This window comes from Gadus macrocephalus, chromosome 7 (assembly GCF_031168955.1).
Source record: "Gadus macrocephalus chromosome 7, ASM3116895v1".
NCBI lineage: Eukaryota > Metazoa > Chordata > Actinopteri > Gadiformes > Gadidae > Gadus > Gadus macrocephalus.
Genome location: NC_082388.1, coordinates 26073005 through 26144294, shown reverse-complemented (window position 1 = coordinate 26144294; position 71290 = coordinate 26073005). Strand labels below are relative to the sequence as shown.

Here is a 71290-nt window from a genome sequence, read left to right as displayed (position 1 = left end):
GTTGAAGGCGTGTGTGCCAGGGACGTGCGGTCAGGGGAGGCAGAGCCTCACCTGTCATTGTGAAAAGAAAAAACATGATGATAAAAAACATTAAAAAAAGAAATTGTAAACTTATCTGTCTGTACTATAAATATAATTATTATATATATATGAGCATAAGGATTGCATATATATATATATATAGTGTGTATATAAAGTGTGCGTTTGATGCTGTTTGCAGTCTGCTCCACTCTCTCTCTCCCTTTCTCTCTCACTCGCTCTCTCTTTCTTTCTCGCTCTCTCTCTTTCTCTCGCTCAGTGAGCGAGCGAAAGAGGGGTATGGCTTCAGTGAAGTGACTCTCTCTCTCTCTCTCTCTCTCTCTCTCTCTCTCTCTCTCTCTCTCTCTCTCTCTCTCTCTCTCTCTCTCTCTCTCTCTCTCTCTCTCTCTCTCTCTCTCTCTCTCTCTCTCTCTCTCTCTCTCTCTCTCTCTCTCTCTCTCTCTCTCTCTGTGTATGTGTGTTACTAACGAAAGGACAGAGAAAGTTGAAAAAGGGATAGAGAGAGAGTGAGAGTCGTGGGGTGAGAGAAATGGGTCAATCAAAGCAAAAGAGGGATTCCGAACTAAAATCAGGTCATGTTATCCGACCTTACATTTGATCCCATCTCTCCGCCGTGTCTTCCAGAGGAGGTCCTCCAGACGGCCGGGGAGCTGGAGGGGGCCCACCTGCTGTGCGTCCTGGACCTCTGCAACCTGGGGGGCGACCGGGTGGAGGCGCTGCTCAGCAAGGTGTACCGGGTCACCTAGGGGACCGTTGCCTAGGGAACCACCCGCCCGGGGACCCCCGGCACCGGGCTCTCGTTGGTCATTAGGAGGTTAACGTGTTGATTTAACATTAAAACGTTTTTTAACTAAACATGTTTGGTTCTGTTGTTAAAATACTTTTAAAGTAGAAAGAGTTATTGCAGCAGGTAAGTGTCCCTCAGTGCTGACCTGACATCACATCACTTCATTGAGTTAATCGTCAAGGACTCTGGATCGTAAACATGTACGCTTGAAAGTATTTATTTAAACTGAAATTCACAACACGTGAATAATTGAACGGAACACTGTATAATTTGTATCTAATTATATTTTGGAATGTAAAAACATTTATTCATTATCTCAAAACAATTTCAACAGTATTTTAAAGCTTATTTTGATGGTGAATATAGAAAATAACCAACGAGCCATTCGAGTGACTGCAACACAACGTGAATGTTCGCTAGTAAGACACCTCATCATGTTACAAAATCACCTACGTTTTAAAATCTTGTAACATATTTATATTTATATATTTTTTAACATAAAAGATAAGAGTATTTACTCTGGACCTTTTACATTTTTATGTACAATATCTTCAGGGTTTCTGCGCTCCAAGGGCAGAAGTGGCCGGAGAAATCGGATTTGTGTCCGAGCAGAAACCGTGGTCAGGTGTGGCAGTGTATTGCTCGCTTGTGTTGACGTCGCATTAAAAGTCACACTTCATAGAAAACATAGATTCACCATGCAACCGTGGACCGGCCAGAACAGCTCAGGTCAGGCGGACACACTGGAACCAAACCAACATTTGAGCATCTTTAAACAAACATGTTGTCACTGTGACCTTTGTGTAAGTTTGTTACAAATGTTGGGTTGTTGTACTTTATATTGGACATTAAAAGTAATCGACTCATCAGCTGTTATCCCATTTTTATTGAAATCAGAAATGCGTTTTTTTATATTGTGCCGTCATTCATGAGTGCTAAATATAAACAAATAGTAATGATAAGATTATTATGATTCACACATTAACCCCGAAACTAGTTCTACATAACTGCACCCATAAACAATTGTACAACAATAAACCTTTACGACCTTTATGATGAATATAATGTAATGTTATTCTTTACAAAGAGGGTATTTTTTTAATGTCAGGGTTATGTTCTCTCGGATCTCACATGGTAGAGATTCTAAGTCATGAAACAACATTAGTTGTTTTGGTGGTTTGTTCGTTTTATAATCAAAGGTCCTAGTTTGTTTGATTGACAGGTGTGATGATCAAACATGCAGATGATATGCCTTCGCTAATATTCCCTAGACCGAGGATTGGATAGAGAGGCTTACTTAAGGTGCAGCCAGTAGCAGTGTAGATATGAACCCTGGCTTCCACTTCATAGAAGGAGACCAGACCCTCATCATAATCAACAAACACCCCCACCTTCTGGAGCTTAGCTTTCAGAGGGAGACGGACAGCAGGGTCATCACTAATACCAACCCATCCTTGTTGTAGGTAAGAATCCAGTAACCATGGCTAGGAATGAATGTGACGTGATCTGATATTGACCCGGGGATCGTGGTCACTCCTAAATTCCATTTAGTATTGCCTTTAACCTGGACCTCAAAGTAAGATCTCCCGTTGAAGGTGAAGCACTGCCTTGCAAGAACAGATAAATGCTGTCTAAATCCCGAACATTGGCGATTGAAATTATTCCAAATGCCTCCATCCTGTATCCTTTTTCAACTCCAGTCACTCATGACGAAACGGGGATGAAATGTACGAGATTCCGTAGCCACATCAACTTTATGCTTCTGGACCCTCTTCGGTTCATCACCAGAACGCAGCTTCTTCATCTCGACGTTCAGCGTCTCCTCCAGCTGTTGCAGGGACCTCCCTAAGGCCCCTTTGTAAGACGGAGGACGGACCGCAACCGTCGACCAGATTCTGTTGCGGGGAGGATCCTTCAGGGATCTGAAGGCCTTGAGGAAGTGGAGGTGGTCTTCAGTGTGTAAGAGCTGCTTCACCGTTGACATTCTCTTGGTCAGATCTACTACTTCCTGCTCCAGCTCTTTGATGAGGTCTTCAGCTTGTTTCTCTGTGGATTTCAGCCTCTCTTTAACCATTTGGTTGAAATCATCCAGGCATTTTTCAACACAGCCTATCAGAGCAGTGAGAGCCTGCCTAGCATCAGCTATCTCTTTGTCTGCGTCTTTCTTGCTCAGTTCCACTGTGTCTTTCATCTCCTTAATCTTTAGTTTTCTCTCCTGGATCCTCTGTGGGACTTCAGCCTCTATCTTCCCCAGCTGGGCCGTCTTCACTTCATATTCCTCCTTCAGAGGGACAACAGGATGTGACTTGTGGTCCGTCACTGTGCACAACAGACACACACACACCTGTTCCTTCTTGCAGAAGAGCTCCAGGATTCTGTCGTGTTTTTCGCACATCCTGTCTTCCAGATGGTCCATAGGCTCGACCAGCGGATGTTTCTTCAGGACTGTGACTCTCTGATGTGGCTCCAGGTGGGTTTGGCAGTAAGAGATAAGACACACTAGGCAGGACTTCACAGCCTTCTGCTGGGTCCCAGTACAGACGTCACAGGGAACTTCTCCTGGTTCAACACAAGGCTCCTCTTTTACTCGTACGGACATTCCAAACCGATCAACCACCTCTGATAAGAGGGTATTGACCCGTAGATCAGGTCTCGTGTGGAAAAGCTCGTTGCAGAGGGGACATTTGTACTCAAGTTTTTCGTCCCAGAAATGATTAATACAGGTTCTGCAGAAGTTGTGTCCACATGGTGTAGAAACTGGACTGTTGAACACATCCAGACAGATGGTACATGAAAGGTTCTCTTCAGACCAGGAAGTGTTAGCAGAGGCCATCCTAGACACAGACGACAAGGTTTATGTAATGAGCAATACCATCATTTTTCTAATACAGAAAGAGAGGTTTAATCTTCTTCCAAAGTTGTGCTTTTTTACTCACCTAGTTGTGGTTTCTGTCTGTCAGACTATTTGCTCCAAAATGCGTGTTATTTTTCTACTGAACGAGAGAACTACTTCCACGTCGGGTTGCTTTGGTTCTATGAACCTTAGGTTTCGTCTTCTTCTTCTTCTTCAGTTTCCGGCAGTTTGGACGCTGTCCAGCGTATTACTGCCCTCCACAGGTCCGATGATTAACTACTTTTTTACATATAGTCCTGTTCTATTTAGGAACTGCAGAACTGCCCTAGAGATCAGTTTATGGTTATTATCACAGTGCCCAAACAAGGAAAAAACTGAAAAAGCCTGACCTCCAAGTCCCAAGACCAACAGTCTACCAAATAGTGCATGTCTTTCTGCCCTATATTTTCTACACTCCAGAAAAACGTGTTTTCCTGTCTCAGAACTCCCACATACACATAAACCAGAAACATGTTTTCCTACAATAAATAAAAAATGATTTAGCCCACAGTGACCCAGCCTCAATCTACACAGTTTAACTGAGTCCCTACGGGACTGAAAAGTGCAGGTACACATTTTTTTTATTTGAGATTGTAAAGAGAAATAGTGTCTACCCCTGCTTTCTTTTTCCCACCCTCTCTGCCATTCCTTCGTTAAGCCTTCTTTAATTATTTCTCTCAGTTCCACTCCCCCCCAGGATATATGAACATCTACCTCTCTACTCAAACTTTGTTTTGCAATCTGATCCACCTGCTCATTCCCCCCAACCCCAGCGTGTCCCGGAACCCAGCAAAAGGATATGTTAGATCTAAACTGTTATAACTGGGCAAAGTATTTAAAAGATGTTAATCCGCTGGTCCACTAGGTGGCAGCAACCCTTTGTTGTTACGGTTCAGTTAACCTATGAGTGAAGCACAGAACAAGTTCAGTCAGCCATGTGCCCTTGTTTACCATGTTACGTATGCTGCACACTGTGTTCGTCAGGAACGAAATAAAGCTCCTTAATTGTGCAATAAGAAGCCTCCCATGAGTTACTACATAAACCCAATTCTAAAAAACACAGTTAGAATGTCAGTAACAATATCAAGTCGAGCCTTAGATTTCCCCCCTTTTAAGGCTTCCAGAGCAGCTGCAGAGTCAGAACAGATGATAACCTCCCTAGGTCTGGTTTCTTCAATCCACCTTAAAGCCCATAGGATGCCATTAAAACCTAGGTTTCGTTTCCGAAACATGACGTCCTCTCCTCTCCTCCCCATAACATCTGTCTCCGCCCCTAACCCCTGGCTCCGCCCCCGCGGACACGCAGTTTATTGACGTTTCAACTTTCACGACTTTGGACCATTAGGTCAATGCTTTGGGCACATTCATGCTCTGTGTAGGTAACGTCAAATGCGTTGATGTTCGTCGCCTCTTCTTCCTGGAGTTAAAAGAGAGCCGGAGTAAAACGACTCCGCGAGACATTAATCTTCTTCCAAAGTTGTGCTTCTTACAGAGAGTGTTTTTTCTAATCCTCACTAGTGCCGATGATAAAGCTTTTTTTTTTTGTAACGATTATGAGCCATTTCTTTCTCCTAAAATAGAAACCTGGATTAGAATCATAATTTTAAGACTGCATCAATTTAGTTTACATCAGTAAACAATCTGCTAGAGAGCAGTGTTCTGTTGTTCTCCTCATGCCTCTTCCTTTCTTGATCTCTACAGTCGGACCTTGATGCTGTGACAACGGACAAGTCTTCTTCCTATGTCCTTTTCCCCTGCCTCTGTTCAGTATGTTCAGTGTTGTTAAATAATTTCTCTTTTTTTTTTATTAGTTACTGTTCTTATTGTGTTCTTGAGTTGTTAGTGTGATGTTTGAATAAACTTGCCTGTTGCAATGTTGGTATAATGTTTGTATAATTACTGTTATACAACTGTTACTGTTTCAATGTGACCCAGACCATATTTCTCATTTAACAAACATGTGTAGCTTATAATGTGTTGCATGGCAGTTGCATGGCAGAGCAATTATATTCAATGGCTTACAACAAACCCATCTGTAAAGATCAGTGAATGCATAGAAATCAATGACAAGTGGTGTAGTTGGTTTTCCCTCTGTGCAAGGTCATTAGCCCAAGTCCTACAAAAAAATAACGACTGTAATAGCAGATGTTGAAGTTGTTAAATCGTTAACTAACCATTTGTATGGAACAATCGGTTAAGGTAAGTTAAGTGCTTGAGTCTCGACACTTTAGAGAATGTCTAGCGCGCAACTTGAATAAGCCATGTGCGATATTACCCGGGCTCCAGCGCAACTTTCCTTACCAGGTGAAGCCTCAGCCTAGGACCATTCATACAGGAGCAAGCAAGAACGTTACCTTTTTCTGTCCTTGGGAAACGAAAAGACGGACAATCCGTTTCCACTGTAAGTGCAGTTTATCATTGCACATTTACGAGGTATTTCTTTTTTAAACTATCTTTATTTTCGAAAAATAGACAATGACAGATTAAATGATATTGAGCGGGATATTGACTGTATTATTTAAGGTGGTCATACCGTACCTACCATGTATATAACACATTGAACATTGAACACAAGAAATGGAAGAAATTCCATTTATGCCCATGCACTTTCACCATACATACTAGCCTATCTAAAAAATAAAAGGGCCTGCAGGAAAATATAAATACAGTACGCAAAAATTGAGTTAACACGTTTCTGAATGCTCTTCAGCTTCAGATGCCGTCAAGAGGGGTCTCTGGTCGTAATCAGTCGCAAGTCCGTCCCTGACCAATCAGCATTCATTAGCAGAATGCTAGCGTGTATGGCCAACAACGGCCCAAATTGTAAGAAATCGAAAGGACATAAGTACTCACTCATTTGACTTTTGAACCATAATCTATATTGAACTTGCGGAATCTACAATAAAATTTGCGATATTTCAACGACAAGCAGGTGAAAGAGGCATAATTAGCCGTTTAGCCCCATAGACTCCCATTCAATCTGGACTCGCCCGCGATCACCCCCAGTGGATGTCTCATGGAACTACAACCAAAATCGGTACAATGGGGCGTATAGGGAGTGCCCAGGCTCTTCGTAGACGGGCTCTGCTACCACCCTGCAAAAAAAAAAATTGCGAGCGGGGGGGGGCGCCTTATCAGTGACGTCCCTCTGTTATTGATCATCGCGATATTCCATCGCTTTGGCGCCCCCTCTGGTGCGGCGCCCCTATGCGCCGCATATAGTGCATACCCACTTTTTGCGCCACTGGGTCCATGCAGGGGCGCAACTGCCTACTTTCTGGGGGGTATGCAGACACATAGCAGGCGCCCCCCCTCTTTGATCTGGGAACAAATTTGACCTAAAACACACTCTGATATTGAATCAAAAATTAATTTTCAGTGCAACAGGACAGATATCCTGTTTTTTTTTTAGAGGCAACCTTTCTAAGATGCTCTGCCAGAGTAACATCATACCGTGCTATAATGCCGCGTTTCCACTGCAGGGTGCGGAACGGATCGGTTCGCAAAGGTGCGGTACGGGTTGCGTTTCCACCGCCAAAAGTGGGCGTGATCCGGACTTAGCTGTACCCGTTTTGGCCTAGTTTTCAGTACTCCACCGTTGGGGTACTGAAAACGAGACGCGACGCCTGAAAGGGTCCCGGGACCCTTTCAGCTACACACCCCCTCCGTTGATTGGTCGACAGAATCATCACTTCCGGGCGACGTGGGGATAAAAACAAACAAACAGTAGCCTTGAGGTATTATTCTTTAATTAACATGTCGCGTAAAACGCTTGCTTAGGCGAACAAGGAGGTGGAGACGTTCCTCTGCATTCTTGGGGAGGAAGACGTTGTTTACTATGTCTACGTAGCTGCCGCGGTGATCGACATCCGGCCTACCTTAAAGGGTACTGTCGGCGATGGAAACGCAACCTCGGAACTGAGCTGGGCTATACCGGCCCCTCCCTACCGCACCTTTGCGAACCGATCCGTTCCGCACCCTGCTGTGGTAACGCGGCATAAGAGAATAAGGATACCCAGAAAATGTCCACTTCTAGGATTTCCTAACTGTGCATTTTGTCCACCTCAGTGGCAGGTTTCTTTCTGCAAGGAAGAGTATGCAGTCGATCACTCGAGTCACTCGAGCAGATCACTCTGCAATTCGCTAATAGTTTTACCTAGGCATAATTACCTAGGCGGGATGCCAATTCTTTCCACATCAGATAAGCATTTATGTGGTAACCACTTGTTTGATGGTGCTTCAGTATCTTTGAAAGACACTGCCAGTTTTTATTCCCCACCACAAGGCGCGTGCCAGCAACTCTAGCTTCACCAAACCGGTTTACTGGGTCTATTGACATAAAACAAAGACTTGCATAGAGATTGAAGTAAAACAAAATAACCACAAACAAGTTCCATTATTTTTCTTGTTATGATCCGTTATATTGTAGGCTCCATTCTGATCAGTACACAGTTGCAAGACAACAGTAACCTGTTGTTTTACTAGTAGATTTAGCTAACCTGAATATTTACAAGCCTCTGTCATGCCAAATTTGTACCGGCTGCCAAATTTGTATCGGGCGCGTCATCCATACGTAATCCATTCCAAACCTGCCTGGCAGCAGATGATCGCGTCATCCGTTGCCGGGCAGGTTTCAAAAAACATTTGCGCTGATGTTGCCAAAGACGAAATAACATAATACAGTTAACGGATCGCTAGATAACACTTGTTTTTACTTTATATTTGTATTGTATTCAATTGTTTAATCAAATTTAGCTAGTTAACTGAGTGTTTAAAGCGGGATTCAAAAAACATTCGCGCTCATGTTGCCAAAGAGGAAATAACATAATACAGAAAACGGATCGCTAGATAACACTTGTTTTTACTTTATATTTGTGTTGTATTTAATTGTTTAATCAAATTTAGCAAGTAAACTGAGTGTTTAAAGCAGGTCAAGGACGAAATTGCACGATACAGATAACGGATCGCTAGATAGAAGGTTCGCGAATGTCCGTGAACCTTTCACGTCATTCGACGCGATCGTCCGTTGCCAGGCAACGGACGACGCGATCATCTGTTGCCAGGCAGGTTTGGAATGGATTACGTATGGATGACGCGCCCGGTACAAATTTGGCAGCCGGTACAAATTTGGCATGACACCTCCTCTTGATACACTGACATAAAAACGACTTTCAAACACTTTGAAAAGCTTTCTTTCATCCCTGCGCACCCTTTCTCCTTCCCAATCTTTCTTTTTCTATGTTGTGACCCCGAGGGCTTTCTTCTCTGCCTCTCCATATTGAGGTAGGTGTCATCAGATGACAATACTGTTCAAATGAAGACACTCTGTCGCTCGCCTCCAGGGCGGGGTCGAGGGGGCGGCCACTGGAGCGCCGTGTGGAGAGGAGGGGGGGAGGGGCGCGAAGGAGCGGGGGGCGCCTTATCAGTGACGTTCCTCTGTTATTGATCATCATATCATGTACACAAACGCTGTTAAAAACAGAAAATTACGACTTAATTTTTTTTACTTCCATCGCTTTGGCGCCCCCTCTGGTGCGGCGCTGTCATGCCAAATTTGTACCGGCTGCCAAATTTGTACCGGGCGCGTCATCCACAGTAATCCATTCCAAACCTGCCTGGCAGCAGATGATCGCGTCGTCCGTTGCCGGGCAGGTTTCAAAAAACATTCGCGCTCATGTTGCCAAAGACGAAATAACATAATACAGTTAACGGATCGCTAGATAACACTTGTTTTTACTTTATATTTGTATTGTATTCAATTGTTTAATCAAATTTAGCTAGTAAACTGAGTGTTTAAAGGGGGTTTCAAAAAACATTTGCGCTCATGTTGCCAAAGACGAAATAACATAATACAGAAAACGGATCGCTAGATAACACTTGTTTTTACTTTATATTTGTATTGTATTTAATTGTTTCATCAAATTTAGCAAGTAAACTGAGTGTTTAAAGCAGGTCAAGGACGAAATAGCACAATACAGATAACGGATCGCTAGATAGAAGGTTCGCGAATGTCCGTGAACCTTTCACGTCATTCGACGCGATCGTCCGTTGCCAGGCAACGGACGACGCGATCATCTGTTGCCAGGCAGGTTTGGAATGGATTACGTATGGATGACGCGCCCCGGTACAAATTTGGCAGCCGGTACAAATTTGGCATGACAGCGCCCCTATGCGCCGCATATAGTGCATACCCACTTTTTGCGCCACTGGGTCCATGCTTTGGGCACATTCATGCTCTGTGTAGGTAACGTCAAATGCGTTGATGTTCGTCGCCTCTTCTTCCTGGAGTTAAAAGAGAGCCGGAGTAAAACGACTCCGCGAGACATGTGGGGATCCGATTTAGTGGTGCTACTCATTGCTACTCATCGACCCGGGTTTCCGGGGCTCTCTCGAATACTTTATCCACCACCGATTCGATTTTCAACAAAGAGAGCAAAGAGCAAAGAGCAAAGAGCTGTTAATTGGCGCTACGCTGCTATTGGAACTCACCCCGGCGGGCATGCGCACAGTGCACACACGAGCAGCAGACAGAGCGATGAGTGCAGCCTGAAATTAGAGAGATAATGGCTGTTAGGTCAGTAGCCCTCCTGGTTGAAGGCGTGTGTGCCAGGGACGTGCGGTCAGGTGAGGCAGAGCCTCACCTGTCATTGTGAAAAGAAAAAACATGATGATAAAAAGCTGCAGTCAGCGGGTTACGTTTTCATCCGCCACGACGGCCACAGGGCTCCGCTACGACCTCCCTATGACGGACCCTTCCGTGTCATCGAGGCAGGAGCCAAGAGCTTCATGGTTGACGTAGGGGGTAAGCCTGAGCGCGTGTCGGTTGATCGCCTCAAACCGGCTCACTTGGACCTTGAACTGCCCCCGGACTTGGCTCTGCCACCGCGCAGGGGCCGACCCCCCCCTCCAACCCCTACAAGCCCCCACAGCTTGCGGCCCTCCGGTCGGCGCTGCCCCCCGCCCCGCCCGACAAGACGATGTGATGGGCGATGTCGCGCCTCCTCCCGCACCTCCGGACTTTGCCTACAGTCGTAGGGGCCGGGCCATACGCCCTCCTCGCCGCGGGGATTTTGAATATTGAGGTGAACACTGGGGGGGCTGGTTTAGTGACTACATTATGGGTTTGTGTTCCCCTCTTACTGGGAGTGATCGAGTGGGAGGGAACTGGCTATGAGTCACGGGGTCTAGGGGGACATTTTATGCGGTTGCACGTGAGTTCTTGCCATGCACTGTGAGTGATTGTTCTGCTCTGTATTTTTTTTGGATTAAAACGGTTATTATTACGCTGCCTACGTCCTCCTTTTCCTCCGGCACTACAGTGGTATAATTTTTTTAACAATGTCAATATTTAGAAAATACTGACGAAAATAATGATGTGGTGTAATCCCTGGCAGAACCAAGTTGCACTGACTCCAGAATCACAGCGAAGCTGCGTCGTGATCGGTCTCTTCAAAATCACAAAAGTGCTTGAAAGTCATTCGCTCAACGTTTTCCTAACTCTTTTAAGTGACAACAGCACCTTTCAACGCAACTGCCCCTACATACCAGGAAAAAGTTATTTTAACCTGTATATCCAGTTCCACACCAAACAGACTAACTTCATCTTAGTCTTCATCTTCATGGCTACTAAAGATTTGTCAGAGATAATCTTCAAGAACCAAATCTAATAGCATCAGAGTAGTTTTGTATTTTCTCAGTGGGTGGCAATAGCCACCCGAAGGATGCATAAAAAACTATATATAAATATTAAGAATGTATAAATATGGCTGGTTTGGAGTGGATGGGGAATTGGCAGTGGCAACACACACAAGAACTGTATGAAAGAAAATAGATGCATTGTATCAGACATTTAACAGATATTCAAAGGGCCGATCATTGTGGTTCTCTCAGCGTTGAGCGATGGGAAAGTGTGGCCGGTCGTGTCCTCGCCGTTCTTGAAGTAAGAAACAAACTTCTGTAAGGCCCAATCCTGTTGCTTTGCTCTGCCAAAATCTCCACCTTAACCCTACCCCTTAACCGTCCCCCTTATCCCTACCCCTCAACCCTACCCCTACAATATGGGACGACAACCCTTCAAATTTTTTTGATCTTTTGTTACAGTATCTGTCTCTGGAATTTTACTGTTTAGTTTGAATATCTTAGGAATGCAACCTTACCCACATGGAAAGACACGGTATGATTAGATAATAATATTATTCATGCTCACAATCTGTTAGAAACAGCGTTATCGCACTTTATTTTGGATCAAACATTATACAAGATCAACATAATATATAAAACCAGAATAACATGGAACTTGAGGTAGTAAGCAATCCATGTAAAACATAAATATCACACAAACAAGAACCAGTGATATAATGGAACTACAGAAAGGCATCAACCATAACATTTTATCAATAACTCTTGCGGTTTTAAACCATCAGTGGATGGTTTATCTTTCTATCTTCCTGCACTGTAAAAAATGAAAAGTTGAGAAAACACAAAAATTGCAAGGCAACTTAATGCAATCAATTTTTGACTTTTGAGCCCAACAAAAGATCTTGAGTTTTAAAAAAGTTCCATCAACTAATATTATTTTGTTTGTATAATTACATTTTCTTCTTTAGACAAACTTGAAAGTTAGAGTTATACCAACTAAGATTTGTATATTTTACAAAACTCAAAAAAGTTAGTCAGGGTTGTTAACTTAATATTTCAAATTAAGGTTAATAACATAAAAAAAAGAAGCATTTCAAAGAATGCAAAACAAGTTTTAAGTTCACTTTATTAAAAGTAATAATTGAAACTTCCATTTTACATTTCTGAATGCCAGACAGCAATAGAACAAGCAACACGTAGCTAGTTCAGCAGCAGAGAATCGCTGTCTAAATGCAGCAAACCAAAGTGCAGAACAAGTTTGACATTATGGTCACACTTGTTCTGCACAAGACGGGAGCCCAGGTTAAACGGTGACGCAACTCTCGTGCCTCATACACCGCACGATCCCGAGAGCTGCCTTTATTTAACACACAACCACAACACACAGCGCACCGCACACCCAACCAACGGACATGAAAGTATCGGTAACGGTGGCGGCAACACTACGCACAATAAACAACACACAAACAATAAAGACCCCAAACCCGTTAACCCAACTTAACCTAACAGAAACAAATTGACAAAAGGCAATAAACCCCTTTTTCCCAACCGGCATCACGAATACGCAGACTCCCCGGGGGGTAGTGTCGAAATGCGCATGTGCACCGTAGTTGGCCCAGCCTCAGACAGAGTCTGACTTAAACCCGTGTGTCTTGCTAACAAAGAGACTACAGTGAGCCCAACTCTTGACCCAAAACTCAACATTGTTGGTTGGATTAAATTGCATTGCACAGTTGACATGAATACTTAATGTTTTATATTCATTTTACTCAGAAATCATAATGAGACCAACAATTTTAAGTTTTCGTTTTTACAGTGTGTACAATATATAATAACTGATACATAGAGAGATAAATATAGATATTTCTACCAAAAGAAATGAAAAATACACTGGTGTATAAATAAAAAAGACATGACATTGATCCACCGTTCTCAAAGGTAATAAGCATTTTTAAAACTAACTATTACATTATTTGGCTGGGGATTAAAGCTTATATTCAACTAGAACATGGAAAATATGGATATCATTGTCCCATTCTGTTGAACAAAATGGGACATGGGCCCGGCAGCTCCCCGGCCGTGGACCGGGGCCGGGCAGCCAGGCTCCCCCCAGTCGGCTGCCGGAGGCAGCCCGAGGCCGGGCTGTGGTTGTACTTGTTATAAAGAAAATGCCTATGCAACATTGAAATGGCACAATGATAATGCGATGGTCATCATCATTTATTTAATGATTGATAACATAGAAAACACTTACATTTGTGGTTTTCGATCCTGTCGCATCTTTTCGTCCGCGTAGGGCTGAGATTTTGCTTGGAGCAAAGGAATGAGACTCAGCCTTAATGGCTTGTAAACACACAGCGTCTCCACCGATCACCTCTACCCCTTCACCTCCCCTTTAACTGGCAGTAGCAGGCCATTGGCTTGTTCTATGCTACACCTTAAGATCCTCCACCTCCACCTTGATCCCCGTCCTCCTCTAGACCTTCAGGTCGTCGTCCCGCGTCTTTTTGTTGCTGTGTTTGTTTGTCTGGCTGTTCTCTCGCTTGTTCTCAGTGCCCGATGGCGCATCCACCGTGTTGTTGTTGTTGTTGGGCGTCTCGCTGGGCTCCGCGTTCTTCGGGCGTGGGCGGCGGAAGCATAGGCCCTTTCGGAACTTGGTGAAGCCCAGGTGGCAGATCTCCACCAGGTTGAGCAGCAGCGACACGCAGGCCACCACCAGCATGAACAGGATGAAGATGGTCTTCTCGGTGGGCCGCGAGATGTAGCAGTTGACCGTGTTGGGGCAGGGCCAGCGGTCGCAGGTGTACATGGCCTTCAGCTGGAAGCCGTACAGCATGTACTGCGCCACGAGGAAGCCCACCTCGAACAGCGTCTTGAAGATGACGTTGAAGACGTACGTCCGCAGCAGCTCCCCCTGTAGACGCACCCGGCCCTGGCCGTCCTTCACCGGCGCCTTCTTGGCCTTGCCGCCTCCTCCTCCTCCTCCTCCTCCTCCTCCTCCTCCTCCTTCGGCCGCCAGCAGCTCCTGCTTCTCGCTGTGCAGCGCGTGCTCCTCCTCGCGGTCCTTCTCCTTCTGCGTCTGCTTCTCCTCCATGCGCACCAGGTGCAGGATGTGGCCCAGGTAGATGAGCGTGGGCGTGGACACGAAGATGATCTGCAGCACCCAGAAGCGGATGTGGGAGATGGGGAAGGTGCGGTCGTAGCAGACGTTCTGACAGCCAGGCTGCTTGGTGTCGCAGGTGAAGCCCGACGACTCATCGCCCCAAACCTTCTCGGCGGCCGTGCTCAAAACCAGGATGCGGAAGATGAAGAGCACGGTGAGCCACACCTTGCCCACCACGGTGGAGTGTGTCTGAGCGGCCTCCAGCAGCTTCCCTAGCAGGTTCCAGTCGGCCATGGCGACGGTCCCCTTGGCGACAGGCCTCCTTCAGTTCCCTGGATCAGCCCTGATGGGGACCAGAGGTCAGGGGTCATGTTCATTATTATGTTTGTTGTATAATATAAGGATAACTTGATAGTAACGTGACACAATACGTATCCATTTTAACTCTGATTTACGAGCACCAGAACACTGTTACCAGTTACCCTGAACAGGTGCCTAAGAGCGCCCCCTAAAGCATGGGAATAGCAATGCATTCTGTGGACTATCCATTGCACACATGCACACATACAAACACCCGAACGTCTTCTACACGCCACGGCGGAAAATAGTGATTTTAATATGGCTGGTTACGCGTTTGAGCCTGTGAGGGACATGCCTGTAGTGTCCGACTGCCACCCGGTGGAGAGGGATCAATTTCAGGCTCCAGCTCCACCTTCGGATCGTGTGGGTGTGACTGATGTGCGTGTGGGTGCTGCCGGAGCACGGACACTGCCATTGAATCGGTCTGCTGCCGAGAGGTCCCGGTCAACCTTGACCATCTAATGTTGGGATTAGGTTGCATAACCATGCATATTAGGGCATTTCGGATGCTGTGCGGCGAGAAAGAGGTTTTGGAAGTGGCCATGCTCTCTCTAAGGGACATCCGAGCGGAGACACTGGAGCGCCCCATAAATATCAACCAAGTAACAAGGCGAAAACGATTATTCCCCCTCCGTTTTCCTTTGATGCATTTCAGGAATATCTCCGTAAAGACGGACTCATTGCGGAAACGCAACGAGTTGTACAAACGCTGTAGTACATATTGAAGGCGCTGGTTCTCCACAAAAATAAGTGGAGTGCATCAAGCCTGCGCGCTGTGTAAAAACATTCAAGTCGAGGAGGAGATAGTAGTTGTTTAACGTTTTAGATTGATTAGAAATACTTTTTAATGTACAGTTAGTAATTAAATTGACCAAGGGGCTGTATTTAAAGTTACAAAAATAATACAGAAAAAACCTGTAACTTTCTACGGAACTCAAAATGTGCGGCCACACTGAACGCGATACGCGCGTTAGATTACGCCCGTAACACGCCTAACCTGACACTTGATCATTGTGTGTCACAAAAATGGTTCAACGTGCCTAACGCGCCTACGCATCTAGATGAGCCCGCCCAGCGGATGTGTCTTGCTTTGCCCTGAAGGGGCTTATTTTCGATAATGACCGGCGACGTTCTATACATTATCCCGGAGAGCGGAATATTGCGTGCGGAAGAAAGTTCGGAGCGAAAGCGATAAAGCTGATAAGAAAAGTAAGTGTACTAGTCAGTTGGCAGCAAGATAGTCAACATGATGCTAGCACACGGCCTGTCCATACCACCGTTCGATACCGAGAACGAACCCAGCTCTATCGGACCGCAGTGGACTAAGTGGCTTCAGAGATTCTAGAACTACATGCATATAGCCGGCGAAAGGGTGCATGACATTTACTACACAATGGCAGGAGAGGAAGACAAGTATGGAGACGTGAAAACGAAACTCAACAACTACTTCTCGCCGAAAAAGAATGTCCAGTACGAGGTCTACGTTTTCAGGAAAGCCACACAGCTGCCTGGTGAGAATCTAGATGTTTATAATACCAGACTTCGCATGCTAGCGAAACACTGCGAGTTTGGTGATGTGGTAAATGAAATAAGGTCACAAATCATTCAAAGCTGCACGTCCTCCAGGGTGCGCAAATACGGTTTGAGGGAGACAAATAAGACTCTGGGACACCCTGGGTCTCGCCCATCGTAACGCTACCAAAGCCCAAAGAGCCAGACAAGGTGCGCATATGTGTCGACATGCGCCAGGCAAACACAGTCATCGAAAGAGAGCGTCACCTGACTCCTACTATAGACAACGTCATTCACGAACTGAATGGAGCTACAGTATTCTCAAAGCTGGACCTGACGTCGGGATACCACCAGCTGGAACTACATCCAAACAGCAGGTACATTACCACATTCACAACGCACCTGGGACTGAGGAGGTACAAGCGCCTCAACTTCGGCATCTCCTCAGCTGCAGAGGTGTTTCAGAATGCTATCCATCAGACACTTCATGGCATCGCCGGAGTGAAGATTCTCAGCGATGACGTCATCGTTTACGGGGCGACCCAGGCTGACAAGAGCCTGACTTCTGTGTTCCAGCGACTAAAAGAGCGCGGCCTCACACTGAACCGAAAGAAGTGCGAGTTCAACAAGACTCGACTAGAGTTCTTCGGGTTCATATTCTCAGATGGCGGAATCTCAGCTGATCCGAAAAAGGTCGACAGCATACGCCAAGCCGACAAACCCAAGGATGATGCAGATGTAAGAAGCCTCTTGGGCATGGCGAACTACTGCTCACGCTTCATTCCTGCATTTGCTACAGTCACGGAGCCGCTGAGAAAGCTCACGAGGAAGAGCACTCCCTGGCAGTGGGGTGCGGAACAGGATGCAGCGCTGTGCACGATGAGAAAGAGTCTCACCAGTGAGACCACGATGGCATACTTCGACCCGAACATGGAAACAGAGCTCATCGTCGACGCTAGTCCGGTAGGACTAGGCGCAAGACTACTGCAAAAGAACAAAGAAAAGAAACGCATCATCGCATATGCAAGCCGAGCGCTCAGTGATGTAGAGAGGCGCTACTCTCAAACAGAGCGTGAAGCGCTCGCAATCGTATGGAGCTGCGAACATTTTCATCTCTACATCTACGGCAAAGAGTTCACTATGGTGACGGATCACATGCCACTCGAGCTCATTTGGAACAACCCGAGGTCCAAGCCACCTGCCCGCATCGAACGATGGGGACTTCGACTGCAGCCGTACAACCTCAAGGTAGAATACAGAAAAGGGTCTGACAACCCGGCAGACTACATGTCCCGTCACCCAATCCCAGTAAAAGCACCTACCAAAAACACGTGCAACAAAAGTAGCTGAAGAATACGTGAACTAAATCATGCAGAACAACACACCAAAAGCAATGACTCAGGATGAAATCAAGTGTGAGACACTCAAAGATGAAACACTACAAAAGGTCAGTACTCTCATACGCAACATTACGTGGCACACAGTCACAAAAGACACTGTACTGAGACAATATGAACATGTGAAAAGAGAGCTCACAGTGTCTCATGAAAATGACATATCAAAAATGACAAATCATACTAAAGGGTTCCAGAATCGTCCTTCCCTCCTCACTTGAGCACAGGGCCCTCCAGCTCGCACACGAGGCACATCAGGGAACCACAAAGACAAAGGCCCTCCTGAGAGAGAGAAGGTGTGGTTTCCAAACGTCGCTCGACAAAGCTGAGGCGATGAACGATGAAGACCGACAACGGCCCCCCCCCTTTCAACGGTGAGCAGTTCAGCGAGTTCACACCCCTGTGGCCTCAGGCAAACGCAACTGCAGAGAGGTTCATGAGAACACTTGGAAAGTGCCTCCGTGTTCCAGAATATCCCCTGGAAGCAGCATCTCTACACATTCCTACGTGAGTACCGTGCAGCACCACACAGCACCACAACAACATCATCCGCTGAGAGTCGGAGAACCTGACGCAGTCTTTACGATTCATAATATTAGTCAGTTCGGCTGCGGCGCAATGAATGAATAAAGATCGTGACAAAACATTTACTTTGACAGATGTGCCCGAAGTTACTACTTTACAACCTCGTTGAGGACCAACATTCAGAAAGACATGTAGGCCTACTTTTAATTCAGCCTTGGGTGAAATCGAAGTGTTAAACCTTTCCTGCAGTCGGCTCCCAGACCGTAGTCGAGGAGCACAGGAGAGACGTTCCCTCCAGGGCCTCCAGAACGCAAAATCCGATTCCATGCGATCCGACCCGATACATGCACGCTTAATTCGACTAACAATCGAATAATCTAGGTGTCTTAATTCGGCTATGAGTAACTCGATTCGATTATAGTGTGACTAAGGTGTATACATGCATCTTAATAATCCAATCATAGTTGGACTAACCCAATAATTTGATTTTCTTGAGGGTCATGTAAACGCACTGACTGTTAATGTTCACCATAAGCTTGCACGTACTGCTTACGTCATTACGGTAGTACAAGCGATCATCACCAGCTGAAAATATACAAAGCTGGTATGAAATTAGATTCAGATTCAGAAAACTTTATTATCTGTCGTAACAGAAAATCTTCTTTGACCTGCTTCGACATACAAACAAGACAATGTACTGATAGGCAGTCATACAACATTGATTTCTGAGAGCACACATAGTGTGTATAGATCTTAAAACAAGTATAAATATTAAAAACTGTAAAAATAACAAAGACAAAAGCTGCAGCGATGTGTAAAGTGACGGTGCGTCAGGGTTAATTTGTCCATTGTTCATTGTTTATTTAAGTTTTTAAGTTTATGGCAATGGGTATGAATGAGTTTTTGTGTATGTTTTTCTTAGATAGGGGTACTATCTAATTATTAAACGGTTAGACTGTGATTCTGAAAAAAGTATAAATGATATCGAAATTTTGTTTACATTTAGAAGTGTGTGGATTTGTTTTAATTAATAAAAAGGTTAACGGTTACAAATTGACCAAGTTACGAAGTTGGAAGTGGTTGAAGTGTCAGAGAATCGGCGTCCTCCGATTGACTTCCATTGTAAAAAAAAAGACATTTTACAAGTAGAATATCTAAAGTTGAAAATATTCTAAACATTTGAAATGAAGCGTGCAATTTGAATGGAGTCGCTAGTTGAAAAGTTGTGGAAGGAGATATGTCCCAATTTTTGTAGGGAATAAGAAAGAAAGAAAAAAAAGAAAAGAAAGAAAGAATGAACTCTAAAATAACAATAGTTGAGCGCTGCATGCAGCACTCACCGAATAATTATCGCAGACGGTATACTCACGGCAGAGATGTCGCAGGCGTTTCTCAGAGACGGTCAACAGCAGCCTCCACTTTGATACTTTCCTACAGTCGGTGGCTCATCGTTCTCTCACTCTCTCTCCATTATTTACTTAGTTGGAGATTTATATTGCAGCAGATTAACCCCATGAGTGCTTTACCAGAAATAATTTAATTAGCTGAAGATAAGAACTCCAGCCTGATGAGTCAAAGTGTGTCCTGTCTCGTTGATTACTTCCTTAAAACTTTCCAGATTTCCCCCATTTATCGGTGGGCGTGGTCAGGGTCAACTGAGACGGGTTAACTGTGAGGGGAAAAATCATCCGCATTCAAAGCCAGTTTCAATCCGCCCAGGTTGGTTTCTGAGTAATGGCCTGACAGCTAGAAGGAAGAAGGCACAAATAAATGGGTTGAAAAAAGTTGAGGTTAGAATAACCTGTTATTCTTTGTGTGTGGCATGGGATTCAGTTCATGTAGCTACTCTTGTGAGCTATACGTTAAATAGACTCCATTGATCAAATAAGTCGTCTGGTCACCTTTTCTACCTCTACGCTGGCAATCAATGTGTACGGGTTAAATCAGCCGTCACCACACACCCTGAACTCTGCAATAAACCGTTTGAATAAATAAACTGTTTCAATCTCATCATCATCACATATCCTGATTCTGGAGGGGTTGAGTTCAAGCCAGCTAGGTGGCGCGTGGCAATGGACCTGGCTACACAATAAAAATAAATACGCACACCCAACAATGCAAGATACTGACCAACAAAATATTATTTTGACCAACTGTCCTGGATTTGTACATACATTCACATCGTTGAAAGTATCGATTGTGTGCAAACGAAGCATATCGGTCCAATCCCAAAGATGTGAACGTATAAGGCTAGTAGACACACATACCGATACTTGAACTATGCAACTCGTTGGCGTTTGTAGCCAACATCGCAGTAGGTTAACAGTTCGAACCATTTCCTATGAAGTCAGATGGGACTCTTTCCTGGGAGAAGCATCTCAGTAACGAGGGTGTCTTGTATGCAGCTGATTACAGTAATCCTATAACTGATATTTTGCCTGTTTGCCCTAAGGATAATGTGAGCATTTGTTACCAAAAATGACTTTAAAATGTCGGCCAATATGTTACTGGTCATGACAGCATGTTCAGTCTTTATGGTTGTAACAATGAAAACGTCTTCTGGGTCACATTAAGTGACTATAATGGTAATGGAATGTTGTTAACGAAACATCACCTTAATGTTGCTGGTGTATTTGTATTGTTGTATTGTTTTCCTACTTTTCATACATGGTCAGGGTTAACTGAGAGGGGAAAACCCTGACAGGTGAAAACATCCGCATTCAAAGCCAGTTCCACCACTCAGAAGTTGATTTCTGAGATATGGCCTAACAACTTTAGAATCTTATTCTCAACTTTATTGTCAGTCGTAACAGAAAATCGACAGACAATATTTTTGACATTTTTTACATTTTAAAGTAAAAAATGACTTTAAAATGTCGGCCAATATGTTACTGGTCATGACAGCATGTTCAGTCTTTATGGTTGTAACAATGAAAACGTCTTCTGGGTCACATTAAGTGACTATAATGGTAATGGAATGTTGTTAACGAAACATCACCTTAATGTTGCTGGTGTATTTGTATTGTTGTATTGTTTTCCTACTTTTCATACCTGGTCAGGGTTAACTGAGAGGGGAAAACCCTGACAGGTGAAAACATCCGCATTCAAAGCCAGTTCCACCACTCAGAAGTTGATTTCTGAGATATGGCCTGACAGGTAGAAGTAAGAACACATTAAGTGACTATAATGGTAATGGAATCATTTTTACATTTTAACATATTTAACTACTATTTAACTACTGTATTTTATTGTTTTCATTCTTATGGCCTACTTATTCATTCCACAATATACTGTATGTTGGCAGACATTATATACTTTGTTGGAGATTTATCTTGGATGCAGCAGATTAACTCCATGGGCCCTATCTTGCATCCGGCGCAAGTGACTTAATCACTGGCGCATGTGTCGTTGCTAGTTTGCAACTGGCGCAGAGCGTTCTTTTCCCTCCTGCACCATGCTTCGGTAAATTAGGGAATGATCTTGCGCCCCAAGGGGCGGTTGGGCGAAAGGAGGAGACGTGGTCTGGCGCAAACGTTCCCTGGTGCTATTTTGCAGTTTCAGAAACCATTTGCGCCACAAACAAGGAAATATCTGGTTTAAAGTCAGTGGCGCGTCGTTCAGATGCTATTTTAAGGGCGCATGCATAATGTTGGTTCTGCACCTCGCGCATACACTTTGCTTCTCTCATCTACCTAGCCACACATTCTTGGTAAATTATTTGGGAAAGAACAGCTGATACAGCGGTAATAAGTTGTACTTTTAAATCAATGCATCTGCAAACACGTACAGCAAACACATATTTTCTTGACACAGACATCGTGTACATGACCATAACTTTTAGGATTGACAAGTATTTGATCGTGAGAAAACATTGTTTTACCGCGAGTGAGTGTTAAAAATAATGAATGAATGCGGGCGCGCGTGTGTGTGTATGTGTAAAATAATTAATGAATGCGTGTGTGCGTCCATCTGTTTAAACACACGCAAACTAAACAAGTAACGCATAATACAGTCCATGGCAATGTATATTAACGGGGGGACACATGCATATAATAGGAACACAAGTCGATTACGATAATGCATACAATACTGATAAGAAACGATGTTTATAATGTATTGCGCAGGCCTATATCTTTAAATAGAACCACAGTTACCGCATATACTATGTTATATCATATACGTTTTCTTTGCCGAAATTTATTTGAGGACTCAGTATTTCTGAAGTTGTGGAAGAAAACCTTATTCCATGTGTGAATTAGGCCATATTATTTGGCCATAAACTGAGCCATTTGTAGTTTGAAATTCATGTGCATCTGTCTCATCTGAGACTGCAGTCGCGCTGTCAAAATATCAACTCGTCAGATTCAAATGCGCTCGTGGCTCTTAAAGGGGATGGGAGCTGGCACTCTCATTGGTTTGTTGCACGTTACACCCAAACCACACCTAGGGGTAATTAGGCTGCTTCAGACCAACCCTTTTCAGATATGCGGCAGGCGTGTGAGTCATTTTTTGCGCCGGTAAACTAGCGACATCGCCATAGAACCGCCCACAAAGCTACTTGCGCTTGGCGCTTCTCACGTGCGTTTCAGACCGTTAAAATAGGGCCCCATAACTGCTTTACCAGAAATAATTCACTTTGCTGCAGATAACGACTCCGCTCCTCCTAGGGTCTGTACAGAACCTTTCCATTTCTCTCGGCCCGCTGCTGCAACCCGCACCTCATCCCCTGATCCCCAGCCACCATCGCTCCTCTCCTTCTCCACACTGCTTCTCCACGTTGTCCTAGGACCCTAGGTCTTCCTCTTCTTCTTTTCCCTTCCGGTGCCCACGTCATTGCCGCATTGCCATCACTTTCTCTATTCTGCCTCAAGATATGGCCGATCCTCCTCCATCTTCTGATCTTGACTTCCTCCCTCAATGGCTTCATCTCAGCTCTCTTAAGCAGGTCATCAGTCCTGATATGATATTGCCATTTGCCTCAAATGGGATCACCACCTTATCGTGGTGAGGCGGTTTGCGAGTCCCAATGACATTGCCGGCAGCAAGGTGGGGCATTTGTGGGCCGTGACCCCCCCTAGCGGCCATTGGTGCCCTCCCCCCCCTAGCACAGTCAGGCACAAAAAAAAAAAAACGTTGTTATAATTATTGCTATTATAATAAATGTGCAAACTGTAACTTCAATGAAATACAAGAAAAACAAGGGGAAATTGCATAATTTTGGTTGTACATGCCAGGTTAGGTGACGGTCAATGCTCATTGATGACTGAGTAAACTTACATTTGCGTGCAAATAGCTGCTAGTTTGAAACGAAAATAGTGTCGCTGCATTTTATCAGTTCGACATTTTATCAGTTTACATTTTAGGCCTGACCTGTCGCATTCGATTGAGGTGGACTCTGAGTTCGAAGTTGCTAAAGAGTTTTTAATGTCAAAAAAGCAAGCAATGTTTTTTCGGAACACAGACACGCACAATGCTACACGAGAGAAAGGCCAGGTTGGCGCAACTTGCATTCGAGAAAGATTTGACACGCAAATGCGCAAACGAATGAAAGGACAGAATACTCAGTCGTTTCAGCAGTATGCCTACTCGTCGCCTGCAACTCTTCTGACGGTAAGCCTTTGGTTTATTGCACTTCTTGCCAGCCCTGGCTTTTATTATAAGGCTTACTAAGCAGGTGGATTGTTGATTGATTGTTGCTGGGTCTATTAGCATTTGTGTTTTGTAGGCTACGTGACTGCAGTATGGCGTTGTGTCAGTTCTGCCTGGTGCGTGGTTACTTGTTGCCCGAATGCAGTGCTTCTGTCAGCGATCCTGATGTTGTCCAGGGGTGTTTTTGATGAGTGTGGAGGCTGTTGTCTAATGTTTATAACCCTGATGTTGTCCAGGGGTGTTTTTCATGAGTGTGGAGGCTGTTGTCTAATGTTTATGACAAGTGGCAGGCCTTATTTTTTTTAAGGTGCATAAACTGTTGAGAGGTAAAAAAAACTTTATCTGACTTATCATACCTCTGTAACTATTGCATTTATTAGCGCGTTTAGCGCCCTCCACCTTGTATTAGGCCTATCATCTTATCGTCGTTATTTTATTTAGTTGTACTATTGAGAAAACCGTTTGCACTGCAGAAATGCCTTTATTTTGAAAAGATCTTTTTTATTATTTATTTAATTTTGTAAAATAGTTCTGTACACATTTTTTAGTTTTTGTATTTTTTTTGCTAGTTTAAGTTTGTATGTTTGAGTTGAGAAATAAACATTTAAAAATTATCAGTAATCTGTGTGCATTTTCCTTAATAACCAAGCAAGTAGACTCATGACACCATTTGTTTATTATATCACAATCACAATCGCAAATCGCAATATTGCCCACAATAATCGCAATATGACTTTTTCACCAAATCGTGCATCACTAGGAGGGGCCAGATGAAGAGTGATCCCCTGGTCCTCCAGGTTTGGGGTTTGGCTGAGGGCTGATAACCCTCTGCTGTACAAACAGATTTATTACAGAAACCAGAAGCAGAACCAATTCATTAGATGAAGGGAATACCATGACCGTACCTCATAGTAGATACACACCAAGACGGGCCTGGCCGGAGAACCCCCACCCCTTTTCCCCATAGTGGAAGTTGCCTTAGTTATTTTATGATTTTCCTTATTCTCCTGAGCGGTCCTGAAATAAAACCCTCGTTCCGACACCGTGCTTGAGCGTCCTTTATTGGGAATCCCAGCCACCGACCACTGGGGTTGCCACAGTACAAAGAGGTGGCAGAAACTGTCTTAGGTAAACTCCGGAAGAAGAAGAAACCATAGATAGCGAGGGATCATGGCAGCTTGTCGATCAATGGGAAGCTACCAACAAGAAGATCTTGAGTACTCATTCAGAAAGGGTGAAGAAACAACTAAGGGCAAAATATGTAGAGAAGAACAGAGAGGTTGAAAGGAGTATCAGGGTAGACAAGAGGAGATGGCTAGATAACATCGCAAGTCAAGCTGAAGAGGCTGCACGAGGTCAACGCATAAAGACACAGTTTGGACCGACAGAGTCTTTATGCAATGACATTCATTGACAGAGTGAGAAATGGAGTTGACAAGAGACTGAGGAAAGAGCATCGGGCTATAGGCAAGGAAGAGGTACAACAGACCAAGTCTTTATACTGAAGAACATCATAGAACAGGTAAACGAGTGGCAAGCAACCCTATATGTGAACTTTATAGACTTTGAACAAGCATTAGATTCGGTTCACCGTGACAGCTTATGGATCATCATGCAAAAATACGGAATCCCAAAGAAGCTTGTGACGATAGGGAAATTGTTCTATGAAGACTTTCAGTGTGCTGTAGAAGACCAATGAGAGAGACCAAGCTAAGACTGTACAAGACCTTGGTATTACCTGTCTTGCTGGATGGATGCGAGACATGGAAAATCAACAAAGGTGATGACAAATTAGTCTATGTATCCAATAGCAAGTACCTGTGCAGAATTCTCTGTGTACGATGGCAAGATAATGACTGAAGTGAATGTGTGTCTTATCTTTGACAGGACACAGGTAAAACAGGTAATGACAGGTAAAAACATCCGCATTCAAAGCCAGTTTCACCCCACCCAATTTGGAGTAATGGCCTGACTTAAAATACTCTACTCTGGCTCTGCATCACTGAGAATATTTGATGTATTTATCAAATAGTGTACAGTACATTTCATTAGTTTCAAGATTCTTCATAGTGTCATGTCATATACAAGTATACTACAGTGAAATGTGTTCTGGCTCCCCTGCTTGCAGCATCAAACAAAAAGTTTGAAATATCAATGAAATAACAATATAATCTAAACAATAGAAATCTAAACAAATGGACAGAAGTAGTAAGGTAGACAGGTTGGAGGGCTACGGCATAGTTCTGAAGTGAATCAGTTAGTGCGAAGGTGCTCTTTGGTAAACAAAAAACTTGGTTTCGAAAAAGATAAGCTGACCAAGGCATTCTTCTTAAACAAAAAAATAAATGCTTTAATAAATAGGCTAATTTATAATAGAATTCTTAAAAAGTCGCCAACATGTTGCGGCCATTGTAGGCCTTCATCAAGGCATGAATAATAAATAAGGTGTACTGGCATGTCAAGTCATAGCTATTGGTAAACTCGCTCCAGCTGGAGTAGGTGGAGACAAGAAATTACTCATAATGCAGCCTAAATCATATAATATGATCACAAAATAAATAAATAGCCATGACAAATATAGAATGGCTCCAGTGTTGAATAACCATCATAGCATTACAATCAAAATAATTGAAACAGTCACTAAACAGCTCATTAACTCTAAAGTATCAATACAATCATTCAATCCTGGGTATGTCATAGCATCTAGTTAATAGATCTAGCGACTTTCTTTTTGGTTCGGCGTTTTTTGTCTATCACCCCTCCTAGAGATAAGGGGCACATGATCAATCCCTACAGCGGTGAACAGTATGCCGTTTTCATTATGCGCTTCTCTGAAATGTCTTGTCATAGCAAAATCACAGTTTCCTTGACTACTATTTCACAAATTTTGCAATGACCACATTGTAATGTACCGTTAGGCACTTTAGGTAACCATGTGTCACCCAAAGTAGGTGCTCTTCTAAAGAAGAAGACAGGGGGCTCTTTAAAAATATCATTGAACGAGTCATCACATTGAAGGAGGTTCCAATTCTTTTAAAATTATATTACGTTTAGTGAATGCGTCAGGGCTATAGCGTGTGTAAAAATAAACAGTCTTTTTTAGCAGTTGTTGGCTTTCTATAGAGCAGAGAATTACGTTCAATAGAGCTGGCCCTCATCAGAGCTGTGTGAAGAACTTTAGAGGAGTAATCATGTTCTTTGAAACGATTGGACATCACTTTACTTTTAGTGTCAAACTCTTGATCGTTGTCGCAGATCCTACGACAACGATCGTATGATCTAAATCTCTGGAATGGTCAGAATGGAATGTTCTTAGTTAGTGTAGTTGGACGCAGGGTCGTCGGACTGTGGGTATAAGGTACCCACAGTTGTGGGGGGGCACAAGGCAGAGGGGGGCCCATGGGAATAAAAAATAAAAATAAAATGATGTCTTTAGATTTACCATCCCCAAGTGGTAGGAGGCGCACACTGCGCTCAGCGGAAAATTGCTGGCAGGCCACGTCCCCCCGTCCACAATCCCCCCCCGTCAACAATTCTGCGCAGGGGGCCGGTAGGGGGAATTCGGGGGAGGGGGGAGCATCAGTACCTCCTGTATACAGGGCCCAGAATTTGGTGCTACGGCCCTGGGTGGATGGAAACTTTTAGCATGTAGCAATGTATTTGTATGTGCCTCCTTTCCGAATATCGTAGTATGTAGATACCCCTGAACATCTTTATAGATCTCCAGACCAGGAAAATGTATTTTATCTTTATCATAGTCAAGAGACAGTTTGACGTTGGTATTTGCTGCATTCAAATAACTATGAAATGTCAATAATCCCTTTTCTGTTCCCCTCCACCATAGAATTATTTCATCTATGTACCGTGCCCCCCAAATAATTGTATCTCTAAAGACATTACAAGAATTTAAAACAATGGACAGAAGTAACGAGAGCAAAAGTGCAATGGAATAGACACAGGCAGCAGTTGGGCTGAACGGTATGAACTGAAATGTATATCACGGTATGATTTGAGGCATAGACGGTAATGGTATTATATCACGGTATATTCATTTTATATTCTAATTTCAATATAATTTCGGGGATCTTGGCAGTCAGAAGGCTCTCTGCAGTCCCTATGGAGAAGGCTCGTAGGGTCTTGGGCCCTATGCCGAACTTCTTCAGCCGCGTGAGGTAGAAGAGCCATCGCTGTGCCTTTTTCAAAACCTGGCCGGTAGGGCTGAAAGATCAATTGAATTCAAACCAACATCGCGATGTAAGAAAACGCAATTAGCAAATCGCAATGGGTGCATTTTTTTTTTCGTATTTACTTTTCTTTTACAATTCAATAGTTAAATAAGGATGTTATAATCAAGGGCGTAGGAACCGGGGGGGACGGAGGGGACGTGTCCCCTCCAATTTTCGAGACAGGCGCATTTGTCCCTCCCAAAAAATATACCGCAAAATATCTTTTTTTATTTTTTTTTTATTTTACTCACTTGCTTTTATTTTGAAAGCGCAACACAGCGTCTTGTCACCTGCCCCATGTATGGCAGCGCGCAGGGTTGGGGGGCGGTTGGGAGTTATAAGGACTTCAGGCTGGAAACGCCTTCGAATCGCTGCCTAGAAGGTTGCCTGCTTTCCATCGGGGACGTAAGCGCCGCGGAACGGCTGCGCCGCTGTCACCGCTGCTGATCGCTGCCAGCCTGCAACTCTAATCGCGTGATCTTGTGATCTCGCGTGAATACGGCTGTCTCGCAAGACAGCCATAAGCTGCCGCATCCCCTCAACGGCTCAGACTGTTTGAGATGCGGGTGTCTGCAGCTAACGCAACAGGTTAGAGCTGTTAAAATGAAAAGACAGCAGCAGAAGAGCAGAGAAGTTTTAGTGTCCTCCGCAGGCTTAAAACCTGGCTCCGGTCCACAATGTCTCAAAACAGACTCAACCATGTTGCTGTCTGTCATGTCCATCAGGATAGACTTGACTTACTGACTAGAAGTCAATTTGCAAGCATTTCGTGGCTGCAAATGACAGGAGAAGAAAACATTTTGGCTAGGCCATTGTTTTTCAACCTTTTGTGTGTCACGGCACGTTTGACACTGTTGGATAACACTACAGTGCTATCTAGATTTTATTTGTATCAGTTCTACACACTAATTTATATTTATCAGTTCATTACATCCATTCTAATGTCGTTTTCGTTTGCCTTCACACACCAATCAGTTAGTGGAAATGTTTGAATAATATCACATACTCGAGATTAAAAACAAGTTACATTTACGTTTACATTTAGGGCATTTAGCAGCCGCTTTTATCCAAAGCGACTTACAATAAGTACATTTGTCATAAGAAGTGCATCAATATATCGCTGTCGGTACAGAAAGGATGTTCATAGAACCATTGGTGTATTAAAATTCTTGATGCTGTTTTTCCCTTTAACCTTAACCTTTGCCTGTGTGTTCATTGAGGCATAAGATACAACTAAGAAAAGAAAAGGTATTCAGAAAATACGAATTCAAATTTAGATAAATATTTTTCACATGTTATTTATCAGTCTACAAAACTGTATGATAAGGCCTGCAATTAAATAATTGATTTGATATGTATCAGTTCAATACTGCCATTCAAAATGTGTTTTCCTTTACAAATGTATATTTTTAGAAGAATAAAATACATTTGTGAATGTTTTGCAGTGTAGTTCATTTATGACATATTTCTCTTCGAACCATCAATGGATCTGTCAGGTTTCCGATATGTGTCCCCTCCAATGTTAAACACGTTCCTACGCCCCTGGTTATAATATCAATCCATGAATCAATTTGTTACGCCGCCTCCTGCTACGCCGTCCAATACCCCCATCTAGTGGTCACTCTACTCCACTCCCCCTCATGCTCCCGACACACCTGACATCAATCTCCAATCTCTACTCCCTACTTCAGCCGGGATCTCCATTCAGCCGGCGCCAGTTCGTCGTTCACAACTAACCAGTCAGTATCGGCTCTACCAGCGTTTTTCAAAGATCTGCTTGTTTTCCCTGTTCCTCCTAGTAACCCTCTTCCCTCTCCTTTAGTTCTCCGTCCGTCACCCTGCTTACATGTTGCCGAACCCTTGCCTGCCTGACTACCAGCCTGTCAACGAGCCCTTGTATGCCTGACTGCCTGCCTACCGGTTAACGAACCCCGAAGCCTGTCTGACCATCGCTTGCCTAGCCCTGGCTAGTCATCTATCCCTGTCCAAATAAACCCCATCCTTTTACTCCGTCCCTGTTTACCAGGCCCAATCCCATTCCACCCCTTACCCTTACCCCTCCCCCTTGTTTTTGTAGGGGTAGGGCTGTCCCAACTCTCATTTGGGTTAAGGGCTAGGGCCAAGACGTAGGGCTACGTAGCCCTTGAAATGAAGCTTCCAAAGGACCACACTTTAAAGGGAGGGCTTTGAGGAAAAGCCATATTATTATTATTATTAGTAGTAGTTATCATTCGGAAACACACCTACTCTTGGCCTCTGTTGACATAGCAGTCCGCGAGCTTCAAGCGATGAAGACGCGGCGTAATGGAGGGGTCGTGTCTCATTTCTTAGGGGAACGTTTTACCCCTCTGTATTGTGGGGAAGGGGGGCGGGGTAAGGGGTGGAAATGGGATTGGGCCCCAATGTGAAGGAAGCATGCTCAACGCACGGCTGCCCTTTTAAGGACGCTACGTCATAGAACGCCGACAAGCACTGTTCCAATGTTGACGACACTCCCTTTTCACGTCCTTTGTTTTTAAGCATTCCGAGATTTTTCAAGGATGCACCGCTGGATCCTCAACGAGACAAAATTCTCAAAATACTTGCGTGCACAGCGTATTTAAAAATTGTGCATGTAAAGCGTTACACACGTATTGCTTTTTATAGATTCATCATGTAGATGCAATAAATTAAGCTTAAAGACCTGTGCGACGTTTTTGCCACGTAATGATTTTGTGTTTATTTGTCTTGATATGTACGTAGCTGGTGTTTCAACAATCGCCAATAACAATTTCAACAATGAAAATATAAAAATATTTACCACTGAATAAACGGTATTAAAAAGCGGAAGCGGAAGCGCTACCACACTAGCAAGTCGTGCCACACTCCGAACGCTACGGACATACAGCACTCTAGCCTCATCTCCATAGGACGCGACACGCAACTAGTGTTCTAGCAAGGCTGCAGCCTTCACTTTGGGAAAATAGTGATACCATTGCTACCGTGATTTAACATTCAATCGTTTTTTTAACTAAACATGTTTGGTTCTGTTGTTAAAATCCTTTTAAAGTAGAAAGAGTTATTGCAGCAGGTAAGTCTCCCTCAGCGCTGACCTGAAATCACATCACTTCATTGAGTTAATCGTCAAGGACTCTGGATCGTAAACATGTACGCTTAAAAATATTTATTTCAACTGAAATTCACAACACATAAATAATTGAACGGAACATTATATAATTTGTATCCAATAACATTTTGGAATGTAAACACGTTTATTCATTTATTTCAAAACAATGTCAACAATATTTTAAAGCTTATTTTGATGGTGAATACAGAAAATACCCAACGAGCCATTCGAGTGACTGTGCAACACAACGTGAACGTTCGCTAGTAAGACACTTCATCTGTTACAAAATCACTTCTGTTTTAAAATCTTGTAACACATATTTATATATTTATATATTTTTTAACATATAAAATAAAAGAATGTTTACTCTGGAATTTTTACATTCTTATGTACAATATCTTCAGGGTTTCTGCGCTCCAAGGGCAGAGATGGCCGTAGAAATCGGATTTGTGTCCGAGCAGAAACCGTGGTCAGGTGTGGCAGTGTATTCCGCGCTCTTGTTGACATCGCATGCCATTTAAAAAGAGTCAAACTTGATAGGAAAACAACGATTCACCATGCAACCGCGCACAGGCCAGAACAGCTCAGGTCAGACGGACACACTGGAACCAAACCAACATTTTAGCATCTTTAAACAAACGTAATCAACACTTCACTTTTCTGACCCTTCGGTTCAGTCTCGAATGATGGAGAAGTTCAGGCTCATTCAAAGAAACTGACGGGAGAATTCCAGACGCGAAATCAAAAATAGGAACAAGTAGATTTACCCACAGTTATTCCACAAGGTGATTCATGAGACATTTACTCAACAAATCGCTGCGATTCCGTGTGACGTACATGAACCACTATCGTCTTAGAAAATACCCGTCGAATCCTTTAGCTTCGTTTTTTTCCCTCTTACTAAGAAATTTACCTTTCTACCCATAGTGACCTCACAAGTAGAGACACTGCCACTTGTGATGTCACTCAAGGGTAAAAGGTAGTAAATAGGGGCCCTTTAAGCTTTGAGTTGCAATCAACGATGGAGTAAAAACTAACACAACATTAAGTAATGTTTCAATGCCCAGGTCCACGGTTATTAATGTGGATATTTAACTTAAAGTGCCAATCTCTTAAGATTTTCATAGAAATATTTATATATCGCTGATGGCCACCATGGTGGTTGAGCCTACGACCCAGTGATAACAAGCCCTTGCATTTGTAGTATCCTGAAAATGACCAGCTGGTTGTCAGTGGTGACAGTGTTCGTATATCTGGGAATAATGGCCGCTAATCGGGAAAGAGAATAAACTTGAAATCTTCGAGATCACCATTTTAATGGCAGGTAATACAAATATTATAAAGGACCTCATTTGATTTTATAACTAATAACTTGATACAAACACTTAGCCCTTGTGGTATCATTTTTTTAACAATGTCAATATTTGGAAAATACTGAAGAAAATAATGATGGGGATATAATCTCCGGCAGAACCAAGTTGCACTGACCCCAGAAACACAGCAATGCCGCGTCGTGATCTGTCTCTTCAAAATCACAAAAGTGCTTGAAAGTCATTCGCTGGTGTGATTGTGTGCCTATGTGTCCCTGCAATGGACCGTTAACATTTGAAGCATTTCTTACTCAATCAACGGATTAGCAGAGCTATCTTACCCAGAGTTGTGCTAGCTTATCCAGAGTTGTGCTAGCTTATACAGAGTTGTGCTAGCTTACTTGGAGTTGCGTCTTCTTTTATATGATGCCAGGAAGCAATTTAAAATAAACAAATAATAACAGAATAGGCTTTTCCTACAAATGTAAGTACAAGGAGACGTGTTGAGGCAGTCCATCGTATATAAATCTTATTTTTGCTCTGCGGAGATCAGTTCATGCGAATACACTCGTTTGCTGAAACATTTGTACCTGGTGAGATATACTCTTTATATTTGTGGTCAGAGGAATGTGATTTTTATAAAAAAATATTTCCAAATAATTTGGTAAATTGGCTTATTTATACAGTAATATACAAGGAGGTTGTGAAACATAAGAGTATAAAGTAACATTCCTTTCAAAATGTACATCGTCAAGAATAAACGTACATGCTCAACGTTTTCCTAACTCTGTCAAGTGACAACAGCACCTTTCAACGCAACTGCTGGTACCACTGATTAGTAACACTAGCCAGGAAGTACCTGGTTAGTGGTACTAACTTAGAAGTACCTGGTTAATTCATTAGACTAGCATCACCATGGTCCTCAGAGTGAACAAAATCCTAAATTGTGACTGGTTGGAAACTCTTACTAATTAGCAACTGAGACGTATAGTATTAAACTCTTACATTAACCTACTCTTATATTTTTTCTGATTGTCAACTTTTGAAAAAGTTATTTTAACATCAAACTAACATCTTAGATGATTTGTCAGAGGTAATTCTCAAGAGCTAAATCTTATCATAGTATCAGAGTTGTTTAGTATTTTGTCAGTGGTTGGCAACAGCCACCCGAAGGATTACATACAGAACTGTATATAAATATTAAAGGTTGGGTATGGAATTCTCTATTTTGGCCATTTTTGCAAAATCACTTGAAATCCTTATCGTAACCCAATTACAGCCACTGAGTTAGAAGTACTGACATTAAAATTAAACAAGTTAATCATCTGTGGAACGGGCAGGGCTCGAAAAACTCCAGCCAATGATTTCCAGAACCACCGAGTGGCATTGGACAGCAAGTACGTCAATCAAACGGTCGTACTGCACTCCCCCTCCCCCGCTCCCAACCCCTTCGTGCACGTACTCAAAGCTTGTGACCCAGAGAAAGCTTCTGTTTGTTGTTATCCTGAGGTAGCTACTGGAGCTATAGCTAACTAGCTAATCCACATTTGGACCTAGCACTAGAAGACAACCATAAACTCCAACCTAGCTAGCCTGGCTCGCTCTCGCGCATCTGTGTTCGCGCTCGTGCATGATTGCGCGTCCAGGTACTTGGAATGGACGGAGTCAGAGTCAGCGTTGAAGGACAGGGGGTAGGACCATTTGAGTTGTGTGTTTTCAAAATCTGCTGGCGTTTCGCAAATCCCATACCCAACCTTTAACAATGTATAAATATGGCCGGTTTGGAGTAGATGGGAGATTGGCAGCGGCAACACACACAAGAACCGAACAAAATAAAACAGATGAAACTAAGATGAAGAGGGCTGCGTCCAGAATCCCCCTGAGAGAAGTGTCAGAACGTACGTCCGACACTCCGACCTTCTCCTCAGACGTCTTCAAACTCCACAGCTCTCACTTGCATTGCATCAGACAGCCGATCGTTTTGGTTCCCTCAGCGTTGAGCGATGGGAAAGTGTGGCCGGTCGTATTCTCGTCGTTCTTGAAGTAAGAAACATACTTCTTCTGTTAGTGGCTATAATCTGTGAAGGGCTACTCTCCTCCAATATATGTGAAGTCAATCTTGCTATCTTTTCCCTCTGGCTGTTAGTTCCTTCTCGCTGTCGTATCAAAACCACGTCCTGTCGATGCATCAACCCCTCGATCATAAATCCCAGAAGTAATGTTGCAAGAGTCTGGTTATCCTCAGGGATAAATGATGCTGATATTCTTTCTGTAATGGGGGACGTGTATCCTTATAGAAGTTTCCATCGATCGTTTGCCCAAGACAAACTTAAGGCCCAATCCCATTTCTACCCCTTTCCCCTTCCCCTTACCTCTCCCCCTTGTTTTGAAGTGGTAAGGGGAAGGGGTAAAGGGAAAGTAAGGGTTAGAAATGGGATTGGGCCTAAGTCTCTGCCTCTGAGTGGCGTGGGACAAAGGGCCGGGCCCTGAAAACACAACGGGTCTACTGTGTTTTCCAGGACCTGAGCAGGGTTTACAGCCATGGTCACACGCCCCCCCTCCCACCCTAAGCAGGGAGAAACCACGGCTGGGCAAGGCACATCTGCTGGTACCCTCCATCACTACTCAAGACCCCCCCACCCCCCCCTTCAGTCCCAGATCGGGGTCTCAACTCCAACGGTGAGAATCAAGTGCTTGAACTCTATTGGTTGGTCCTGCTATGAAACACTAGTGCTACAGAGTGGAGTGATAAGGCAGAAGAGGGGGGTTGTCAGACCACCAGTGTGGGACCCATCAGAGCTCATGAACAGAGTTAAGAGCTGTATTCTAGTTTTATAGGAAGAGGAGGGCGGCGGCAATAGGACTCATTCGCCCTTCGGCCATCTTGGATCTAAGTGCTGGGGTGGGGGAACCGGACACTAACAGTACGAACAAGGCAAATGAACACAGAGAACCCCAGTTACAGCTCTTCTGGGGGCGGGGAGGACACCAGCTCATCTTCTCTTCCTGTATGATGGTCGCCAACGGACGAATGGATGCAACCAAGGCCCCTAGCAACAGCCACTAGTGACCCCGCCTAGCAACAGCCCATTATGACCCCACCTAAAAACAGGGCCCCTAGTGACGGGCTTCTTGCAGCCCTGATGAGGGCCCCCTAGCAATGGGCCGCAAACGACGGGGCCCCATCAACCTTACTGAGGGCCCCTAGCAACAGTCTCCTAGCAACGGACCCCATAGCAACGACTTGGCTCTTCAGTCCGACAGACTGCGGCCCAGGGAGCTATAGCCCCTCCTCCTCCTCCTCCCTTGTCTCTTATCTCCAACGCCAGTGCAGAAAAACAGCCCGGATCCGAACGGCCAGCTCCGTGCCAACATGAGGCGCCTCCTTGTGGCCGCGAGCGACCCCCCCTCAGTCGGGTCCAGCTCAGGTCCAGCTCTCTTCTGAAGACCTCAGTGAAGGACCGCAGGGCCTTGGTTCACACGTCCAGCGGGACTCTGCTTCCTCCTCGTCCCCAACGCCGCCTCAGGCCGCCCGGCGTCTGGTCGTCGCCCCTCCGCCCGGGGGAGGTGGAGCTACCGCGTCAGCATGTTCTGGAAGTCCGACACGCCGCCCGGCTGGTTCTGGGAGTGCTGCTGCTGCTGCAGTCTCTGTTGTTGTTGTTGTTGTTGTTGTTGCTGTTGCGGCTGCTGCTGAATGTATCCCAGGGTGCTTTGCTGCGGTATGTTGGTGGCGTGCAGGAAGGCTGGCGTGGAGCCGCTGTGCAGCAGACCCTGAGTCTGCATCTGGAGGACGTAGGAGGAGGAGGAGTCAGGACTCAGCAGAGTCACTCTATCAGATATAGGACAGTAGAGCCAGGACTCTGTTCATATCAGATATAGGACAGCAGAGTCACTCTGTTTATATCAGATATAGGACAGCAGAGTCACTGTTTATATCCGATATAGGACGAGTCACTGTTTATATCAGATATAGGACAGCAGAGTCACTCTATCAGATATAGGACAGTAGAGCCAGGACTCTGTTCATATCAGATATAGAACAGTAGAGTCACTCTGTTCATATCAGATAGGACAGTAGAGTCTGGACTTTGTTCATATATCAGATATAGAACAGTAGAGTCACTCTGTTCATATCAGATATAGGACAGCAGAGTCACTATCAGATATATATGACAGTAGAGCCAGGACTCTGTTCATATCAGATATAGGACAGTAGAGTCAGGACTCTGTTCATATATCAGGTATAGGACAGTAGAGTCACTCTGTTCATATCAGATATAGGACAGCAGAGTCACTCTGTTCATATCAGAGACAGGACAGTAGAGTCAGGACTCTGTTCATATATCAGGTATAGGACAGTAGAGTCACTCTGTTCATATCAGATATAGGACAGTAGAGTCAGGACTCTGTTCATATCAGATATAGGACAGTAGAGTCACTCTGTTCATATCAGATACAGGACAGTATAGTCACTGTGTTTATATCAGATATAGGACAGTAGAGTCACTCTGTTCATATCAGATATAGTACAGTAGAGTCACGACGATAAAATAACATGCCCAATAGTGAATTCCAACATCCAAAACAGTCTTGTCAGTAGCTGTAAACTACTGCTAGTCCAGCCATCCAAACAACACTGTTGTACTCTCTTGTCCGCCTCTGAGTATCTCTGACTCACCATGTTTAACCCAGTCCGTGTTTGTGTCGTGATTCATATTCGTGTCGTGCTCATGTTGTGCATTCATTCCGTATTCTTGTTGTGCTCATGTTGTGTAGTCATTCTGTATTCGTGTGTTCATTCGTGTCGTGTTCATGTTGTGCATTCGTGTTGTTTGTCTCCGTTGGGCAGCCTGTTATTCTGCTGTTTTGTAAAGAAGTATGTTATCAATAAAGTTTGATCGGACCACAGACCTGAAAGAACTGCTGGGGCTGCTGCAGCTGGAGCGGTGCATGCTGGGTAGGCTGCTGGTAGGCGGCCTGTGGCTGGTGGGTGATGAAGCTGTTGTGGGGGATGACGAAGGGCGAGGTGAAGACGGGGGAGGGGACCAGCACGGCGTTGCAGTTGACCTGCTGCATGGTGAAGGACTGGCCCATCAGCTGCTGCTCCACCGTGTACCTGGAGGTCAGAGGTCAGGTTAGGGTCAGAGGTTAAGGTGTTCTAGGATCAGCTGCTGCTCCACGTGTACCTGGAGGTCAAGAGGTCAGGTTAGGGTCAGAGGTCGAGGTGTCTTAGGATCAACAGCGGTATAACATGGTCATTCTGGGTACAGAGAATCATCACAAGGCGATGGTCATCTGAGTTCGACTAAAGAACAAGAAGTGATGATAAGTCACTCCTTCGTAGCGATGGTTCAACGACAAGTGTTAAGAGTCAAATTTAGTAAGAGACACAAAAGTTATACAAAGAAAAAAATAAGAGAGAGAGAGGTACTCACTTGGTCTGAGAGAGTCCGGGGTTACACTGGGAGGTCTGGGGGGTCACACTGTTGTTGGGGACCAGAGTCTGCATGGGCTGGTTCAGCAGCATCCTGCAGAGGACATGGACATTAGCACCCCCTTTACCCAGCTCTCACAATACAGAGACAGGTCATTAAGGAGCAGGTAGGGGTTAGACAGTACAGAGACAGGTCATTAAGGAGCAGGTAGGGGTTAGACAGTACAGAGACAGGTCATTAAGGAGCAGGTAGGGGTTAGACAGTACTGAGACAGGTCATCAAGGAGCAGGTAGGGGTTAGACAGTACAGAGACAGGTCATTAAGGAGCAGGTAGGGGTTAGACAGTACAGAGACAGGTCATTAAGGAGCAGGTAGGGGTTAGACAGTACTGAGACAGGTCATTAAGGAGCAGGTAGGGGTTAGACAGTACAGAGACAGGTCATTAAGGAGCAGGTAGGGGTTAGACAGTACAGAGACAGGTCATTAAGGAGCAGGTAGGGGTTAGACAGTACAGAGAAAGGTCATTAAGGAGCAGGTAGGGGTTAGATAGCACAGAGACTGGTCATTAAGGAGCAGGTAGGGGTTAGACAGTACAGAGACGGGTCCAACCCTTACCTGCTCCTTAATGACCGGTCTCTGACTCACACTCTGGATGAATTTGGCCTCACAGTGGGTCGTATAAGACAGGGTCTGTGAAGCCCTACACTCTTGAACCAGGCGGTGCGGTCTCACCGTAGCTGTCCGTCCTGGCTGAAGTCGGCGGGGTCCAGGTGGGCGTGGCGCGCGTCCTGCAGCGGCCGGGCGCCGGAGGAGAACATCATGGGGTTGGTGTAGAGCGGCAGGCCCAGGCTGCTGCTGCCCTGCACCGGGAGGCTCAGCGTCCGCACCGGGCCCCGCCGGACCAGCCTCTGGTGCACCTGCTGGGGGCACACCAGGACCAGGGTCAGAGACCAGGACCAGGGTCAGAGACCAGGACCAGGGTCAGAGACCAGGACCAGAGACCAGGGACCAGGGACCAGGGTCAGAGACCAGGACCAGGGTCAGAGACCAGGACCAGAGACCAGGACCAGGGTCAGAGACCAGGACCAGGGTCAGAGACCAGGACCAGAGTCAGAGACCAGGGACCAGGACCAGGGTCAGAGACCAGGACCAGGGTCAAAGACCAGGGACCAGGGTCAGAGACCAGGACCAGGGTCAGAGACCAGGGACCAGGGTCAGAGACCAGGACCAGAGACCAGGGTCAGAGACCAGGACCAGAGACCAGGACCAGAGACCAGAGACCAGGACCAGGGTCAGAGACCTTGTACCCTAGCGGTGGTTCTCTATTTACCTGGTACCCTGGTGCTGGTTCTCTACCTGGTACCCTAGTGGTGGTTCTCTACCTACCTGGTACCCTAGTGCTGGTTCTCTACCTGGTACCCTAGTGCTGGTTCTCTACCTGGTACCCTAGGGGTGGTTCTGTATCTAACTATTCTACCTGGTACCCTAGTGCTGGTTCTCTACCTGGTACCCTAGTGCTGGTTCTCTACCTGGTAACCTAGTGCTGGTTCTCTACCTGGTACCCCAGGGGTGGTTCTGTATCTAACTGTTCTACCTGGTACCCTAGTGAGAGGGGATACAGGGGCTGAGTATGGGGTGTGTGGGGTGTGGGTGTTCCCTCACCAGGGGGTTGGCCGAGGGGGCATGGCAGGCCTGCTGCTTGGCTGGCGGGCCGGAGTTCTGACGTATGACCGGTCGCCCGGGTCGCTGCGGCTGGGGGGTCGGGACCTGGCCAAAGTCAGTGTGGATAGGTGGCTGTAAAAACATCTACCAAGACAGGCAGAGAGGCAGACCGACAGGCAGGCAGACGGAAAGGCACACAGGCAGGCAGACGGAAAGGCAGGCAGACAGTCAGACAGACAGGAAGGCAGGCAGACAGGAAGCCAGGCAGGCAGACAGGAAGGCAGACAGGCAGACAGACAGGCAGATGCACATTGAAAAGCAACCGAATATAAATTAATTTCCTTTCATAGCTGCAGTTTGTTTTGCTGCCAAAGAAAGAAACTATTCAGATGACCAAAGTGCGACCATGACCCTGTCAATAACTAGTTTGACCCTGTGTCTGTCTATGACCATAGTTTGATCATGGTCTGTCTAAGAGCATAGTTTGACCATGTTTCTGCCTATGACCATAGTTTGACCATGACCCTGTAGATGACCATAGTTTGACCATGTTTCTGCCTATGACCATAGTTTGACCATGACCCTGTAGATTACCATAGTTTGACCATGTCTCTGCCTATGACCATAGTTTGACCATGACCCTGTAGATGACCATAGTTTGACCATGTCTCTGCCTATGACCATAGTTTGACCATGTCTCTGCCTATGACCATAGTTTGGCCATGTCTCTGTCTATAACCATAGTTTGACCATGTCTCTGTCTATGACCATAGTTTGACCATGACCCTGTAGATGACCAAGTATATGTAGGTCTGGGCCAATAAACACAATCTAGCACCAAACTATCACCAAGGATTTAAGATACATAGTGAAACCTGGTTTGGTTTTTTCCTTATTCTGTTCAGTTTCGTATTTTTGGTGAGAAATTAGGAACTGAAGCCACAGTTGTGTCACTATCCTAATGCAACAGGTATCCCATCATTTGTGATGGGATACCTGTTGCATTAGGATAGCAACAGACATGATCATGTGTACATGTGATCATGTGTTGCATAACATTAATGTCAGCTGCTAAAGTTGTTCTTATCTAATCCTATCTCTTCATGGAATGTATCTCAACACATTCACTGCAGGCCGCTTTGATAAGGGTCAGGGTTGAGCGTCTGCTAAATGGTCACAAAAGATAAATCTCTGAGCTACAGATGGCTTAAGCTGCATATTTCGGCCTCTTGGTGGTGCTGTCGGGTGGTGTATAAGATGCTCTATACTGTACTGACTTTTGGAAACATTTAAAGTAAGTCTAATCCATCTGTTGTTTTGTGACATTCTGGCTTTTCTGTTATATTCTTTGACTTAAACCAGCCCTATTTGAGTCTCCCATTAACAACCTCTAGTGGCTTGAGGTGTAGCTACAACTGTCGTCTGAAAATGTTGATGCTTATGAATGACGTCTCACGTTATGTTAAGGAAACACAGGGAACTGAAGTAGCAGAGCACTATTTGGAGGTTAGCTAGCTTTAGTTGAGTCAGTTGGAGGTAAGCATGCTGTAGCGAGCCCTGCAGCGCTACCTGTGTGTGAGCAGGCGGTCATAGCGTGTTTCCTGGAGGTTAGCTCGCTGTTAGTTGACTAGGCTGGAGGTTGACATGCTTTAGTTGAGCACCACCTCAAGGTTATCATGCTGTAGTTGAGTCAGCTGGAGGTAAGCTAGCAGTAGCAAGCCCTGCAGAGCTACCTGTGTGTGAGCATGCGGTCGTATGGTGTTACCTGGAAGTTGGCTAGCTGTAGCTTCTCCTTGATGTCGTGGAGCTCCTGCTGCTGGGTCTTGATGTCCGCCTGCAGGATCCGGGTCCTCTCCTCCAGCTGCTCCTTCAGGTGGTTCATCATGCCCAGCTGAGGCTGCGCCACCAGGGGGAGCTGCTGCTGGTACAGCAGGGGCTGCTGCACCTGCTGCACCTGCTGCACCTGCTGCGCTGGTGGTCTGGGATGCTGATGTTGTTGTTGCTGTTGTTGTTGATGTTGTTGTGGTGGTTGAGGTTGTTGTTGTGGTGGTTGTGTTTGTGGTTGTGGTTGTTGATGTTGTTCTTGCGGTGGTTGCTGCTGCTGTTAACAAAGAGTTAACGCATGCATGATTATCAATCAATCAACTAATTAAGTCGACTTTATCAAGTGAGTGAGCTTTGAATTAAGTCTGTGATGTGCTTTACATTGTATAAAGAAAACAAGGATATCGGAATCATAGACATTCATTTGAGAGCCGGATTTTAACTGAAAACATAACTTGATTGGAAGGAAGCTGAAGAGTTTATAAGTAGGATTATATACCATGACAACATCCTTTTGCATTTCTGCTTTTGCAGGAATTTGTAACGGAGCTAAATCCTTTGATTTAGTTGCAACACTCAACAAAATTGCTGTTAGAGCCTGTTAGCGAGGCAGAATATCAGATGTCTAACGACAGATGTTTACTGTCGGCCGGTCTGGCGTCCTGGTTGGAACGGTAAGCGGTTCCAAACTGCCGATATGTTTGCCATGGGAATAGCAGCCACAGAACTGTGTATGATCTGCCATCTGGCATCGTCTTAACATCGAGGATTTTGTCCGGGACTGTGTATTATTATCCAGCACTTTCCCACTTGGCAATGGCGGCTATTCTGTGCTAAAGTAACGTTTTCCAAACTGATCCTATCATCCAACTCGGTGAATGGATTGGTCTTTCAATTATATTACTCTTTTGACTTAGCAAGGTAATCATAAATCTACTCCTTGACTCGCTGAGGAAGTCAGGGAACACAATAGCGGCGCCTTGTGGGGACACAGAACCAAAACACACTCTGGGTAACGGAGACGTTGTGGGGACACAGAACCAAAACACACTCTGGGTAACGGAGACGTTGTGGGGACACAGAACCAAAACACACTCTGGGTAACGGAGACGTTGTGGGGACACAGAACCTCAACAAACACACTCTGGAACCATTCCATTGTGGGGACATAGAATCTCAACAAACACACTCTGGATATCACGACATCGCGGGGACACAGTGAGACAGGGGACGGAGGCTGAGCTGGGGGTCAAAGGAGCTCCGTCTGAGCCAACGTCTACGAGGGCATTAACAACAAAGCAGCGTCCCCTGAACCATAAAGCCGGCGTTGGTACGGACCTTGGAGCCGCCGGGCTGCAGCCTGGCGGTGGAGTTATCCGTCCCGATGGATGTGGACTGCCACGACGGTGTACAGGGCTCTGTGTACGAGTTGGCGGCTGCAGCAGGGACAGGTTAGCTGGTTAGACACACAAGCTGGTTCATTAAGGGTTGTGTATAATTAAAATAAGAGTATGATTCTATTAGTCGACCAGCTTTGGAGCTAGGGCTGAACAACATCAATATCAGTCCATTGTTAAACTCCGAACTTCAGTCAAAAGACAAGGAAATAGAAATTCCGATGTGGGTTTAGAGCCGGGTGGTCCTCGGCCATGTGACCCCTGGATCAGCTGACCCCTGGATCAGGTGACCCCTGGATCTTGTGACTCACAGGCGGAGTCGGAAAGACCCAGGTGGGAGGACTTCCTGGAGCCGCGGGAGGAGACGGACCGGGGCGCACTGGTACGCTCCTTCGGAGGGTCCAGGGTGGAGCAGAAGTCCAGGTACAGCTCCTGGGCCTAGGGTGAAGGAGGAGGAGGAGCAGGAGGAGGAGGAGGAGGAGGAGGAGGAGAGACGATGAAAGGGAGGAGATGAGATGGAGAGGAGAGACAACAGGGGGGATGAAAGAGGAGAAATTACACAGGAGATGAGAGGAAAGAATGAGGACGAGGAGAAGATAAGAGGGAGTAGAGGAGATGATAATGAGAGGAGAAACATCAGGGGAGAGGAGAGAGGAGAACATTTAGAGTTGAGGAGAGGAGAACGGAAGAGACAAAACAGGAGAAAGGGACACGAGTGTCGGAGAGGATAAAAGGAGGAGAGATGAAGCTTTTTGCAACCGGAGTTCAGAGCAGAGTGTGGTTCTCTCCTCCTTCAGATCTGTTCTCATGGTTCACAGGTCCCTACCTTCACAGAGGAGGGGGCCAGCTCCACGGGGGACACCTCCTCCAGACCCATGGCTCGCCTCCTCTCCGCCCGCACCTCCGCGTAGCTGCCCCCACACACACACAACACACACTCGTCAGCTCCGCCGCTCCACAGAGGGACAGATGGGGAGGAGCCAGACAGATGGTCGCTCCTACGAGTGTGAAGATGACTCAGGAACCCCTCCTTTGTCAACATGTTTTGGTTACACACCGTTTATTTTTAATCTTTGTGATCGGTGAGCCGAGCTGCCTCTATGGTGTCTGTTAGGCTGCCTCTCTTAACACACACATCAAGATGTTGGACGATTGACGATGTCAATCGTAGCGGGAATTTCAATGAATATTTTTGACCAGCAGTGCGCGAAGTAGCAATGATAACCAGTTAAGGTTTGTCTGCTGTGATTGGTAAAGATTAATTTCTCTAGCTGTCCATAACATTCGGTTAATTTAAAGAGCGAACATGGGTCGTGTCTTCCTGGCTCCCCGCAGCTTAGTTGACAAGCAACTGGCACACCGTTGCTAGGTTATGATACATCGGCCGATTTGTTGGCGAGATGCGAAGTGATTAACGAACGACAGCCACGCGTCCCTTTTGCTCTGCATGTGATTGGACGCTCGGCGGAAGCATGTGACGCCTGTCAGCCAATCAGCCGAGGCTCACCCGACTGAGAAGCTAGACCCTCTGTCAACTTCTCCTGACGTCTGGCATTTTGTTTTTCAAGCTAGTGAGCAAGAGAGCAGGTTGCTCTGCTGGGTCCTACACTATGACTTAGCAAATAACAGCGTCAGTACCTACGCATCAGTAGCTTTGACTGGTTATGTTGGCCTTCAGAGATATTCTACAAAGACTGTACTGGATGGTGACCAGTTAGAGGGTCGATTATTATTATTATCCATCAGCTTAGCATTTTCCCCTGAAGATAATCGTACTAAAAGTTCCCGTTATGGTATACCAAACAGCGTTGGATTTATTCATCGGATGTTTTTATAGTCATTGATTGTAAATTTAGAGGTAGATTGGACGTATCCCTATTTCTATTGATCCATCGCTTTCGATCGATGTCTGCTAAAAACTCCAACTAAGGACTAAACCCCAAAACCAACCCCCGGAGCAAAACCACCAGCGACGCTGACCCCGATGACCTCTTGACCCCTCAACACCCTGAAGGACTCCCGCTGACCCCTGACCCCTGACCCCTGACCCTGACGGAGAGCGCCCACCTGACGACGGTGTGCGTGCAGACGATGAACTCGGGCTTGGAGTTCCACTGGTGGTAGGTGATGTAGTAGTGCGTCTGCAGCCAGATCCACTGCTGGCCTTTGGTCAGGAAGCGGTAGCAGCACGACTTCCCCTTCCCCAACTGCATGACTGAGGGAGGGGGGGGGGGGGGGGGGGGAGGGGGGGAGAGTGAGAGTGTATGTGAGCGTATGTGAGGTGTTTTTGACACGGGGCTATGAGCGTGTGTATTGTGAGTGAGTGAGGAGAGAGTCAGAGTGTGTGTGTGTGTGTGTGTGTGTGTGTGTGTGTGTGTGTGTGTGTGTGTGTGTGTGTGTGTGTGTGTGTGTGTGTGTGTGTGTGTGTGTGTGTGTGCGTCTCACAGTGTTTTGGACACAGGGCTATGAGCGTGTGCATTGTGAGTGAGTGAGGAGAGAGTCAGAGTGTGTGTGTGTGTGTGTGTGTGTGTGTGTGTGTGTGTGTGTGTGTGTGTGTGTGTGTGTGTGTGTGTGTGTGTGTGTGTGTGTGTGTGTGTGTGTGTGTGCGTCTCACAGTGTTTTGGACACAGGGCTATGAGCGTGTGCATTGTGAGTGAGTGGGTGAGTGGGTGAGTTGGTGAGTGATAGACTGGGTGAGTCTCACAGTGTGTGAGCGTGTATTGTGAGTGTGTGAGCGCATATTGTGTGTAAGTGAACGAGTGAGTGAGTGAGTGAGTGAGTCTCACGGTGCTTGTGACACTGGGCTATGAGCTCCAGGTCGTCCACGTGGTAGTAGTCGTAGCCTGACGTCCCCAACACCTCGAAGGGGAGGTAGCCGATGATGGGAGACGCTCTGCGCACACACACACACACACGCACACACACACACACACACACACACGCACACACACACACACACACACACACACACACACACACACACACGCACACACGCACGCACGCACGCACACACACACACACACGCACACACGCACACACACGCACACACGCACATACACACACACACACACACACACACACACACACACACACACACACACACACACACACACACACACACACACACACACACACGCACACACGCACACACAGAGGAGTCATCAGCAGAGAATAACATGCGTAAAATATTGTAATTGTTTGAAAAGTAAACAACCTTACAAACAACCAAAAGTATTGTTTTTAAGGAAGATATTTTCCAGGTCACAGAAGCCTGCGGTCCTTGCATCATTTAGTACATTGATTAGGCACGTTGAATCTTAACTCTGTCTTCTGCTTGGCTCTGCCCTCTGAACTCTGTCCTCAGGACAGGAACATCCACACAGATATCTGCGTATCTGCGTATCCTGGGTGCCATGGCAACCGTCCTGTGCTTTGATCAGCGATGGATAAGCCGCCGAGAGGATTGTTTGTTTCTGTGCGTCAAGGAGGTTGTGAACTGGATATGAATGCTCTCTCAGCGGTGCTTGTTGTGCAAGCAGTTGGTAGTCTGAGCCTCTATTCACACCCCCCCCGTACGTCACGCTGTAGCCGTCGCCGTCGGTTACGTGCGCATCGTGCTTGTAATATTAATATTAAGAAGACCAGAAGATGTGTTTGATGAGTGACTTTTGCCAAACGTTTGTTGACTACTACTCTCAGAATGACAGACGCAGAACCACGGATGCCCCGGCACAGAGACCCAGCGGTCCAACACTCGGACGGGGTCACTGAAGGTGAGACACCGGGGCCCAGTGTGTCACCACCTGCGTGTGGTGTGCTTCTGTATGTTCTACTTCTGCGTAAAAAGTAAATCCAGCTTGATCCCCACCTGTGATCCAGGAACAGGAACTTCCACTCCAGACTGTGTCTGGACGTGAACTCGTCGCAGGGGTCTTGGACGTTGCACAGATCCTGGAAACAAAGAGACAGATTGTAACTCCAGCTGATTAGGAACCAGCCGGTCAGAGGTCAAAGTTGAAACCTAGGAAAGAATTGAGCGGTCAAACCCAGTGACCTGAGCTGGAGAGCCAGGAGCACCGATCGACTGATGCTCTCCGTGGGAGAACTCATTTAGAAGAAAGGTTGGGAAAATCTTGCCATGGATGTTTGTAAACGATTACTATCTAAAAGCATTGACTAGATTAAAGGGTAAGTAATTAAACCCTGTTCCAGCCAAACTCTGCCAACAAGTTAAAAATTATCTAATGATGATGTCATGAAGGTTTTAGACAAAACGCGCAAACGTTGCACAAAACCAGCGACACATTGCTTGAGCCACGGTGCACAGGTGTTGTAGGAACCAGGAGACCTGTTGTAGGAACCAGGAGACCTGTTGTAGGAACCAGGAGACCTGTTGTAGGAACCAGGAGACCTGTTGTAGGAACCAGGAGACCTGTTGTAGGAGCCAGGAGCCTCACCTTGAGGAACTGAGGGGTGACCAGGCGCACCGTGGCGATGAGGCACAGCTGCTCCTCCAGGGAGGACTGGAGGGTTCTGGGTAAGGCCAGCTCCAGGCCGTTACAGGAGGACGTAGGCACTGGGGAGGACAGGACACCTTCAGGACACCTTCGGGACACCTTCAGGTGGGCACAGCAGGGGGCACTGAGGCCTCCACTAGACCTTCTACTGAGGACAGGACACCTTCAGGACACCTTCAGGACACCTTCAGGTGAGCACAGCAGGGGGCACTGAGGCCAACACTAGACCTTCTACTGAGGACAGGACACCTTCAGGACACCTTCAGGACACCTTCAGGACACCTTCAGAACACCTTCAGGACACCTTCAGGTGGGCACAGCAGGGGGCACTGAGGCCAACACTAGACGTTCTACTGAGGACAGGACACCTTCAGGACACCTTCAGGACACCTTCAGGACACCTTCAGAACACCTTCAGGACACCTTCAGGACACCTTCAGGTGGGCACAGCAGGGGGCACTGAGGCCAACACTAGACCTTCTACTGAGGTCATAAAAGATCCCAGGGCACTCATCGCAAAGAGTAGGGCATCCCCCGGGGCCCTGGCTAAAACTACCCGACCAGGCTCATTCAATCCGGCCCCCTCATCATCCCCCCGGTATAATTGGCTGACTCATTAATTCCCTCACTCTCCCCCTTAAGCTGGTGTGTGGTGAGCGTTCTGGCGCAGATTAGCTGCCGTGCATCACCCAAGTGGGTGTTACGCACCCACTTGGGTGATGGTTAGTGAGGTCCCCCCCTTCACTGTAAAGCGCTTTGGGGACTTGAAAAGCACTATATGAATTCAATTATTTTATTATTATTAGTATTATTATTACTGGCAGCTTCAGCACCTCACAGTGAAACGTTGTTAGAGGGACATTGAGATGGACATGGTAGACGGTTTCTAATAGCCATACAGACCTTTTAGTCACATTGATATTCAAAAGTGGAGATAGGTATAATTTAATTTATACTTATTCTGGTCCACAGGTAGAATAAATCCATTTGGTTTAGTGACACAAGGTGTACTAAGTCTGGCACAAAGCTAGGTCTAGTGTTACCAGGTGTACTACTCTGGTCCTAAGCTAGGTCTAGTGTTACCAGGTGTACCACTCTGGTCCTAAGCTAGGTCTAGTGATACCAGGTGTTCTGCACCGTGAATGACTGGATATTTACCATTGTTGTGGAACTTGAAGTCTCCTATGAACTTGACGTACTCGTAGACCGGAGGCTCCTTCAGGTCCATGTTGCCTCTCGCCAGGTGACAGCAGAACTCCACATGAGACTCACCTGGAGGAGGAGGGGGGAGGAGGAGGAGAGGGGAGGGGGAGGAGGAGGAGGAGGAGGAGGAGAAGGGAGGAGGAGGAGGAGGAGGAGGAGGAGGAGGAGGAGGAGAAGGGAGGAGGAGGAGGAGAAGGGAGGAGGAGGAGGAGGAGGAGGAGGAGAGGGGAGGAGGAGGAGAGGCGTGGAAGAGGAGGAGGAGAGGCGTGGAAGAGGAGGAGGAGGAAGAGTAGTCGGGAGGAGGAGGAGAGAGGAGGAAGAGGAGGAGGAGGAGGAGGTGGAAGAAGACCAGGTGAGGGAAGGAGGAGAGGGGGGGATGGAGGAGGAGGAGGTGGAGGAGGAGGAGGAGAAACAGAAGGAAGGAGTTGGTGGTGGAAGAGGAGCGGGGAGGTGGAGGAAGAGGAAGAGAGGGGGAGGAGGAGGTGGAGGAGGAAGCGAGGGGAGGAGGAGGAGAAAGAGGAAGAGGAGGAGAAAGGGATGAGGAGGTGGTGGAAGAGGAGCAGGTGAGGGGATGAGGTGAGGGGAGGAAGAGGGGGATGAGCAAGAGGAGGAGGAGGAGATAGTCATTAGAACACGGAAGCACTCCTCATCTTCTGCGCCGTGACTTAACCCTGGTGGATCGGTCCGGGATTAAGGTCAGAGTCTGGAGCCCTTTGCCCCGGGGCATCACTCAAGGTTACCGTGGCAACACGCGATGATTAGCCGCCCGTCCCCCTAACTATAGCAGCACCAGCGGGCTAGCTGCCTATTATTAGCTGAAGTGTTTCCCAACGCCTTGTGGTGAAGGGTAATCCAATAGAGTGGGATCATATTAACACAGGGAGACGTTAAAACGGTCAGAAGAGTCCGTTAAGAGTACGAGTGAGGTGAGGAGGTTAACGCGTCCACCGGAGAGACGCTGTCTCTCTGACAGAGAGCCAACGCGTGTTTCACAGAAGTTCTGCGGCAAGCAAATTATTGAGACTGATTCATGATGTCGGCGGGGGAATACAAAGTAAAAGCTTTTAAATGAAATGTCATTAATTGATGTGAATTTGACATTTAAATCTAATGAATTTAAATGGATTTGACATTTAAATTGAATGAATAAAATGGAGTTTAACATTTAAATTGAATCAATTGGAATGAGTTTGACATTTGAACTGAATGAATTCTTCTCTGAATGGGATGAGTAAAGCACCATCTCTGACACTACAACGATAAAGAAGTCCGGCATAGGTAGAAAACTAAATCAAATCACTGGTTCTTGGGGACAGGGAGGGATGGAGGGAAGGGGGGGGGGGTGGTGCCGGAGGAGAGGCAACATGGCGGGGCACTCACTGTCGAGGAAGTCCGAGCTGGCGGGGTCGGAGCTCAGCATGTGGGAGGACAGCAGCTTGTAGACGTCGCTGTGCTCGCGCTCCGGCAGGAAGTTCAGGATGTTCTGGTCCACCATGTCAGGCTGAGAGCAGCAGGAAGAACACACTTGGGTTAGGGTCTCAATGTTCTGGTCCACCAGGAGGAACCGGCTAGGGGGTTAGGGTCTCAATGTTCTGGTCCACCAGGAGGAACCGGCTAGGGGGTGAGGGTCTCAATGTTCTGGTCCACCAGGAGGAACCGGCTAGGGGGTGAGGGTCTCAATGTTCTGGTCCACCAGGAGGAACCGGCTAGGGGGTGAGGGTCTCAATGTTCTGGTCCACCAGGAGGAACCGGCTAGGGGGTGAGGGTCTCAATGTTCTGGTCCACCAGGAGGAACCGGCTAGGGGGTGAGGGTCTCAATGTTCTGGTCCACCAGGAGGAACCGGCTAGGGGGTGAGGGTCTCAATGTTCTGGTCCACCAGGAGGAACCGGCTAGGGGGTGAGGGTCTCAATGTTCTGAGAACCACGTGTGGGAGTGTGTGTGGATGATGGCTGGCTTAAGCAGCCTCACCTGGCCCGTGCCAGGCTGATTGGACTCTGATTTGAGTTTGGGTTGGGTGTGGCTGCACACCTGTTGCACATTGAGCAATCAATGTGCAACAGGTGGAAGCAGCCATCACTGCACACACTAGAGAGAGATCTCCTGCATGGCAACATGGAGCACCAGGTCATGTATCATCTACAATAAACCGGTTTTCCAACACCACCACTCTGTGTCCTCTTCTGGAGGAGCCTAGTCCCCTAGGTGGAGTGTGGCAGCCAATGCAGCGATTGTATATTATCGTTGTTGTCATGAGGATGTCTTACCGGTAGGTGTCCAATCAGAGAGGAGACGCTGTCTGACACGTAGATGATGTTTCCGTCCGTCGTCAGGGCAACCAGGAAGCCATCCAAAGCCTGGAACCAAACATGACCGAGGTCAGCGGCAGCGTGGGGAGAGTTCCGGGTCGCAGAGCGGTCCCTTCTTGTTGTCTGGCGGTCGGATCAATGGTGTGCCGTGTCTGTTTGTTGTGTATCTAAATGGCCTGGGCCTAGCTTTGACCAGCCTGTGGGTCTGATCTGCAGACGGGGTCACAGGAGCCGTTGACATCGCTATTGATATGTGCTGGTGCATTGTAGATAGGCTAGGGAGCGAGGCCTCGACGGAGGGCTGAGGGGTTTCCGGTTGGATGCTTTCAAAATCCTGCTCACTATGGCTGGTTTCTCTATACATTGCTACCCAGCGTTGACGAGCCTGTGGGTCTGACATGCATACCGGGTCGCAGGAGATCGTTGACATAGCTTTTGATATTTGATGGGGGGGGTTTTAATGGTACGATGATGTCAGAGGGTCAAAAGTTGTCATAAAGGTCCTGTTCAAAACAGGTGAAAAAAAAAGCTGTGCCCAATTGGCAAAAGTGTAAAATAAGTTGAACCAGTGACGGACCGAGGCAAGCAGCTAGAGGCTAGAGGCTAGAGGCTAGAGGCTGGAGGCTAGCGGCTAGAGGCTGGAGGCTGGAGGCCAGAAGCTAGCGGCTAGTGGCCAGAGGCTAGAGGCTGGAGGCCAGAAGCTAGTGGCTAGAGGCTAGAGGCTAGCGGCTAGGGTTGGGTGGCCTACAGAAGTGAACTTACATTCAGCCCTGGTTTAATAGTCTGGCTTACTGCTGAAGAATCTCACCTTCACTGTCAGATAGCAGTTGGTCTAACCTCCAACATAAGTGTAATATTCTGTCTTATCCCTCAAGTATTTCACCTCTACTGTCAGATAGCAGTACCTTTCTACCTCTGTTGACCTATACTGCTAACCTTCTTTTTTTAGTTCAGTAGTTTGGCTTACTCAGCATCTCATCATCTCACCTCTACTGTCATCAGGTAGCCTTTCGTTTGAACCTCTCCTGACCTACTCTACCACTGCTGAGCTCCAGCGTAGTTTGGCGGTGTGGACTCACCTCCAGCATGAGCTGAGTGAACTCCTCGTTGCTCAGGAAGGACGGCTTCCAGTCCTGCCTCACGTCACAGCTGTCGTTCTGGGCCGACATGTCTGGAGGAGAGACGGCCAACAGTTAGCCGTTAGCAGCCCTGCGCTCGGCTCAGACTGAACCCCAGACGTTGAATCAGACGGATTAGCGGCCCGGGCTAGCCGCCACACTCCCCCGGAAGACTTTGGAACGGCTCCCTGAAACCTTTAAATTAACACAAGGGCTTCTGCCAAGTGGCAGTATAGACGTTTATCTGATAACTTAAGACTTGTATGGTTTATATAAACGCTAACTCCTCCATCTAACCCAGCAGCAGTGAACTAATTATAAACGCTGATGATCAAACCTCAAAACAAACATCAACACCGTTCTCTAGGCGCTCACTATTTAGTCATGTAGCGTAGCAGACACTTTTAACCAAAGCAACTAGCATCCAGCGCAGGTAGGGGTTAGACAGTACAGAGACAGGTCGTTAAGGAGCAGGTAGGGGTTAGACAGTACAGAGACAGGTCATTAAGGAGCAGGTAGGGGTTAGACAGTACAGAGACAGGTCGTTAAGGAGCAGGTAGGGGTTAGGCAGTACAGAGACAGGTCGTTAAGGAGCAGGTAGGGGTTAGACAGTACAGAGACAGGTCGTTAAGGAGCAGGTAGGGGTTAGACAGTACAGAGACAGGTCATTAAGGAGCAGGTAGGGGTTAGACAGTACAGAGACAGGTCATTAAGGAGCAGGTAGGGGTGAGACAGTACAGAGACAGGTCATTAAGGAGCAGGTAGGGGTTAGACAGTACAGAGACAGGTCGTTAAGGAGCAGGTAGGGGTTAGACAGTACAGAGACAGGTCGTTAAGGAGCAGGTAGGGGTTAGACAGTACAGAGACAGGTCGTTAAGGAGCAGGTAGGGGTTAGACAGTACAGAGACAGGTCGTTAAGGAGCAGGTAGGGGTTAGACAGTACAGAGACAGGTCGTTAAGGAGCAGGTAGGGGTTAGACAGTACAGAGACAGGTCGTTAAGGAGCAGGTAGGGGTTAGACAGTACAGAGACAGGTCGTTAAGGAGCAGGTAGGGGTTAGACAGTACAGAGACAGGTCGTTAAGGAGCAGGTAGGGGTTAGACAGTACAGAGACAGGTCGTTAAGGAGCAGGTAGGGGTTAGACAGTACAGAGACAGGTCATTAAGGAGCAGGTAGGGGTTAGACAGTACAGAGACAGGTCATTAAGGAGCAGGTAGGGGTTAGACAGTACAGAGACAGGTCGTTAAGGAGCAGGTAGGGGTTAGACAGTACAGAGACAGGTCGTTAAGGAGCAGGTAGGGGTTAGGGGACATCTAGCTCTAAAAGGCCTACAGGTAGACCGAGGACATTGGGAGTTACACCAAGGACCTCTCGGCTGGGAGTCCAACACCCTAACCACTGCGCTAACCCCCCTCCAGACTGATCCCTGGAGACACGACGGACACGACGGCACCTTTCTGCTTCTGCAGGAAGCCGATGGTCCTCTGCAGGATGGTGGACTTGTCCATCTTGCAGGGCAGGCCCTGGACCTGCAGCATGGTGCACAGCTCCTTGATGAGCACGTTGAACTGGTCCCGCCGCTTCTTCTCCGACTTGTTCCGGGACGCCCTGTCCCCGCAAACCACAGAGAGGAACCACAGGTGAGGTGGAGCACGGGGGGAGGGGGGGGAGAGGGAGACACGAGGGGGAGACACGAGGTGAGGGGGAGAAAACAGGGGAGGTGGAGAGACAAAGTGAGGGGGGGAGACAAGGTGAGTGGGAGAGACAAGTTAAGGGGGAGAGACAAGTTGAGGGGGAGGGACAAGGTGAGGGGGAGGGACAAGGTGAGGGGGAGAGACAAGGTGAGGGGGAGACACAAGTTGAGGGGGAGAGACAAGGTGGAGAGACAAGGTGGAGAGACAAGGTGGAGAGACAAGGTGGAGAGACAAGGTGGAGAGACAAGGTGGAGAGACAAGGTGTGGTGGGGACCAGCTTGAAGGCCAACTCAAACGATGTATGAAAGGGAAAGAAGATGGAACCGCCAGCAGGAATATAAATATATAAACGGTTCATGTTTTGGTCTCTTTGTGTGACAGTCCAACAGAACTAGTTCCTCAGTTAAAGCAGTTTCTGTACCTTTTTACTCGGTCCTTTTCATCTTCTTCCAGTAAATCGTCGACACAGCTGCCGGTGCTGAAGGCCGGAACAAAACAGGACAAAATGATTGCTTGGAAATTAGTTCCCTCAGTGGTCATTTATAGACGTACATGTAAACCTAAAGATCTTTCACCATGAACCCTTAGAGAAGAACATCACCTGCGTCACGGCATGGACGTCATGGTTCGGTTAATTTTTTCACATTTGTTAAAATTCTCTTTCATTCATCCGGGCAGCGATCAATAAATCAAATACTCTGGGGCTGTCACATGCCTGTAATAAGCCTGTCCGATCATTTAAATCGCACTCCCATTCCCTGGTGACTTCCATGGTCGCTAGACGCTGAGTGTATGTTTTATTGTAGAGTATACTACAGTTTATACAATGGGGGACCTAAATCCAGCGATCTGTTGGTTCCCAACTGTTGTATAAAGAGCGTATACATAACTGCTATGATGCCCGATCATTTTGTGAAAGTATCACTCCGCGCCTTGAAGTGGAAAGTGTCAAAGAATACAACCGTATTTTTACTAGTGTGTGTGTGTGAAGTCATTTTGCCATAATTTTAACAGTTGTATAAAAGCAATAGCACAGTTCACTGAAGTCTAAAATCGGCGAGTGAACTGCTCCATAGGATAAATTGCCGGCGAACCGCTCTATCGGAGCCTTCTCTCGGAGGGACGCTAAAGTGTGTTGCATAGCGACCGTCGATGCATAGCGGCAGCCAGGAGGGACTACTTTTTTGTATTCTTTAACAAAACGGCTACTTTGACTTTCTTTGTTTCTTTTTAAATGTAGTGTGTCTATGACTTTCGTTTCGCCATAACAGTAACCGTTGTATAAAAGCAATAGATCACTTCAGTCAGTGGCATGTGCTCATTATACCACCGTGAAGGGGGTCGCCGGCCCTCCGCTGCGCGTCGGGGCCGGACAACGCCCCTTAACAGAGGTATAATGAGCACATACCACAGCCTGGCGGGATCTATTGCTTAAATACACTGCCCTTTATATACTCTAGTGACAGGTGTGCTCTACTCACTCCCATTCCCTGCGACTGGAGGCGCAGGGCCCGCTGAAGTCTGACAGGCTGTCCATCACTCACTCCCTCTGGCCGCCGCGGCCCCCCTTCTGGCCTGTGGGACCGCCGCCCATCCAGTCCGGACCTACTGCCCCTGGAAACCTGGCCGGGAAACCCTGTCACTGGTGTCTGGAGGGAGGGAAGGAAGGAAGGAGGGAGGGAGGGAGGGAGGGAGGGAGGGAGGGAGGGAAGGAGGGAAGGAAGAAGTGACAGAAGTGACAACCATTCAGTTAAATTATTCTTGTGGCATTTGCAAACATGCCAACATTTAACACCTTTCACGCAAATGTAAATATAGGCTGAACCAGAGTGTCGCTATAGTGTGATACAATGAGGTGAGGAAGAGGAGGAGGAGGAGGAGGAGGAGGAGGAGGAGGAGGAGGAGGAGGAGGAGACTGTGACCTAGAAACAGTGGAGCAGCACTGTGTCTGTGCAGAGCGTATGAGACGACTCGGGGCGGGGTTCCCTTCCCGTCCCGGGACACAACAGGGGAGCGCAGTCTCCTGCGATGGAGGCAACGGATCGTAGGGGGCCGTCCGCGCCGCGCCGCGCGTCGCTAAACGCTGAGGGGAGGAGTCCCGCTGACGTTCTGCAGACGGGAACGCGGAACCCGTTGCACGAGAAATGAGTTCCCTGCGAAGAGTAGTCCAGATATGACGGGGTCGCAGGTCATGTCTCTTATCGTTCTGAGTCCCATGCCTCTAATTACTATGTCATCGTTATAGACACTTACATCCAAAGCTTTTACACTGAGTGAATTCAGACCCCCCCCTAACCTCCCCCTCAGCAGGGAGTCAACACCCTAGACACCCACTAGACTCTCCTCTATGAGACAATGTGTATTTGGTTGTACTGTATCAAATGCATCCCCTTTCTCTTGACGGACCCCATTGAGGGAGACTCAGAACAATAACACGTCGTCGTCCCAGTGACCCAGAGCAATAACAGACAGGTTTTATTATTGGTTCTCCTGCCTTCTGCTTCTGGGCGCCTGAGCTTGGTTCCTGTGCCTTCATTTCCTTTTGGCTGTCTTCATCGAGTGACGACTGAATGACCGTGACACTGTCACACAGATGCTGACGGACCTATCTGTAGGATCTACTACAGATTCTTGTATTTTTATATTCAGTATTTGACTCACAATACATACCCTCGAGGAATATATTGGATTGGGGGGTTTTTTTGTACACGTTTCTATAATTGTATTCCCTTACTCTTCTTTTGTGTTTTATATTTATGTTATTTTCTATATATATGTATTTTTTTCTTTACAAACGATTGCCTCAATAATTAATCAATAATATATGTACCATAAGTATAGTAATGCCAAGAAAAAGCCATATGCACAAGTTAAGGAAAAAGTAGAGGAGCATGTTCATTAAATAACCCAGTGAGGAGTACATCACAACATGAACTGAAAGCACAAGGGTTTGGAGTAGAGAACCTGACATCATCAGATATCATTCAGATCAGAAACCCCCTCAGGAACCAAGAAAAACCTGGCACACATGGAGGTGCTGCATTACATCTGTCAGCCCCCGCAGTTAACACTGATTCACACCCCACTGGTTCTAGGTCAGTGATTCTGAGCACAGCCTGCCAAAAAGTCCCCAATAGACCCTGATACAGTGACGTCTGGTGATGTTTTTAACGTGAAGAAGATGAGCCGTACTAATTAACACATGAAGCTGCCTTCATGGAGGAGAGGGGGTCGTAGCCTAGGCGACGAATCTGCGGGCTGCGGAGCTGGGGTCGGGACCACCGAGGTTGAACAGTAGCACTTGAACACAGAAGTGTAACGATGATAATCATGATGATAATAATGTGCGATGATATCTCGCTGAACACCGGCAGCTAGCTGGGACGAGCCACTTGGCAGAGGTAGCACCATCTGCTGACCAGAGGAGCTCGAGTCCATCTGACGTCCAGAGCTTTAAATATAGACGGTCTTGTTGGTTTCATCAGCGAACATAACTCTCACCAACTTAAAGTTTAAAACTTTGAATCCTGGTTGGGAATGCAGGCAGCGTCGTTTAGGAAAGATACAAGAACCATTGTTTCCACACAGCGGTTATTGCTTTGGGTTCAGTGGAAAAGTTGTTTTGTGAGTGCGTGACTGTAGTCAAGGACGACACGGGATGCAATTCGGACCTTCGTTAGAGATACGTCTGTGCCTTTACAAAGTTTGCTTGGAGGGAATGATTAGATCATTTTGTCGTCATAAAGTCACCAAAATGTTATCGCTAAACATCCCTTCAAGAGAACGGTTGTCTAATGACAGATGTACAACATCATGGGATCCTTAAGGCTGACCTTATCTCATCCCACACATTTTACCTGAAGCCCAGAGCTTGGCTGTTCGATACAGAGGGAGAACTGGGAGGAGGACTGTCTGATGAATGAAGGCTGCAAGCGTTGGTCTTCAGAATTCTGTGAAGACATTCTTCCGGGCCCGTAAGAGCTATTTCTTGTACATTTTCGAAATAATCTAGAAAGCAAAGGGTTTGGCCTCTACTTTCTCTCATGAACAAAGGCATTGGCTGCAGATCAGAGTTCCTTTGAGGGTTTTAAGAACTTCCCTTGAGCGTAAACAACAGCCGTTTCTGTGAAATAACTGAATAATGGAAAGTCTCATGGCTTGATTATATATGCTGCGTGAAGAATTTTGTTGTGCATAACTGAAAGACTGTAGACTGTTTTGGGAGCAACGTTTGAAGGGTCGTCTCATGCCAGATGAAATGAGGGCTGGGTACATAAATACAAAAGTCTCTTCATGAGAGTTTGCTCTTCAGACCTCTCAGGTTGGGGAAGGCAAGGTTACACAAACTCTCTGAACTCGGTGAACGTCTACATCGCCCTCGGCCATTTGTGTCGTGTAACACATTAACTAACAAAAAAATACCTTTGTAGGAACATCTGTCGAATACACTTGCCCTTTGAAGCACAAGTGAGCACATATTAACCAGATATTAAGGTATGAATAGGGACCAAACCTTTCTGTCACACAGAACGTGACCACGCTGGGATTGAGTTGAAAACCCAAAGGTTTGTTGAGGTTTGTCTTTCGATTCGTGCAGTCTCTAATCACAAACTCAATCATTTGACAATTGGATCAATGGATCAATCTGTAACCACGGGCCCCCCCCTCACACCTGGCCCTCCAACGCTGATGGACTGGGATGGGGCTGGACAGGCACCACGCCTCCCTACGTTTACCCCCTGCGGCATAGGGCAGTGGCAGCCGCCCACAGCCTGTCCCATGAACTCTGGACACAGGAAGCTAGCAGGTCCAAGTTCACGCGTGTGGACGCGGTCAAGTACAGAGGCGCCGCGTTAATGTGTCTCTGAGCAAATAAGGGGCCAATCAGTAACCTGTTGTTTTACTGCCCCGATGGCTCTACCGGCCGTGTGAAGTGCCTGTCATCATTCCAACCTGGAATCCTGGTTCTTCCTGAACGGCAGCTCTGCTCGGGAGCTCCGGGTTCACGTTAACCGATCAAAATATGGAAATACTTCAGAGAAGCTTCATCTGCTGGTGCATTAATTGGCGGCACATTAATACACATAATTAATTGTGATGCTGTCACAGGTGTGTGTGTTTTAAAGTGTTTTTATAACGGTTAAGAGCCATCAGAATCATCCTCTTTTTGATATAGGATTTTTTATTAAAATTTTTTCAAAATGACGGTATTATTTTATTAACATTGAGAGTAGTTTTTATGCTAGCACCCTTCGGGTGATTCAGATAAAATCCACTCCCTCCCATCACCTAGTGGGCAGCCCGGGAAAATTCACTGGTAGAGTCTACGGAAGACTGGGGGGCACTGGGCAGTGGAGCCCCCAGATTTAACACCAGGCATTTCACGCCCTGATAAAACCATGGCTTCCAGAAACTTCCCTCAGATTACTTCTAGAAAGTCATGCAGCGCTGCCAACAACATCCTCCGACACGGGTCTGTCCTGTTCTTCATGTCGTACACACAGAGCCTATTATACTCAACATATTGGAAACAACTCAACATATTGCAGGTAAAAAGTGTGTCAATGATTATCTTCTGACCTTCTTATTTGCTCACCGCACACCTCCAGTCCAGCTTCAGCCGTATCTCTATCCTGTATCTCTACATGCGTATCTCTATCCTGTATCTCTACACCTGTATCTCTGCATATGTTTCTCTATCTTGTATCTCTACACTTGTGTTTCCACATCTGTATCTCTATCCTGTATCTGTACATATCTTTCTCTATCATGTACCTCTATCCTGTATATCTGCATCTCTTTTATGTATTTTCTCCTCCGTATCTCTACCTCGGTATATCTGTATCTCTACATCTGTGTCTCTGTAATGTAACTCTATATTTGTACAGATTCTCTTTATTTCATGATGTCTTCGTATACATATATTTGAACAGGTAAACCAGACAGACAGGCAGGCAAACAGACGGACAGACAGCCAGCCGGACAGGCAGACAGGCAGGCAGGCAGGCAGGCAGGCAGGATAAATGAGAGATGGTTCCTTATTTATACGCTGAAGTGTACGGCCAAGTCTTCCGAGGTTAAAGGCTAGGTGCCAGCCATCCAGACCAGAAGACTTAATGAAGCAGACGAGGGGAGACATATTTATTACATGCTCTGCCAACAGAAGACCGGCCAGGCTCTGATGAGGGGCTTCCAAGAGCCGGAGTATTACTGCCGTTCTTTGAAAATAATGCTAAACAAATGATCAAAGCTGCCGTCCAAAATATATTTTTTAACAATGTTGGCTAAAGGATCAAATCCAAGTACGTAGCAAAGTTATATTATTAGTTATGTTGTAAAGTTATGTCTTGTTTTAGGTTGTTGAAATTTTCCTACATAAATAATGATAATAATGAATAATTATTACACAAGTATCATAATTATCTTTGTATGGCCATTAGATAAAGTCATGTCTTCATACACTATTTATTCGTCCTACTTGACCACATGATCTAATGACACACACCCTGAAAGGAGACGGGGAATCTGAAACATGTTTTATACAAACAGCCTGGTCTAATCCAATGTGGCACATATTCCGTTACACAACGGACCCAGAAATGACTCCCTGGTAGTCTTAAGTCTTATGAAAGACATGAAACCACAGTGACGGAAAATAAGAAGAAGAAAAGGAATGTTATTTCTCATTTTTTAGATGTTCTGATTTTCTTTTTCCTTCCTGACAACAATTCCAATTCCTGAGCTTGAGTATCGACCGATACAGCATCTAGAACTGTGAATACTAATATTAGTGTTAGTGAAGTTCTTTGCCTATGTAGTAAAGGAGCTAGTCATGTGACGATATCGGATAGGCGCATTGACTTGCGTACTTGGCGATACAAGATGCTGCATTTTAGGCAGTATCTGAGGAATTTACAATACTGGTTTCAGTACCGGAACGACTCAATACTTTTTGTAGTGAAAAGCGACTTGTAGTTCATTCGTTTTAAGATGGAACCGGGAGGAGGGACCAGGCTAAACACCTGTAGATCCGACCAGGTGTAAAAGGTCTGTGAGGAGTGGATTCTAAAGTCGGCACTACAGAGACATCTCCGTCAGACTCCCCAGGAAACCTTGTAGTACGGTAGAGTTGAATCAGTATTAAATCAGAGGACTATTCTTGCAAGCGTTCTCGTCTCCACAGTCCCTTCATCAGAAGGAGGTTCTGCTCAGAAGTGTTCAGTCACCGGTTGAACCTCTTCAGGAAACACCTGAGGATTCAACACCTTGTCCTCCTCAGCTGCTCGCAGAGACTGGTGATATGATAACTTAATAAATAAATAATAACATGATCATCTAGATGTTCTCACTATAAGACCTATGTACTTTAATTAACTTGGTCTCTCTCTTGGTCTCACGTTTTTTCTTCATTTATATGAATAAATAAAATACATATGGCCCTGAATAATTTATAAATATTTTTTCATGTGGTTGTTAGGTAAACAATGTTATGACACACAACCAGACACACACACGCACACACACATCTAAATACAGTAGTGTAAGTGTAAAGTGTAAAGCAAACTTGTGCGACCCTCCCCCAGGAATACACTGATATACTCTGTCACCTTTACCTTTGACATGCACAGTAAAAAAAAAACACACACATTACATCAACACACATTCACACACCGTTTAGTTTAGCTCACCAGCAGTTAACTCGGTCCCACAAATCCTCACCTCAAACCCTGCCGCTCCACTCAAATAGCCTTAACCTGAGACTTGAGCCCGGAATACTCCACGCTGCTTTGTTTTGCTCCGTTTATAACCCTGGGTAGAGCTGCAGGTCGCCGAGCACACATCATGAACCTCAGAAATAGGTGATGACAACCTGTAAGAACCGCGGCCAGCGATACGCTGTGGGCTCCGGCTCATGACACTGTGTCATATGTCTTCAGTGCTGTCTGCATTCAGTACTACTACCTTAACACTCCTACATTAATACCACCGTAGCACAGGAGCACCCCAGTCAGCCACATTGGTCCGGAACACGACTCACTTGGTCTCTAAAGGTCCGACATGAGTCCACTCTGTCACCAGAACTTCATGTTCCCCGTCTCTAAACCCGGTGACAGCCTCTTCTCCTGACCGTCAAGCCGAGTGAGGTACACAAAACACAGGCAGACCGCACGTACCTCAATAACAAGTCCTCAGCAGAACCTCCTCCATGCCGGACCCGGGCTCTCAGGCTCAACTCCGGCTGATAGTCTCCATCAGACGGGGCTCCACCATCCACCAGCACGGCGCCGTCACATTGCATAACCAGCCGTAAAACGGGTGCTTTTAGGGGTACCCGAGGAGCGGTGTCCCCGAAGCGGCTCTGTAGGGGGACAGCCCTTGTGATTTAGTCTAGATAAACGAGAAGACGGGTGTCCTCCTCGCAGAACTCCGGGTGTTTGCTCGGTTGTAAACACCGGCGAGAGGCCGGGGAGAAAGTAGGTCAGCCGGCAGGAGCTCCACACGACATCCCCGGCAGAGTGCTGTGTGCGCAATGAGCACCAGCGCCTAGTGACGGGAGACCAAACTGCAGGTCTTGCACAAGTCCGTGATGCACGGTAATACGTGGTGTTAAAGAGCAGAACACGGTGCTCTAGAGGCTGTATCTTGTGTTTTAGCGCACAGGAGTCGGAGGAGGGGATCTCGGCTCCACGGTGCGGACGGTGCGGTTAAATGCTCCCGTCTGCAGAGTCCTGTTTGCCGGTTAACATGCACCTGGCTGTGAGGTGGGGGCTCCACGGTGACACTCACACCTGGATCCGAGTTGGAAGGTTACTTTATCCGTGCCCGAAGTAAATACAAGTTATGTTGGACTATTTTCTTATTATTTACCTGACATGAGTGTTCCTCAGAGATCACTTCAATGGTAGAGATTGATGTACACTCGTTATAACGAACAACATCAGACTCTAATTAATTAGATAGTTATAGTTATACTCATATATACTTAGAATATATTAAACCACAATTCACATGTCCTTTGTAGCCTATTTTACCCTGATACCCCAATATCATTATAATATATTTGTAGTATCTAGAGAAGCATTCCGTGATACTCAGAAAAAAGAAACGTTTAGATATTTATTTGTGAGACTTCAGCCTCTCAGAGTCATGATGGATGAACAAGCATAACTTTTACTGCTGTATCTCTTTCTATTCTCGGTAAGAACAGAATAATTAGGATGAAGTGATCAGGTAACTTTCTCTCTCTACTGTATATATAATAACTAGTTTTAGATTGGTTGGTTAGTTTCACCCTATGATATGTGTTGTTGCAATAGCAATCACCAATCAAGCCTACAATCACACACTTCCTGTGTGTGTGTGTGTGTGTGTGTGTGTGTGTGTGTGTGTGTGTGTGTGTGTGTGTGTGTGTGTGTGTGTGTGTGTGTGTGTGTGTGTGTGTGTGTGTGTGTGTGTGTGTGTGTGTAACTCATGCGGATGGAGGTAAGAGGGTTGAGTTGTCAGGGGGGGTGAAAGGGTGGGGTTAGGGGGGTGGGGTTAGTTGGTAGTGATCAGGAGGGTGGGGTTAGGGGGGTGGGGTTAGTTGGTAGTGATCAGGAGGGTGGGGTTAGGGGGGTGGGGTTAGTTGGTAGTGATCAGGAGGGTGGGGTTAGGGGGGTGGGGTTAGTTGGTAGTGATCAGGAGGGTGGGGTTTAGAGTGAAGTCAGTCACCCTTGTCCATTCATTGTAGGTGTTGCACCTTTCAAAACAAGGGAGGTTCTGTTTCCAGGAGAGCCTGATGACTGGGTGAGAGGTGGGCTGAGGGGTCTCCCCTGAATGCTCCTTCCACGTACCCTAACACAGGGGAACGTGTTCACATGCACCGTGTTATTTCACCTAAAATCACTAAACAGGTTTCATGGGAACGTGTCAGGAATTCCGATGCTTCTTGTTAAACTATTGGAGTGGAAATATTACCTGTCCATCAGGTTCAAAGGAGCTCACCTTGATGTAATGAGCTGGTATTAAGGACTAAACATCACTAGGAGGTTGACAGCATGATGATACATCATCCTCACTAGTAGCAGGTTGATGATGATCAATTAACCTCACAAGGTTGACACCATGATGACTTCCAGAGAACAAATCAAAGTCCTTCCTCATTTGCTCGCTGAACGGACGACTTAAATTATTCTGATGTGGGGGAGATGATAGTGAAAGGGGTGATGGTGCTGACGTGGCTGATGATGTTGGTGGTGAAAATGAGGTTGGTAGTGGGGACAGGGATGTGGATGGTGGTGATGTTGGTGGTGTCAGGTGGCGGTGGCGGTGGTGGTGGCGGTGGCGGTGGTGGTGGTGGTGGCGGTGGCGGTGGCGGTGGCGGTGGTGGTGGTGGTGGCGGTGGCGGTGGCGGTGGCGGTGGTGGTGGTGGTGGTGGCGGTGGCGGTGGCGGTGGTGGTGGTGGTGGCGGTGGCGGTGGCGGTGGCGGTGGCGGTGGCGGTGGTGGTGGTGGTGGTGGTGGCGGTGGTGGTGTCAGGTGGCGGTGGCGGTGGCGGTGGCGGTGGCGGTGGCGGTGGCGGTGGTGGTGGTGGTGGTGGTGGCGGTGGTGGTGTCAGGTGGCGGTGGCGGTGGCGGTGGCGGTGGCGGTGGCGGTGGCGGTGGTGTTGGTGATGTCAGTGATGGTGATAGTGGGAGTTGGTGGTGGGCGGGTTAGTTAAAGTAGGAATAGTGGCTGTAATTAAGCTTGTTAACATGAATGAATGATGAATTCTGTGTCCAGGAAAACGCAGAGGCGGCATACATCAGTGGATTCTGACCTGGAGGAGTCAGGAAGACTCTTAGAGCCAGAGACCAATGGGAAGCAAAGAAACCTGCAATGTGATTATGCCTCGGTCGTTCCGCAGAGCAACTATAAATTTTTCTGGTCTTTTAGCTGGAAATGTTGGAGCTAAAGCTTCAGAAATGCTAATATTGTAGGTGTCCTTTCAGATTTCTTATATAACGAAAACTTAACATGCGTTTATGTGTGCATGTGTCTGATGAGTCATGTTTGTCAATGGAAACAGGAAGTGGTTTCTCCACCATGGCCGTTGAGACAGGAGCTGGGATGTGTAGAACAGCCTCAGCCAGCTGTCGCCCTCGGAGATCGGTCGTTTCCGTTGGAAGTCAGCGTGCGTGCTCAACGCAAACCCAATTCACCAGGCTGTGGTCCATTCATACCGAGGGCTGAATAGAGGCGCGCGTAAGAGTCTCTCGGTAACAGAACACGTCCGGCTCAACTCTGCCTGCAGCGGACCGAAAGACGCTTCGCCTGCCCACGCTTGAGTCCCACTTTCACTCCATCCCACATCAATCCTCAGCGCTTTCCTGCAGCGTCGAATCAATACGTACGACCACTCAAGGCCCGGGCACGGTTATATAGCCTCATACTCTCCAAAACGTGACACAAAAGCACTCTGATGCTCCGACGCTCTCCATCTCAGTCTAATTCTGAACCCCGTGCTAAAGTGCTCAACCCAGATAAACGAGTGGCCGAGTATGCGATGACCAAGTGATGACCAAGCGAGAAGCAGCGTCACACATTGAACACAAACACAACAATAACAACAAGACTGTCCTGCCTTTCAGCCCAGTGGACCCCGTGAACAGAATATAAACATACAACGACAACAGAGACCATCAGTAGTCAACACCAGTTCGGACTTCTGGTGATGCTGCGATCTCAGTGATCCGAGCGTTGCCATGCCAGCCGGCAACAAGTGACTCACTGCCGGCCATGGCTGCCACGGATCGTACTGCATTATTCACCGCCTTATCTAGGTCAGCATATCGGCGAATCACCACAGGACATGGTGTCTCCGTGCCGGTTCGAGCGCATGTTTCTACATCCTGTTCCTGTAAAGAAAGCGTTTACATTGAAATAACAAACTCACAGGCCCGCAAACAAACGCACACCGAAAGTGCTAGGAGGTCTGTGATTGGACCCCGAGTTGCGGACACCCCGTCCCCGTCCCCCCCCAGCCGTCTGTAACTGCGGCCGCCGGTGATGTCATCGCTCCGCCACAGCGATGTCATTAATTAGGCCGCGTTGCCGCACTGTTCTCTCACTGTGTTTCCATGACAACGCTCCGTGGTTAGAGATGTGCTGCATGTGGTCTTCTTCCTCCCCCCAAGCCGAAAGCCACAACTAGACACACACACAAACGCAAACACACACACACACACACACACACACACACACACACACACACACACACACACACACACACACACACACACACGTACACACAAAGGTTTCTTCCAAACTGCCAAATCATTACTAGACACACAAACACACTCGCACACACACACACACACACACACACACACACACACATGAACACGCACAGACTCGCATCCGCACACACACACACACACACCCACACACACACACACACACACACACACACATGCACACGCACAGACTCGCATCCGCACACACACACATACACACACGCACACACACACACACACACACACACATGAACACGCAGACTCGCATCCGCACACACACACACACACACCCACACACACACACACACACACACACACACATGCACACGCACAGACTCGCATCCGCACACACACACATACACACACGCACACACACACACACACACACACACACACACACACACACACACACACACACACACACACACACACACACACACACACACAGGTTGGGGACTGTAAACATAAGTGAATGTTATGCTGGCAGGTCAGGCTGTAACAACAGGTCCTTTGTTGGAGTGCAGATGAGATGCTCTGGGATTCTCTTTAAGCCCTTCTGTAAAGGGACAAAGGAAACGGTTTAGTCGGGCCAAATCAAACTTCTAAGTGCTAGCTGTAGATGTATTGGTTTTGGAATTGATGTTTAACGTCCTACTTCAGGATTGGACGCATGTTCCTGTGTAAGAACAGGCAGCTGGCGTAGAGAGGCCACGAAAACCCTGAGATCCAACCTCTTAACTAAACCCTGAGACCAGCCTCTCTACTGAACCCTGAGACCAGCCTCTTAACTAAACCCTGAGACCAGCCTCTTTGCTGAACCCTGAGATCAGAATCTTTACTGAACCCTGAGATCAGCCTCTCTACTAAACCTTGAGACCAGCCTCTCTACTGAACCCTGAGACCAGCCTCTTAACTAAACCCTGAGACCAGCCTCTTAACTAAACCCTTAGACCAGCCTCTTTACTGAACCCTGAGACCAGCCTCTCTACTGAACCCTGAGACCAGCCTCTTAACTAAACCCTTAGACCAGCCTCTCTACTGAACCCTGAGATCAGCCTCTCTACTGAACCCTGAGATCAGCCTCTTTACTGAACCCTGAGATCAGAATCTTTACTGAACCCTGAGACCAGCCTCTCTACTGAACCCTGAGACCAGCCTCTCTACTAAACCCTGAGACCAGCCTCTCTACTGAACCCTGAGACCAGCCTCTCCACTAAACCCTGAGTTAAAGCTAGGACATAAAGGCAGCTCTGAGTGGCTCCTGACGACGACTTGAGCCAGTCAAAGGACTCACGCTGACGAGGCGACGAGGAGCGAAGCCGTCTGCTTCCATCCCACAGAGACACTGTCTCCTCTCTGAAGGCCTCATCACGGCCTTCATGTCCAAAGCAGCGGTGTGAAACCACCACATCCACAGACACAAACTAGTCAACCCCCCCTTCATAAAGGGAAGATGTCGTTGGTAAGACTTCATAAGTCTTGGTAACTGTTAAGACCCTTTCAGAAACAAAGCGAAATTCCAACCGACTCCACCGAAACCGCACCGATTCAATCCCAGACAGAAGCTGAGCCGTGTGTTTGCTTGAGGGAAGCAGAGCTTGTGTGTGGCCTGCGCTATAATTACCGACGGTCGCTCGCGAGGGGGAAATATGTGGGTCAGTGTTCTAGGGCGCGGGTGGAAAGCCACCACGCGGCGAATTGTGCTCTCCCCTTTCTGCTCGAAGCTCGGCACTGCTTCCTCCCCGTCTTCCTCACCGAACCCCGGAAACATCTTCCTCACTGAACGAAAAGAAAGCACAGGTTCGCTTCCTTAAAGGGGAGAAAGCACTCGGTTGTCTTTTGAAAGGGAAGGAAGCACAGGGTCTTCTCCTTTAAGCACAGGTTGTTCTCTTTAAAGCATAGGGGGATCTCTTTAAAGCACACAGTGGTCTCTTTAAAGCACAGGGTCGTCTACTTGAAGGGGAGGGGTCACCTCCTTAAAAGTGATCTCATCCGGAAATTGAAGCCAAGTTAAATCATCCACTCAAAATCTGAGCAGGTTTTCCCCTTTCAAAAACAATCACAATAATCATATTGTTACTGATCCTACAACACAATACTCATCGAAAAAAGATGAGCCAGACTCCCGGATCAGCATGTAGTCTAATCAGACCCTAGATCAGCCTGCAGTCTAATCAGACCCTAGATCAGCCACCAGTCGAGTGTCCTTCAGAGACGTTTCCCTGAACCCCGGGGCTAGTAGGTTGTTTAGGGTGAACCAGATAACACAAAAGGAGGACATTAAAGACAGCGTGTCCCCGACTGCACGTCCACTCCTCGTCCTCTTTAGAAATGACCTCAGGCAGACGTTCATATGAGGCCAGCCGGAAATAAACACGCACTTCAGCTGCGGATAGAAGCTAGAATACCTAGCCCTTAGCGGTCAGAACCGCAGTGCACTCCCTCTGATCATCAGTAGAACATCAGATATCTATCAACACTTAGGCCCAATCCCATTTCTACCTCTTACCCCTTACCCCTCCCCCTTGTTTTGAAGGGGGAAGGGGTAAGGGGTAGAAATGGGATTGGGCCTTAACATCCAGTCTCTTCCACTTTCTAAGCCAAGCTATAATACTGCAGGCCCATACATCAACCTCAGCGATTTGATTGGCTGACGGATGCCTCTGCAAAGACTGCTCCCCCATCCTTCAGCCACGCCTTCCCACGCCCGTTGACTGACGCTGCAGTGGGCACGAGGCGTAAGGCTTTGCCCTAAATCTCATTGACCTTTTTCTATGAAAGCTCAACGCAGGTCGCCTGACTCCCCGTACGTGGGTTCTCCCCCCGACCACGTCACGACGCTCAGAACCCAGTCATGACTCGGGCGCCAGGTGGAGAGAGAGGGGGAGGGGGAGAGAGAGAGAGAGAGAGAGAGAGAGAGAGAGAGAGAGAGAGAGAGAGAGGGGGAGAGAGAGAGAGAGAGAGAGAGAGAGAGAGAGAGAGAGAGAGAGAGAGAGGGGGAGAGAGAGCCCGCTGACACGCGACCGGCCGTTACATAACCGCTCTGCATCATGCTGTCACTCAGGACCAAAGATCCCTCCACCCCCGCGACGAAAACCCGGGGCCCGCGAGGAGCGCGGCGCCGAACAGAACCGGGAGAACTTCTCCGGAGAACCCGGCCTCGTTAAAGACGGCCCTTTGTCTTCCGAGCTCAAAACACAATCCTGTCACGATGGAGTTCTTTAGACCTCCGTTCAGAAAGAACACCTGGTACTGAGACGGGTCGTTAAGGAGCAGGTAGGGGTTAGACAGTACAGAGACAGGTCATTAAGGAGCAGGTAGGGGTTAGACAGTACAGAGACAGGTCATTAAGGAGCAGGTAGGGGTTAGACAGTACAGAGACAGGTCATTAAGGAGCAGGTAGGGGTTAGACAGTACAGAGACAGGTCATTAAGGAGCAGGTAGGGGTTAGACAGTACAGAGACAGGTCATTAAGGAGCAGGTAGGGGTTAGACAGTACAGAGACAGGTCGTTAAGGAGCAGGTAGGGGTTAGACAGTACAGAGACAGGTCGTTAAGGAGCAGGTAGGGGTTAGACAGTACAGAGACAGGTCATTAAGGAGCAGGTAGGGGTTAGACAGTACAGAGACAGGTCATTAAGGAGCAGGTAGGGGTTAGACAGTACAGAGACAGGTCATTAAGGAGCAGGTAGGGGTTAGACAGTACAGAGACAGGTCATTAAGGAGCAGGTAGGGGTTAGACAGTACAGAGACAGGTCATTAAGGAGCAGGTAGGGGTTAGACAGTACAGAGACAGGTCATTAAGGAGCAGGTAGGGGTTAGACAGTACAGAGACAGGTCATTAAGGAGCAGGTAGGGGTTAGACAGTACAGAGACAGGTCATTAAGGAGCAGGTAGGGGTTAGACAGTACAGAGACAGGTCATTAAGGAGCAGGTAGGGGTTAGACAGTACAGAGACGGGTCATTAAGGAGCAGGTAGGGGTTAGACAGTAGAGAGACAGGTCATTGAGGAGCAGGTAGGGGTTAGACAGTACAGAGACAGGTCATTAAGGAGTAGGTAGGGGTTAGACAGTACAGAGACAGGTCATTGAGGAGCAGGTAGGGGTTAGACAGTACAGAGACAGGTCATTAAGGAGCAGGTAGGGGTTAGACAGTACAGAGACAGGTCATTAAGGAGCAGGTAGGGGTTAGACAGTACAGAGACAGGTCATTAAGGAGCAGGTAGGGGTTAGACAGTACAGAGACAGGTCATTAAGGAGCAGGTAGGGGTTAGACAGTACAGAGACGGGTCATTAAGGAGCAGGTAGGGGTTAGACAGTACAGAGACAGGTCATTGAGGAGCAGGTAGGGGTTAGACAGTACAGAGACGGGTCATTAAGGAGCAGGTAGGGGTTAGACAGGACAGAGACAGGTCATTAAGGAGCAGCTAGGGGTTAGACAGTACAGAGACAGGTCATTAAGGAGCAGGTAGGGGTTACACAGTACAGAGACAGGTCATTAAGGAGCAGGTAGGGGTTAGACAGTACAGAGACAGGTCATTAAGGAGCAGGTAGGGGTTAGACAGTACAGAGACAGGTCATTAAGGAGCAGGTAGGGGTTAGACAGTACAGAGACAGGTCATTGAGGAGCAGGTAGGGGTTGGACAGTAGAGAGACAGGTCATTGAGGAGCAGGTAGGGGTTAGACAGTACAGAGACAGGTCATTAAGGAGCAGGTAGGGGTTAGACAGTACAGAGACAGGTCATTAAGGAGCAGGTAGGGGTTAGACAGTACAGAGACAGGTCATTAAGGAGCAGGTAGGGGTTAGACAGTACAGAGACAGGTCATTAAGGAGCAGGTAGGGGTTAGACAGTACAGAGACAGGTCATTTAGGAGCAGGTAGGGGTTAGACAGTACAGAGACAGGTCATTAAGGAGCAGGTAGGGGTTAGACAGTAGAGAGACAGGTCATTAAGGAGCAGGTAGGGGTTAGACAGTACAGAGACAGGTCATTAAGGAGCAGGTAGGGGTTAGACAGTAGAGAGACAGGTCATTGAGGAGCAGGTAGGGGTTAGACAGTAGAGAGACAGGTCATTAAGGAGCAGGTAGGGGTTAGACAGTACAGAGACAGGTCATTGAGGAGGGGGAAGGAGGAAGCTTGCTCATGGATGCCTACAGGTATACTGGGGACCATCGACCCCAGTACCTCTTCGCTGGTAGAGGTCCTAACCACATGACTAGCTTGCCCCAGGAAGGGGCAAATTGATGTGACTCAAAGTTCAGGTTTGGTTCCTGCAGGGTTATGCTTAACCAGTGAAATGTCTCATGTTCGTGCCGGGATGCAAAAAATGGAATAATGAATAAT

General features: G+C 46.9%; 3 protein-coding genes across 6 annotated transcripts; all 3 read right to left on the bottom strand.

The window, feature by feature from the left end:
* Window positions 1–896: 896 nt before the first annotated feature.
* On the bottom strand, window positions 897–3908 carry LOC132462113 (E3 ubiquitin/ISG15 ligase TRIM25-like). The gene is made up of 2 exons (XM_060057720.1): window positions 3763–3908; window positions 897–3660 (listed from the first exon to the last, which is right to left on the bottom strand). Exon 2 carries the CDS (start codon window positions 3657–3659, stop codon window positions 2517–2519), a length of 1143 nt encoding a protein of 380 aa, XP_059913703.1. The 5' UTR covers window position 3660; window positions 3763–3908; the 3' UTR covers window positions 897–2516.
* A 9925-nt stretch (window positions 3909–13833) lies between these two features.
* LOC132461437 (gap junction alpha-3 protein-like) lies at window positions 13834–19848 on the bottom strand. Its single transcript, XM_060056522.1, is given in 4 exon segments — window positions 13834–14324; window positions 14327–14366; window positions 14368–14803; window positions 19621–19848. Coding segments are annotated over 3 exon segments (918 nt in total). The 5' UTR covers window positions 14755–14803; window positions 19621–19848.
* An 11426-nt stretch (window positions 19849–31274) lies between these two features.
* On the bottom strand, window positions 31275–62288 carry npas2 (neuronal PAS domain protein 2). Of its 4 annotated transcripts, XM_060057702.1 has the most exons (22): window positions 61873–62287; window positions 55621–55851; window positions 55180–55347; window positions 54120–54176; window positions 53458–53612; window positions 51967–52058; window positions 50846–50935; window positions 49961–50081; window positions 48536–48649; window positions 47318–47436; window positions 46729–46811; window positions 45647–45753; window positions 44928–45075; window positions 43687–43771; window positions 43172–43298; window positions 42802–42899; window positions 41405–41740; window positions 39640–39783; window positions 38710–38897; window positions 37978–38070; window positions 37454–37658; window positions 31275–36325 (listed from the first exon to the last, which is right to left on the bottom strand). In XM_060057702.1, the coding sequence occupies exons 3-22, from the start codon at window positions 55233–55235 to the stop codon at window positions 36116–36118; spliced, it is 2628 nt and encodes an 875-aa protein (XP_059913685.1). In that variant the 5' UTR covers window positions 55236–55347; window positions 55621–55851; window positions 61873–62287; the 3' UTR covers window positions 31275–36115. The 4 variants fall into 4 exon arrangements, with proteins under 4 accessions (XP_059913685.1, XP_059913686.1, XP_059913684.1 ...); XM_060057703.1 differs by lacking the exon at window positions 55621–55851 and having other exon boundaries at window positions 41405–41737; window positions 61873–62288; XM_060057701.1 differs by lacking the exon at window positions 55621–55851.
* Between the last annotated feature and the right edge of the window lie 9002 nt (window positions 62289–71290).

What these genes read in the sequence shown, in the direction of transcription:
- LOC132462113 (XM_060057720.1), bottom strand. Translation starts at nt 3,659, where the DNA reads ATGGCCTCTGCTAACACTTCCTGGTCTGAAGAGAACCTTTCATGTACC.
- npas2 (XM_060057702.1), bottom strand. Translation starts at nt 55,235, where the DNA reads ATGGACAGCCTGTCAGACTTCAGCGGGCCCTGCGCCTCCAGTCGCAGG. An exon ending in GAAAAGGACCGAGTAAAAAG is followed by an intron (nt 53,613 to 54,119) that starts GTACAGAAACTG and finishes TTGCGGGGACAG; the next exon opens with GGCGTCCCGGAACAAGTCGG. An exon ending in GGGTCTTTCCGACTCCGCCT is followed by an intron (nt 42,900 to 43,171) that starts GTGAGTCACAAG and finishes TCCCTGCTGCAG; the next exon opens with CCGCCAACTCGTACACAGAG.